Genomic DNA, 71,433 nt, shown 5'->3' on the forward strand with positions numbered 1-71,433 from the left:
GAAATATTTATTTCTTGTAAGAATGTTCTACTTGATGCCAGACACAGTGAGTGGCTCACATCTGCAATCCCAGCACTTTGGGAGGCCGAGGCAGGAGGATCACTTGAGGCCAGGAGTTCTAAACCAGCGTAGGCAACATAGCGAGACTTTGTCTCTACAAGAGATATATATAAAATAATTTAAAATGGCACGAGCAGATCATTCTCCCAAGCATGGGGGCCTTGGATGCATGGAACTGTGTGCGACTACACAGGCTACAGGGCTGCAAAGCTGGCCCCATTAAAGAAGCAGAGGGAGACTGTCCAGTGATAAATTGTCCATTTATCAATTGCTCACTGTAAAAACCATACATTATTATCTTGATGAGAAATCGACTGACCCCCTGCGCCTCAAAACGGCAGCATTCTCCCCTAGATGTCATCACCGTTGGGAACATTAGAGTCTTGCTCTGGGCAATCTGGTTTTAAACTTTATTTTCCGTGTACAGTTTCAGATTATACAAAACATAGAAAATAGACTATTTTAAAGGTACATTAAGTAGGAAGTTCCTAACTACCCTAAAATCACAAACCAAAATTCCAAATGAACCTCTAGGCCTCGCCCTAACATTTCCCCAACACCACAAAATTGGCCAACTGGCTCTATTGTAAGTAATCTTTTAACTATTAGCGAGTTTAGTAATATCCCGCAAGGCAGATTTTAAACTACGATACAGCTTCTATCTAGGCCACTGTGTTTAGTGTGTTTACAAACAGGCTTCGAGTTCTAGGTTTCTTCACCATCAGTGAACACAGAGCATCCTAGAGCGCCAGCTTGTTCATGAGGGGCGTGCACAAAAGCACGCAAACTATAGCAGAGTGTGTGTGATTGAGGAGGTCCGATGTTCCTGTATTCAGGTATAGGTATACACATTCACACAGACCAACAAGTCAAGCATTCTCCAAACTCATTTGAACAGAGACCCAAAATAATTTTAATGCAAATAACAAAATGAGTTAGTCTGTCTCCATCACATCGCCCCTCAATGAAAGAATTACAGTACTTTATAAAAATGTCATAAAATGCGCAAACTACGGTTCCTTCAAATACAGTTGATGCTATCTTTGGTCCTAATATTTGCTTCTTGGATGTCGACTAATTTTGTTGTTGTTACTGTTCTTGAATAACTGGTAATAAGCACCAAGTGGCGGCAGATTCTACCTACAGGTGAGAAGCTTGGATGTTTTCTCCCTGATGTTGTCATTTCTTTCCAACTTCCCAAATCCGTGTCACACAGCAGGGAAGAGGCATCTCTCATGTCTCAAAAAACCTTAATGGCACAGGTGGATGTGGGCACTGAATGTTGTACAGTAGTGGCAACCAGCCAGGAAAATCCACAGGGTCATTTCAGACTGCATTCAACACAGATACTCACGTAGCCCTGACGTTTCTTGTGAAGGGAATTCACGTATTGCTCGGAGGGGGTTGATCTCTGGTTCTAAGGTGTTTTGTTTCCAGTGTGACTACCAGAAAATTATAGGCGGTCGGGCACAGTGGCTCACCCCTGTAATGCCAGCACTTTGGAAGGCTGAGACGGGTGGATCACCTGAGGTCGGGAGTTCAAGACCAGCCTGACCAACATGGAGAAACCCCATCTCTACTAAAAATACAAAAATTAGCTGGGCGTGGTGGCGTGCGCCTGTAATCCCAGCTACTCAGGAGGCTGAGACAGGAGAATCACTTGAACCCAGGAGGCAGAGGTTGTGGTGAGCCAAGATGGTGCCATTGCACCACTCCAGCCTGGGCAACAAGAGCAAAATTCAGCAAAAAAAAAAAAAAAAAAAAAAAAAGAAGAAAATTATAGGAAAGCCACCAAGGTAGAAAGTTTCAAGGGAACTTAAGATTCAACTTCCTCTATGAGCCTGGGTAGCATCCTGCCCACGACATGATCAGTGACAGTATCTCATGGAGGCAGGAGGTGACATTTGTCCTGTCTCTGGCCCCAGGCCACCCTGTACTGCATTGGCGGCTTCTCCATAGGGAGGGGGTCGTATCTCAGACTCCAAACTTCATGAGGGCAGTGGGGATATCTGGATTTGCTCATCCCTGTATTTTCAGAGCCTCACACAGTGCCTGGAACATGATAAACATTTAATACTATCTGTCAAAAACAAATGAATGAAAGAGTTGATGGAAAGAGCCAATCTTGCATTGAAGAGATATCCATGGTGGCCCTAAAACTACTCAAGCCAGACATCTCTTCAGCTCCACTGGAACTGAGCTGGTAGCAAATCATCACTCCACTCAGCAGAAGGTCAAGTGCACAAGTATTTAAATAGCACAAGGTCCCACACCCCATCCCAGGACAGCCCCCAGCATCCTGCTCCAACATAAGCAGAAAAAGACAATGAGGTGCGAACAGCTTCTCTCCTGGGATGGTTCCTGGGTGGCCTGCATTGCCACACAGCACATCAGGCTTTGATCCTGAAGGACAAGCCCCTAAAAGCCCTATTTCTCACCACAGTCTTAAAATCACCTGGAAAACATTCACCCAGACCCGCTGAATCAGCCTGTCCCAAGTGGCATGGGAACCCCTAAAGCTTGAAAACTCTGGCTCTATGGGACCCTCTCACTACATTTACTGTTGGGACCATGGGCCTCTCCACGGACATGTTTTCTGGGTGTTACACAGACAGATGCCCAATAAATGTCATCTGCAGGAACTGAATGGAGCTATATTTAGACTGATCTAAATGCCTAAATGCCTCCAGGAGCATTTAAAAATAGGCACGCATAAAGCAGATTCCCTTCCATGTCACAGGCCTTGATTTTGAATTATTTTATTTTATATATACTTTTTGAGACAGTCTCAGACTGTCGCCCAGGTTGGAGTGCAGCGGTGCAATCTCGGCTCACTGCAACCTCCACCTCCCAGGTTCAAGCGATTCTCCTTGCCTCAGCCTCCCAAGTAGCTGGTATTACAGGCGCCTGCCACCATTCCCGGCTAATTTTGTTGTATTTTTAGTAGACACAGGGTTTCACTATGTTGGCCAGGCTAGTCTTAAACTCCTGACTTCGTGATCCACCTGCCTCGGCCTTCCAAAGTGCTGGGATTACAAGCGTGAGCCACTGCACCCAGATGATTTTGAATTCTTAGTGGTGTTCTTTGCAGCCTCCATCACAGTGTGTAATTAGTTTCTTTTTTTGAGATGGAGTCTCGCTCTGTTGCCTAGGCTGGAGTACAGTGGCACAATCTTGGCTCACTGCAACCTCTGCCTCCTGGTTCAAGTGATTCTCCTGCCTCCGCCTCCTGATAGCTGGGATTACAGGGCGCGCATCACCATGCCCAGATCATTTTTGTATTTTTAGTAGAGACAGGGTTTCACCATTTTGGCCAGGCTGGTCTCAAACTCCTGACCTCAGGTGATCCACCCGCCTTGGCCTCCCAAAGTACTGGGATTACAAGGGTGAGCCACTGCACACAGCCAGTTTTTCTAATTAATTTTTAATCTATCATCTCCACTAGGCCATGAGCCCTAAGAGGACATTGTTTTGAGAGGGTATCCCCGGTGCCTGGCATACGCATGCAAGTCATGATTTATGTTGATGAATGAATGAATGAATGAATGAATGAATGGTGGCTGGGTCTTCTGAGGCTCTAGAAATAGGGGTGAGAGGCCAGCCAGGTGTAGCATAAAGGGCTGGACAGGAAGGGAGAGGCCTTCTGGGATAGGATGGGAAGGAGGTTGCACCCCACTCCCTGAAGGTATCTATGAGTTCACATGGCCCAGGAATGGGGTTTGGGGGCCCTAGATGTAGACAGCTGTGGCAATGGAGGCCAAGGTTTTGGCCTGCTGTGGGGGTTACATTCACCTCCCCATCTCCACATGATGACAGCCTAGCATTTCTGAGGCAGTTCTGCTCAACCAGCCCAGGGACTACGGTCCCCAACTGCAATGCATCTGAAGCGTTGCCCAGGGAGCGTGTTAGAAATGCAGATTCCCCAGCCCCATCCCTTGAAGACTCCGATTCTGTAGGTCTGGGGTGAGGGGGGGCGCTGTAGGTCTTGCCTGAAGGTGAGTCTAAATCTGGCACACAGGTAAAGGATCACCATTCCTAAGGCAAGCAGGTGACACTGCCGGCAAATTGAGGTGAGACTTTTTCTGACCCACCCCTACACCAGAGGGTTGTCTGGGCTCTGGTTTGGATACAGACAGAATGCCAAGGGTTACGCCTGCTTCTCACTTGGAACTTGGCCTAAACCTCTCAGGAAGCTATCATTCTTCTATACCCCACTTCACCCTCTACCACCCACCACGAGCAGAGAGATTCGGGCGGGGCTTGGGCTGGCTGAGACCTATAGGAAGCGCATCCCCAGAGACCCGGCTTTCCCAGCCTCTCATCTCCTCCCTTCACAGCCCCACAGTTAAGAAATGTCCGGTCGAGCGCTTTTGGATTTGAGCATTGCTGGGTTTTTGCTTGTGTCTTGCTGAGACTTTTGAGTGGGCAGCAGTTCTGAATACCAGCCTTCATAGTCTGTTCTCTGATCTCAAGAATGCAAAAACTCTTCTCTCTTTTGGATTTTTTTTCTTTTTCTTTTTCTTTTTTTTTTTTCTTTTTGGCTTTTAAAGGAAACAATACGTTTGCTAGAAAAACCTCAAAAAAATAATGATTATATACAAAATGGTTATCTGAATGTGGATTCTGTACGGCAGTGAAAGCAACCCAGCTCAGGGTTCTATTTGCGCTTCCTCAGTATCAGGTACATCATGCCGCTGACGAAGGTGCAGGCGAACGCCACCCACGCCAGGATGTAGGAGTAGCCGTAGCTGCCGCCTTTGGTCATGTAATAGAACTGCATGTTTTTCTCGTGAATATCTTCACGCCTGTCTGTATAAATGGAGGCCGCAATCATGACACACAGACCTGTCAGGAAGAAAGGTGAATTTTGAATAAATCATGGACCACAGTGCACCCTGGGTACAAACTTCAGCTTTTACTCTTTGTTTATTACTATTTTGTTGAAGAGACAGGATTTTGTTATGTCACCCAGGCTGGTCTTGAACTCCTGAGTTCAAGCAATCCGCCTGCCTTGGCCTCTCAAAGTGCTGGGATTACAGACGTGAGCCACCGCGGCCAGCCTTAAGCTCTTGTTATTAATAGGTATTTATTTTAAGTCTATTGGAAAAATTAAAACTGATGTTTTGTGGAAGGATATTGTCACCTACCCTGTAGATATTTTGCTTCCCATTCTTGCTGACTAAACCCAGTTTTGTTTGGGCAGCCACATCACCAACCCAGAGCGTGAACATAATTGGTCTAAGCCAGAGGTCAACAGATGTGCCCTGTAGACAGGAAGCAGTTTAGGTTTTCTGTGGGCCATAGTCACACAAGTCCACCACAGTTGCATGACAACACCCATAGAAGATACAAAAATGAATGATAATGGTGGTGTTACAATAAAATTTTATTTACAAAAACACGTGGCAGGCCAGATTTGACCTATGAGCCATAGTTTGCCAGCCTTCTTCTTGGCAATCTGGTTCCTGTTTACTTGTTACAGCCGATAGGTCAGTATGTGTACCAGTCCTGACCACAGAAAACCTTCACTGAAAAATATGACTCCCTGGGACAGGCACTGTGACTCACTCCTGTAATCCCAGCACTTTGCAAGGCCAAGGCAGGTGGATCACCTGAGGTCAGGAGTTCGAGACCAGCCTGGCCAACACGGTGAAACCTCGTCTCTACTAAAAATACAAAAAATTAGCCAGGCGTAGTGGCAGGCGCCTATAATCCCAGCTACTAGGGAGGCTGACGCAGGAGAATCGCTTGAACTCAGGAGGTGGAGGTTGCAGTGAGCCAAGATCGCACCATTGCACTCCAGCCTGGACAACAAGAGCGAAAACTTCCTCTCAAAAAAAAAAAAAGAAAAATACGACAGCCTGAAAAGAGAGAGATGAGGGAGGAGAAAGCTTTTTTAAGTTGCTTTACTTTCTCTTGCTGACTGCTTTAGATATTGTAGGGGCAGGATGAAATGTCTGGAGTTGCAACAGCCTTTTTGGAGCCATGAAGAGGTCAACACCAACACTAAAGATGACAGAATAGAAGGATGGAATGAATGAGTGGAAGTGCTTGATGCTGACGCTGCCAAATCAGCTCTAGAACTTTTTCTACCTCCAGAGTACTTTTTACGTAAAAATAGTAACTATCTTTGCAAATGAAGACACAGTTAATTCGATTTTCTCTTACATAAGGCCAAAAGCACCCTAACTGTAATACTTGTGGTCCCTGGCCGGGTGTGGTGAATCACGCCTGTAATCCCAGCACTTTGGGAGGTTAAGGCGGGCCAATCACTGGAGCCCAGGAGTTCCAGACCAGCCTGGCCAACAGAGCAAAACCTCATCTCTACTAAAAATACAAAAATTAGCTCAGTATGATGGTGCACACCTTGTAGTCCCAGCTACTTGGGAGGCTGAGGCACGAGAATCACCTGAACCCGGAAGGCAGAGGTTGCAAAGAGCCACGGTCGCACCACTGCACTCCAGCTTGGGCGACAGAGCAAAACCCTATCTCAAAAAATAAAAAAAGAAATACTTGCTGTCCCAATATTTACAGACATTCGAGCTAAGATGAGGTTAAGTGCTGTGGTTTTCCTTGGGGGACCTATACCTCTCCTGGCCAGGCAGTTTTGGTGGGACTGTCCTTCAAGATGCCTAGACAGTCTCTGGCCAGGGGCCAAGCACGCAATCTCTGCCGATCAGACTCTCACTCCTGGAAACCTGAATCTAAACAGTGACCCTGTTAGGCTTCCTTGATTCTGATGGCATCTCCCTGAAGCCGCTGCCTGTCAGTGGCTGGTGCCTGGATCTTCTTTCCAAGACCTAGATTTTCAGCTTTTCCTTTGATTCTTGCAAGCTACCCCCAGAATCTCATCTCTCACATGAGTAAGGGTATCTGCCGCTTGCGTCTGCCTGATATGGCATCTAAACACTCTGCAGTTTGAAGCAGAACAGGGAGGGCCAGGTCTTTGGACCAGAAAATGGCCAAAGAAATTGGGGAGAAGGGGATGCTATGGAAGGAAAATAGGAAGACGTGTGACTTTCATATTAAAATAAGGGGGAATTTTCATATATATGAAAATTTATATATAAAATTCCTAAATATATACATTAGGGTAATCAATTTTGACTAAGTGGCTTTGCAGATCAACAGACAAACTTAGACAATAACAGAACATAAACTTCAGAAGCTGGGCGTGGTGGCTCATGCTCGGAATCCCGGCACTTTGATAGGTTGATGCTGGCGGACTGCCAGACCAGCCTGGGCAACATGGTGAAACTCCATCTCTACAAGAAGTATAGAAATTAGCCAGGCATAATGGCGCATGTCTGTAGTCCCGGCTATTTGGGAGGCTGAGGTGGGAGCATTGCTTGAGCCATGGAGGCTGAGGCTACAGTGAGCCATGGTCACACCACCGTACTTCAGCCTGGGCAACAGAGTAACCACTCAAGTCCCCCCACCCCAAGCTGAATGACGGGATTCAATTGCCTTTAATGGGGTTGGGGAGGGTGGGGGTCCACGCCTCTAACTGGCAGATACAGAGACAGTAAAGGAGGGGGATCAGACACCTCCTCACTCCCTCGCCTGGGGTCCTTGGGAAGGTCGCATTCCCCCCTTAGGCCTCATTTGTTCTGGCTCATTGCTCTCCAACGCTTGGCTCAGGGACAGGAGTACAAGTCCCCAGGCTCTAACCCAGCAGATTCTGATTCAAGAGGGCAGGCTGGAGCCTTTGGAGTCTGCACTTTAGAAAGGTCCATGGAAGGACTGGGGTGGATTTGGGGGGTTCTCAAGATCAAGTGACCATCTGGAGTCTTTTGCACTTGAAAACACTTTCATTCTCTGCCTAGAAGGCATGGTATCTGGCTATCCAGTGAAAGTGCCCCAAGGGGAGGGGACGCTGAGTGTGACCAACCACCCTACTTTGCCCTGGACTGGGGTTTCCTAGGATGTGGAACTTTCAGTGTTTTTATTTTATGTTGTATTTTATTTTATTTTATAAGTTTTTCAAGACAGAGTCTCACTCTGTCCCTCAGGCTGGAGTGCAGTGGTGCTACGGTTTGGCTGGGCTGGTCCCCACCCAGATCTCACCTTGAATTGTAATAATCCCCACGTGTCAAGGGCGGGGCCAGTGGAGGTCACTGAATCGAGGGGGCGGTTCCCCCATACTGTTCTCGTGGTAGTAAGTCTCGCGAGATATGATGGTTTTACAAATGGGAGTTCCCCTGCACACGCTCTCTTTCCCGCTGCCATGTAAGCCCTTTTGTTCTCCCTTGTCTTCCACTATGACTGTGAGGCCTCCCCAGCCATGTGGAACTGTAAGTCCATTAAGTCTCTTTCCTTTACAGATTACCCAGTCTCAGGTATGTCTTTACTAGCAGCATGAGAATGGACTAATACAAGTGGTACAGCACCCCACAGCTCACGGCAGCCTTCACCTCTCAGGTTCAAATGATCTCCCACTCCAGCCTCCCAAGTAGCTGGGACAATAGGTGTGCTCTGCCATGCTTGGCTAATTTTTTTTTGTATAGATGAGGTCTCACTATGTTGCCCAGGCTGGTCTTGAACTCCTGGGCTCAAGCAATCCTCCTGCATGGGCCTCCCAAAGTGTTCCTGCACCTGGTCAGGACTTTTAGTTTTAAAACAGAGGATGGTCCCAGGCAAACTAGAACAAGTTGTCACTGCACTGCACTGATGACATGTCTCAGGGTCATCCTGAGGGTATGGCAGGTTTGGACTTGAACCTAGCTGGGGAGGTGGAGGGCTGGAAGGAGGTGGTAGTTAGGGTGATTAGGTCCAAGCAGCCTAAGTTGGCTCTGACACCCGGATTTCTTGCCTTCATCAAGCCACTCGTTAACTCCTGACTGGAAAGCACCCTAGAAGGGACTTCTGCATTTTGTCATCAGAAAGCTTTAAATCGTCACTGAGAAACAACAAATGATCATGGCGTGGCTTCTCACTTCTGATCTGACTTCAGCCTTGCTAAAATTCCTAAGTAGAAAAAAATGCTCTGAGACCTCTGCTTCCTCCATGTTTCTCCAGGACTGAGGCTGTGCCTTGTTCATCTCCTGAGCCCCTGCAGCCAGCACAGGCCTGGCGCAATGTGGGCACATCTGTCACCCACCAGCCTGAAACTTGTTGATGGCTTCCCACCAGCTTAGAACAAAGACCCCAAACCCTTTCTATGGCCTGCAAGACTCCATGGAGCATGGCCCTGCCTGCCCTGCTGGTTCATTTCCCACTGCACTCCAGCCCCACTGGGCAGCTCTCTGTCCCTCCCATCACAGGGCTTCCATCATGCTGTTCCCTCTACCCAGGACACTGTTCCCTCCTCTCTGTACTGAGACAGAACACTGTCAACAGCAACTCCTACTCACCCTCCAGAGCCTCTGGCTTCATGTCTCAAGGACGCCTTCCCTGGACTCCCAACTCAATCCAAACTCCCGAATATAAAATGTCCCACTGTGGTACAGCATGTGTGTGCACACACACATACACACACGCACACACACGCACACACATGCACACACATGCACACACAAACACACATGCATACACATGCACACACATGCACACACATGCACACACAAACACACACATATGCACAAACACACACATGCACACACATGCACACACAAACACACACATGCACACACATGCACACAGCACCACACGGCTGCCAATTTCTCCTTTCCAAATCCTCCCTCCTCCTGGCTTCCCTCCTGGCGGCTGGGAAGGGAGTGCTTATTCCAGGAAGCCCCTCGTTAGGGAAGCCCGTCGATTTACTCACATGCCATTAGCTGGATGATGGAGGTTAGGACAAACCTCTCTCCCTGCTTCAGGCGGAAGAGCTGGAGCACGAAGATGAAGAAGGCGATGCAGCAGAGAATGGTGGAGAGGATCATCGTGGCCTGGACCGCCTGCAGCGTGGAGTACTCTGCGGGAAAAGGGTGGGGGCGCAGGACTGAGGACCTTGGCCAGCCGGCACTGCGGGGTGCACGGTGATTGCGGCAGCTCCAGAGTAGGGGTGACAGGAGGCAAACAGGCAGGGGTTCAGGCTGTCGTCTACACGGTCCGAGCACAAGGGCAGCCAAGGAGTCTTCCAGACCCCCCGCCCTTCACCTCCAGTGTCCATTTGACCGGACAATCCTCAGCACCCTTATCTGGAAGACGAGGCAAGAACCACTTGCTCTGCATTCTTCCCAGTCTGGGTCACAGCTCCCAAATGCTTGGCTCATGAACAGGGGATTCTTTTGAAGTACAAATCCCAGGTTCCAACGTGGTAGATTCTGACTCAAGAAGTCAGGCTGGGGCCTCGGGGGTCTACATTTTAGAGAGGGATTCTTGTGGACTCGGGGCTCACGGGACCGTGACCTTGTGAAATGCTCTGTGGACCCCATAGTAGCCTGCAGGTATCAGAGGCTGATCTTCACGGTCACTACTTACAAAGAGGAAGAGAGCTCCTTTCTTTTCAGGTCAGCCTTAACAGAGACTGGGGTGTGAAGGTTTGGGGCTCAGTACAGAGAAGTTTCAGTGGAGAAGGGAGGTCTAGGGTGGAGGGTGTCACATGGGGGCAGGTCACAGTGAAGCTATGCGTAGAAAGCTATGTGGCGTAGGGAAGGCGTCCTGCACATGGCTTACAGCCACCTTCGTGGGCCTCAGTTTCCTCACCTGTAAAATGGGGATACATTTTTTTTTTTTTTGAGACAGGGTCTCACTCTGACATCCAGGCTGGAGTGCAGTGGCACAACCATAGATCACTGCAGCCTTGAACTCTTGGGCTCAAGTGATCCTCTTGCCTCAGTCTCCTGTGTAGCTGGGACTACAGGCATGTCTGGCTAATTTTTAAAAAGGTTTTGTAGGGATGGAGTCTCGCTATGTTGCTCACGCTGGTCTTGAACTCTAAAATGGGGATACGAATAGCTCCTCCCTCATCGGGCTGGGAAGGGAGAGTAAACTCAACTATGTAAGGGGCTTTAGAGGGTGCAGGCAAGGTGGGAGTTCTGTATAAGAGCTGAATGCTGAATGTTAACCACCAGGATGAGGCCAAAAGATAAGGTGAGGGGACAGTGTCCATGCTGCACAGCAAACCTAAGGCACACCTTCCTTTTTCTTTTTCTTTTTCTTTTTTTTCCTTCAATTTTGCAGTTTTGCCCAAAAACTCACTGGAGTGAACATAATTTGCAAGTACTTAACGAAACGTCTAGAGCTGTGGATTTAATCCATTCTGGCTACACATTATGGTTACTTGGAGAGCACCTAGCCTCTCCCCCAATTCCTTATGGGGAGCAAAAGAAGTCAGACCGGCTCCCCCTCTATGACATACACCACATGACCCCGTTCCTACGAGGCCCAGGAACAGGTGGAAGTGAGTTATAGTGACAGAAGTCAGAAATGGTTGCCTTCAGGGCAGAAAGCGGTGGCAACAGTGTGGACGGGGGCCCGAGGAACTTTCTGGAGAGTTGGGAATGTTCTCTGTCTTCTTTTGGATGGCGGTTACATGGGTGTTTATATAATTGTCAAAACCCACCAAACTGAGCACTTAAGAAGCCCGCACCTTGTTTGTAAATTATAACACCATTAAAAAACAAAAACAAAAATGAAAAAACCCAGCAGGCTCTACTGAGACGAAATCAATCAGAATGTCGGGCACTGAGACCAGGCATGAGGGCTTCATAAAGCCACAGAGGGAATTCCAGCGCGGGGCCCAAGTGGTGACCCTCTGGCTTAGAGCAGCACTCCCCAAATCTGCCCAATCCCAGGGATCACCTGGGATTGCTTATTAAAAATGCAGATTCTTAGGCCTCTCCTCCTGGAGATTCTGCTACCATTGTCCTGGAGTAGGCACCAGGAATCTGTATTTTCAGCAACAAGTGACCCACGATGGGGCAAATGGGGAAAACATGCCTTTGGGGGAAAGGATGAATTCATGTTCCTAGAACAGGGTTTCTCAAAGCTGGGAGGGGGTGCAGGATGTGCCCACAAGGCAGCCCCTGAGATTGGTGTGTGTGGAACCCAATGAGGACGGGAAACAACGAAAATTCACTGAACGAGGGGGATGCTCACTTTGCTCAGAAATTCCTCTAAGGGCCGGGCGCGGTGGCTCAGCCTGTAATCCCAGCACTCTGGGAGGCAGAGGCGGGTGGATCACCTGAGGTCAGGAGTTTGAGACCAGCCTGTCCAACATGGCAAAACCCTGTCTCTACTAAAAATACAAAAATTAGCTGGGCGTGGTGGCACACACCTGTAATCCCAGCTACTCGGGAGATGGAGGCAGGAGGACGGCTTGAACCCAGAAGGCGGGGGCTGCAGTGAGCCGAGATTGCGCCACTGCATTCCAACCTGGGTGACAGAGCAAGACTGTGTCTCAAAAAAATAAATAAATAAAAATAAATAAATACATTTCTCTAAGGACCTCAAGGAGGAGTTCTTCACCAGCTGCTTTTGCGCTGTAAAAACACCCACTAATATCTGGGTGTTTGGGGTTGTTTTTTAACATGAAAAGGGCCAGAAACAGGCTCAGAGGCCTCAGGAGGGAAGTGTGTCTGGCCAGACTTTCATAACGTCACCGGGCTTCTGATCTAGTATTTTCAGAAAGCTTCCCTTCTTTTATGGCAAGTGAGACTAGTTTATCACTTCTCTTTAACACAGACTTATGGTTTGGGAGGCCGAAGCGGGTGAAGCGGGAGAAGTGCGTCAGCTCAGGAGTTCAAGACCAGCATGGGCAACATGGTGAAACCCTATCTCTACAGAAAATACAAAAATTAGCCAGGTGTGGTGGCACACACTCGTGTACTGGGGAGGCTAAGGTGGGAGGATCACTGGAAAGTGGGGGGCAGAGGTTACAGTGAGCCGTGATTGCACCACTGCACTCCAGCCAGGGTGACAGAGCGAGACCCTGATTCAAAAAATAAAATAAAATAGATTTATGGGCGAGTGCAGTGGCTCATGCCTATAAATCCCAGCACTTTGGGAGGCCAAGGTGGGAGGATCACTCGAAGCCAGGCATGAAAAACTAGCCTGGGCAACATAGCAAGATCCTATCTCTACTAAATAAATAAATACAGTAGAGTTATGTACAGAAAAGTGGGCTATTTTAAAAGTAAACTTTTTAAAGTAAAAAAAAATTGGCAAACTTCAGGAGAGGGACAGAGAGTGAATATTTTCGGTTTTGTGAACCATATGGTCTCTTGTCAAATGTTCTTTTTGTTTTTAGGGGTGTGTGTGTGCGTGTGTGTGTGTGTATGTGTGCGTGTGTAAACAACTTTTAAAAATGTAAAAACTGTTCTTAGCTCCCAGGCCAAACAAAAACAGGCCTTGGACTGAATTTGCCCAGTGGTTCGCCAACCCGTTTTAAAGAAAAATAAGTGAATAATCCCATGTGGAGGATGCGGAAAAACAGCCACAGAGCACAGCAAGCCCTCCCAGCTGGCCTTGCACACTGGTGACAGCTGGCGCTTGCAGAGCACAGGGAAGGAGGGCTGTTCCCAGGGCCAGAGGTTAGAGTGACAGAATAACAGATGAGATGGAAGGGAGTACCAGTGGTGTTCCGTGGTTAAGGGCACCGGCTTTAGAGTTGGTCACATCGACACTGGAATCCTGCCGCCATCATTCGCTCCTGGCTATGTGGCCTTGGGTAACTTAACTGCTCTGTGCCTCAGTTTCCCCATCTTAAAATGGGGCCAATGGTCCCTGCCTGATGGGGCTATGAGATCACCTATGTAAAGGACTTAGACCCATGCCTCACAGTTAAGTAAGTAGTGCCTTCTACTGGTATTTTTGCTGCTTTTATGATGAATATGGATATTGTGATTGAGTGTGGTGAGAATCTGGGACCCAGGGAGTACACTCCTTTGCTCCCTAACAGGATTGTCAGATTTGGCAAACAAACCAAAACAAACACAAAGACAGGATGCCCAGTAAATGAATATCCAATAGACAACCAACAATTTTTAGGCGAGGCATGGTGGCTCGTCCTCCTCCTTTAGGCTGAGGCAGGCAGATCTCTTGAGCCCACGAGTTCAAGACCAGCCTGGGCAACATGATGAAACTCCATCTCTACAAAAATTACAAAAATTAGCTGGGCATGGTGGTGAGTGCCTGTAGTCCCAGCTATCTGAGAGGCCGAGATGAGAAGATCACTTGAGCCCGGAAGTCAAGGCTGCAGTGAGCTGTGATAACACCACTGCACTCCAGCCTCGGTGACAGAGTGAAACCCTGTCTCAAAAAACAAACAAACAAAAAACAAAAAACTAAACCCTCCCCCCACCACCAAAACCAAGTAATTTTTAGCATAAGTATATCCCATGTTATATTAACATTTGGGCCATAGTCATACTAAAAAAAGTACTTATTGTTTATCTGAAATCTCCAATTTAACCGGGTATACTGTATTTTATCAGGCAACTGGGATCCCAAAGTATCTATTCCATCAGTTCTATGAGGAAAAACAGAACCGTTCACTTCATAAGGAAAAACAGTGGTCAGCATGTTTTTGAATGGGATTTTCTGTATTTCAAAGCCTTTTCATATATTTTAGCTTATTGAAGAGGTGGGCACAGCAAGGGCATCAATATTACTTCTATTCTACAGCTGAGGATATTGAAGTTGACCTGCCCAATGCGAGGCCACACAGCTTGTCTAGGAACGGAAGCCAGATCTCAGAGTTCTGTTTGCTTGTTTTTGAGACAGGGTCTTACTCTGTCACCCAGGGTGGAGTGCAGTGGCGTGATCTCAACTCAGAAAACGCAACCTCCGCCTCCTGGGTTCAAGCAATTCTCTTGCTTCGGCCTCCTCAGTAGGTGGGATTATAGGTGTGCACCACCACGCCCAGCTAATTTTTGTATTTTTAGTAGAGACAGGGTTTTGCCATATTGACCAGGCTGGTCTCAAATTCCTGATCTCAAGTGATCCATCTGCCTCTGTCTCCCAAAGTGCTGGGATTACAGGCATAAGCTACTGTGCCCGGCCAGATCTCGGATTTCTTACTGCTGGACGGGGAAAAGTGACTGGACAGTAAATCATGGTCTCTGAGACCATTCAGAGGCAAGTCTTGGATAAAAAAGAAGGGAAGAGAAAATTCTACATGAGAGCTGAAGCTGGAGAAAAGATGAGGAAGGGAAACTCGGCTGTGCCAAGAGACAGAGAAAGAAGGCATGAGGTCCAACTCAGCTGGAGTGGTCTCCCTCCAGCCTCCAGCTTCTCCACACCCCTGACATCTCCAGCTTGTGCTGTCCTCCGCTCCAGCACACACTGAGCAAACGCGGCCAGGCCCACCGGAGTATGCAGGGAGTGGAGGAGCGGGTGCAGAGGCGGGGAACCCGAAGCCTCACTCCTGAACGTTCTTTCCTCCCTCGGTGCTTCTCAGTCAGCTTCCTTCATTCACACTCACCTTGAAAGCTGTCATTGATTACTGTACAATTCGTGTTGTTGGTACATATTCTCCAGACATCTGCAAAAAACTCATCTCCTACCCACCAGGCCTGTAACACAAAATGGAAACAGAGAGAAAGGCTGTCCGTTAATGATGCAAACACTGACTCCTAACTAGGCACGAGGCATGGTGGGCTTCTGGGATTCTCAAACTGCAGTGCATTTGAGAATTCCTAGGGAGCTTCTTCTAATGCAGACTGACTCAGGAGGTCTGGGGTGGGGCCTGGGATTCTGCATTTCTTTCTTTTTTATTTATTTATTTTTTTTGAGACAGGGTCTTGCTCTGTCGCCCAGACTGGAGGGCAGTGGCACAGTCTTGGCTCACTGCAGCCTCCATCTCTTGGGCTCAAGCAATCCTCCCACCTCAGCCTCCTGAGTACCTGGGACTACAGGTGTACATCACCATGAATGACTAATTTTTGTATATTTTGTAGAGCCAGGGTTTACCATGTTGCCAGGCTAGTCCTGAACTCCTGACCTCAGGTGATCCACCCACCTTAGCCTCCCACAGTGCTGGGATTACAAGCATGAGCCACTGTGCCCAGACAGGATTCTACATTTCTTTTTTTTTTCTTTTTTTGTTTTTTTTTGAGATGGAGTTTCACTTTTGTTGCCCAGGCTGGAGTGCAGTACATGATCTCAGCTCACTACAGCCTTCCCATACCGGGTTCGAGCGATTCTCTTGCCTCAGCCTCCTGAGTATCCAGGATTTAGAGGGAAGCACCACCATACCTGGCTAATTTTGTATTTTTAGTAGAGACAGGGTTTCGCCATGTTGGTCAGGCTGGTCTCAAACTCCTGACCTCAGGTGATCCAGCTGCCTCGGCCTCCCAAAGTGCTGGAATTACAGGCGTGAGCCGCCACGCCCGGCCGGGATTCTACATTTCTAACCGGCTCCAGGTGATGCCCTGCTACTGTCTCCCAAAGGACAAGAGGTGGTCCAGGCCCTCAGAGAGTATGGGAGAAAAGATGAGGCTGAGTTGGTGGAAATATTAGCGGACAGGGCTGGGCATGGTGGCTCATGCCTGTAATTTCAGCACTTTGGGAGGCCAAGGTGGGAGGATTGCTTGAGCCCAGGAGTTTGAGACCAGCCGGGGCAACTCATCTCTACAAAAAAATACAAAAAAATTAGTCAGGCGTGGTGGTGCATGACTGTAGTCCCGGCTGCTCAGGAGCCGGAGGTGGGAGGATCGCTTGAGCCTGGGCAGTAGAGGCTGCAGTGAGCCATGATCGCAACACTACACTCCAGCCTGGGTGACAGAGAGAGACCCTGTCACAAACAAACAAACACTGCAATGGATGGGATGACCAGACAAGATTCTCCGTCTTCAGCCCAAAGCATTCATTTCCCTCTGTGCTTTGGTGGTTGCTGTCCTTCACCTACTGCCCAAGATGGCCTTCCTTCTACTTTCCAGTTGCCAAGCACAATTCCAAATGCGTAATGAATACCCTCAGACTCACCGATGGACAAAAAGTCCATCTGCGTCTTCTCAGTATGTGCCACGATAATATACACGCCCTGGGGTGCTAGATATGGTTTACTAAGGCTGATGGTTTCCTGCCCCTAATGTCTGTCTATCCTTTTCACTAAGTCTGGGACCTTTTCAGGATCCCAGATGGGAAGAAATAGAAAAAAGATTCTAAAAGAACATTCAGTCCCATTGATTTCACAGTGAGCTCCTGGAATGGTGGGTCCAAATACTATAATCCCGGGTTCCCCAACCCATGGGCCACAGACTGGTACCTGTCTGTGGCCTGTTAGGAATCATGCCGTGCAGCAGAAGGTGAGCAGCCAGTGAAGGAAACTTCATCTGTATTTACAGCTGCTCCCCATCGCTCACACTACTGCCTGAGCTCTGCCTCCTGTCAGGTCACCAGGGACATTAGATTCTCATAGGAGTGTCAACCTTATTGTGAGCGGTGCATGCCAGGGATCTAGGCTGCACGCTCCCTATGAGACTCTAATGCCTGATGATCTGTCATTGTCTCCCATCACCCCCAGATGGGACCGTCTAGTCCAGAAAAACAAGCTCAGGACTCCCACTGATTCCACATTATGACGAGTTGTATAATTACTCCATTATGTATTACAATGTAATAATAATAAAGTACATAATAAATGTAATGCACTTGAATCATTTTGAAACCATCCCCCTGCAATGCCTGCTCCCTGATCTGTGGAAAAATTGTCTTCCATGAAACCGGTCCCTGGTGCCAAAAAGGTTGGGGACCACTGCTATACTCCATAGCATCAATGTGGTCCCTACCCAGGCCACTCACAGCAGCTCAGCAAGAAGCTCCAGAACCCAAATGCAATGACTGCGCTCATCTTCCCTGACAGGCTCTAGGACCAGGAGACTCTGGAATGACTCAAATCCTGGTTCTGCTGCTTACTGCACTGTAAACTGCCAAGTGCCCGAATGGCCCTGAGGCTCAGCTCCTTCACCTGTAACCCAGTGCAAGGAGAGACTGGTGCCCTACCTGGTACAGCTGGGGTGGAGATCACATGAGATGACATGCATAAAAGGGCCATAGTGATCGCTAAGTGACAGGTATCATCATTTATGTTATTATTGTCATGATGATTCAACAGAAGCTGTATATGTAGACAGAGTTGGTGACCACTCGTATGGTGTACTTTTTGGCTTTCTGAGCAATGTTTCTGCCCTTTAATTATCTCTGCAGTCTAAAATGAGCAGGATGGACGCCAGGTCTTTGGATTGGTGTATAAGCCAGAGAGAAGCTCTGTTAAGAAGCTTCCCTAATGTCACTCCCTGCTTGGGGGGATATTAATCTATGCCAAGAGGTTATTTATCCAATACATTCCTCCCATATGGCTGCAAGCTGGATACTAAAGGAAAACGTTAAATTTTTCATAGGGACATAGGTAGAGTCTGGAAAGTTCCATGCATGAGCTCTGCTGGGGAGGACATGGCCGGGTGGGCTAGCAACAAGGGACCCTGGTTGATAAGGAGGTGTCAGGAGTTGGGGGCAGAGGCCACCTGGGATAGGTCACCTGGAGGATCTAGGGCAGTGGTCCTCAACAGAGGGTGATTTTGTTCTCCATGGGACATTTGACAATGTCTGAAGATATTTTGGATTGTCATAACCAGGGGTGGGGGTGCTACTGTATCTAGCGGGTAAGGCCAGATATATTGCTGAACTTCCTACAATGCACAGGGAGGCCCCCACAACAAAGGATTATCCAGCCCAAAATGACAATAGTGGCAAGGTTGAGAACTCTGATCTACAGGAAAGCTGAAGTCACACAACATCCTCAAAGGGCTTCCTAGAGACCAGCTCTATGAAAGAATCACGGATGGGAGGACAAACATCCCTGCCTGCCAGGACCTGCCCCCAAAACCTGAACATGGTACAGCCTGAACCTTCACATTTAGGCCAAGAGTCCTCAGCCCTTGGGTCAGAAGATGGGTGTGCCTTCGCAGGGAGGACAACCCTAAACTATGGTTGAACTTTGGCAGGTTCAACGTTGAGAACCTTGGCAGGGTTCTCAACCTGTGATATGGTTTGTCTGTGTCCCCACCCAAATCTCAAATTGTAGTTCCCATAATTCCCACATGTCATGGCAGGGACCCGTTGGGAGGTAACTGAATCATGGGGGCAAGTTTTCCTGTACTGTTCTCGTGGTAGTGAATGGGTCTCACGAGATCTGATGGATTTATAAAGGGCAGTTGCCCTGCACACGCTCTCTTGCCTGCCGCCATGTAAGACGTGTCTTTGCTCCTCCTTTGCCTTCTGCAGAGGCTTCCCGAGACACGTGGAATTGTGAGTCCATTAGACCTCGTTTTCTTTATAAATTACCCAGTCTCTGGTATGCCTTTATTAGCAGCATGAGAACAGACCAATATAACCCACTTCTATTGACTCCAGGACCCGGGGTTCTGAGTAAGTGGAAGGAAAGGAAACTTACATTGTCGATGGTGGCAATGAACAGCAAGGCTGCAGAGGTGATGTGGAAGGCGATGATGAAAGCAAGAAGCACCAACATTTTCACAGGGCAGGGTGAGGCGAGGGGTCACGTTTAAAGGCCAGAGTGGGATGTGCTGAAGGGGTTAAGAAAGAGAAATTCAAAATCTGTCAATGACAAAACAAAATTACAATAAAAAATAAGCACCTTTTAGCTGGGTGTGGTGGCTCATGCCTATAATCCTGGAACTTCGGGAGAAGGCAGGAAGATAGCTTGAGCCCAGGAGATTGAGACCAGCTGGGGAAACATAGTAGCCACTGTCTCTAAAAACAATAAAAGAAAATTAGCTGGGTCTCATAGTCATACCTGCAGGCCCAGCTACTTAGGAGGCTGAGGCAGGAAGATTGCTTGAGCCTAGGAGGCTGAGGATGCAGTGAGCCATAATTGCACCACTGCACTCCAGCCTGGGCAACAAAGCAAGGCTCTGTCTCTTAAAAAGAAAAGGCAACATTTCACAGGGTCTTGGAAAAGCAAAAACAGTGGCTCCCCATCTTTACTCGCCTGGAGACTTTACTGGACAAAAGTCTGGCATGAGAGGGGCTGTCTGCTATTGCATTCAGATGACAAATATTCCTTGTGGAGGAGGAGGGTGAGGACTCATTAGAATCCCTAATTCAGAAAAGCATCACGCCTCTTCGGCAGGAAGGAGTGGCTTTGTGTGTGCTAAGATGCTGTTCCTGATTCCCCACGCCCAGAAGCTCATTGAGGATTCCTGATCAGAGCCCCTGCTTCATAATAAAGAAAAAGCTATCACAATACAGAAATATTTCCTAATGATCTGATCATTTATAAAATTAATACCCAGCTGGGCATGGTGGCTTATGCCTGTAATCTCACCACTTCGGGAGACCAAGGCAAGAGGATGTTAATTAAGCCCAGGAGTTTGAGATCAGCTTGGGCAACAGAGCAAAGCTCCATCTCTACAAAACATTTGAAAAACTAGCCTAGTGTGGCATGTGCCTGTGGTCCCAGCTACTTGGTAAACTAAGGCAGAAGGATTGCTTGAGCCCAGGGGGTGGAGGCTGCAATAAACCATGATCTCACCACTGCACACTAGCCTGGGTGACACAGCAAGACCCCATCTCAAAAAAATAAAAATAAAATAAAATAAATATCCACTCAGAAACCATTCTTCTTAATATATATTCCCATTTGAACAACACTGGATCCCAAAAAAATACATTTAATTTTTCCCTCTCTGATCACACAGGAAGACTACATTTCCTGGACTCCCTTGCAGCTAGCGGGGGAACTCGTGACTAATAGGCCAGAACTGCATGGCATGGCCATTTCCAGGCTGATGAAGAGGAGAGCAGGTACTCATGACTAATTCTAACCAATGGGCCAGAACTGCATGACATGGCCATTTTCGGGCTGAAGCAGAGGAGAGCAGGTATGAGTTTTCCATGCTCCCTCTCCCTAAGGAAGTAGCTGGGGATGGTGCAGCCATAGTAGGTTGAAACCTCACATCTTGGACAGATATCATGACTGGGGAATTAATAAGCCTCTGAATGTTAAACCACTGAGACTTCAGGGTAATGCTTTACTTTGGCAGGACAGTTTGAATGATATACAAAGGAAGTAACTGCAAAGTGAAACTGCAAGTGTTACAACAGAACTACAATTGTCCAAAGTTGATGAAAATGTCATGGGAGATCAGATGAAAAGCCACTGAGGGCATGAATACATGAGGACTTGTCTGAGCTGGACAAGTTCCCAATAAATGAGGAAAAAGCATTCAAAAGAATGCTTTAACTATGAAACAATTAAAAGTCACACTGGGGAAAATTGATAAAATCTTTGAGTATATTATAACCATCATCTTGGTCAAGAAAACTCAAATGTCAAGAGAAGATGTCACATCAAATGATCCGGTTGGAAGATGCAACCTCCTAATATCAACACTTGGTTCATTCTTCTTTTACTCCAATAATTTGTGACCAGACAGTTACTAAATTTTTTGGAAAAAAATTAATTTGTAGTTTCATGTTTTGAAGTACTGTGCAAATCAGACCTTTTGTTCACTGTTCACTGGGATGAAATTGTAGCCCCAGTTTTAAACGGATTAATGCACACACGTACACACACACACACACACTGTCTCTCTCTCTCTCTTTTTCTGAACCACTTGAGAGTAAGTTGCCTAAACCATGTAAGTAAGTGCTCTAGTGTGTGTTTCTGAAAAACAAGGACATTTTCTTTCTTTTCTTTTCTTTCTTTTCTTTTTTTCTTTCTTTTTTTTTTTTTTGAGACAGAGTCTCACTCTGTCGCCCAGGCTGGAGTACAGTGGCGTGATCTCGGCTCAGTGCAACCTCCACCTGCCAGGTTCAAGTGAGTCTCCTGCCTCAGCCTCCTGAGTAGACATCCATATTGTGGCATGTATGGGAAAGTATTTTGAGATATTGTAAAGATCCTATCTCTCATGAAACTTTCACTCCGAGTTTAAGCATTCACTGATATTTCTGAAATACGACTTTTTTTGTTTTGTTTTTGAGACAGAGTCTTGCGCTGTTGCCCAGGCTGGAGTGCAGTGGCACAATCTTGGCTCACTGCAACCTCTGCCTCCCGGGTTCAAGTGATTCTCCTGCTTCAGCCTCCTCAGCAGCTGGGACTACAGGCATGTGCTACTACACCCGGCTTATTTTGTATTTTAGTAGAGACGGATTTTCACCATGTTGGCCAGGCTGGTCTCGAACCCTCCACCTCAGGTGATCTGCCTGCCTCGGTCTTCCAAAGTGCTGGGATTACAGACGTGAACCACCATCCCCAGCCTGAAACAGGATCATTTTAAAAGGCGTTTTTCTGGTACCAACTATTCCCCCTCCTCTAGTGGACATGCACTGACTGCACAAACCCTCCACCTTTTCACTGCCAGCTCTCCTCTCCAACCATGCTCATTCTCACCCCCATTATCCCCTCACGGAATGGAACAAGGCTCCTGGGCTCATACAGGGTCCACTCCTTGAGACCTAGGATGCATTAACAATGAGCCAGGAGCTGTATGGCTGCAGAACTCAGTCTGAGAGGTCCTGGCTGTGAGTCTGTGCATCAACAATTAGAAGGACCCAATGAACCAGCTTAGAGATTCTTCTAATTCTTTCAAAAAGGACAAATTCCCCTTTGTTTAGGCCTGCATCATTCTTAGCTGCCATCATATGCTGCTGCCTCCAAAATGATGCATTCCTTCTTTTTTTCTTTTAAATAGATGCCTTTCTGAACCTGGGGGGAAAAAGGGCTCATGTACCATGCTGAATGCCCTGTTACTTTAACATGAGCAGGAATGCCCAAATGCCAACTTCACCAGGGCCATTAACTCCAGGGTGATAATGGCTTCATATGCTGTTCACCTCAGATGATACAAATGTATATGGACATGTAACTAAAACTTTCTAGAAAAAAATGATTTTAACCCATTCTTTCCCAAAGGATGGAATTAAAATGTTATAAGGCATGATTTTGGATAGTGCATTGATAGGGCATTAAGCAACACTGAACCTCATAGTGAAAAAGTCCCCATTCTAATCCTTCAGAGTTCACCAAGGAAAAGACCCAGTTTGGTGCTAGTCAGTCTCCAAATACTTGCTAATTTCTTTTTAACAAAAAGAGAAAGCAGATCTTTGGTTAGAACGTATTTGTAGCTAGAATTTAATAACATCATTTTGAGTTTATTGTATTTATTTGTAACGTTCTTTTTATAAGGAATAAACACCACTTATAGTAGTGATATAAAGTATCATTTTAAAACCAAGTTATTAAAGCTTTAAAAGTGAACAATTCAGGGAAAATGTTATGTAAGTAAAAGGACAGGTGGTCCTCAGTGTCAGCAGAAATCCTCAGGGTGGTTGTCAAATGCTGATGTCTGGGAGGTACTACTGCTTTAAGCTCTGGAAATGGTTTCAATTGGACATTTCAGACATCAGGAACAAGCTTCTACAGAGAAAGGGATACGTTTTAATGAGAAGTCAAGTAAGGTTTCGAGTACAGTGTAAGAGAAATGGTGGCTAGAGGTTGGTTTGAACCACCAGGCACTCTGAAAAATAACAGAGAAGTAAAGGTCTCCTATGACATCTGGAATTCAGATCTCCAGTAAAAACCAAAATGGGGTAGCTCAATTTTAGGACTTGTGAACCCAGGACATTGCTGGTGACTTCACCCGAGGAAGTTATTCACAAGTAGCGGAAATCCCCCGAATGTTTAAGAGGGAATAAAAATAACTCTTTACTCCTGCAACTCTATACCAAAATAAGTCTCCCTTCTGCACCACTATTCCCGACGCCAGTCAGCCACTGCCCTCTTAGGGGCAACCACGCTTCTCAGTTTCCTATGCCTCCTTCCAGAGATATTTACTGCGAGAACACTTATCCTTCACTCCACGTTTCCGTGTGGCGGGAGCTGTACCAGAGTAACACTCCCGGCCTCTTGTCCCGCCCCTCACTCATCCCTTCACACCTGATTGGAGGAAGCGCCACTGTTCGCTTTCTGGATTGGTGGAGCGCATTTATTCAGGCCCCGGTGCAGTGCTTTGCCCTCGACCGCACCTCCTCCTGGGCATGGCTGCTCCCACCGCGCCCCAGTCAACTTTCTTTGGCTGGACAGGCCGAGGGCTAGTAGGGGACAGGAGCGTGGAGTTGGGAGTTCCAGCAAACTCCTTTGGCCACAAGTCTAAGCCCCAACCTCCAACCTAGCTTTTCTAATAATATCCCTCAGAGAACATTCTTTCCCTGTGCCTACGAATACACCTCATTCCTTGAATGGCTGCCTGGTGTTCCGTTGTGCGGCTACACCACAATTTACTTAACTAGTTTCCTATTGGTAGCCATTTAGGTTGCTCCCAGACTTTCTCCTGCTCCATACGGCACTGCCAACGAGCATCCTTCCACTTACTTCTTTGCACACCTTGCATTAATATATTTAAAGATAGATTCCTAGTAGTGAAGGCGCTGAATCAAAGCGTATGTGCATTTATTTTACTTGTAATTTAAACAATTTAATTTACTGCCATGTATACTGGACATTTTTCATACTGTGTCAGCCCTGATCTTCACAGGGTCTTCAGAGGGTATCGAAACCTTTTTTTTTTTTTTTTTTTTGAGATGGCGTCTCGCTCTGTCACCCAGGCTGGAGTGCAGTGGCGCGATATCGGCTCACTGCAACATCCACCTCCTGAGTTCAAGCGATTCTCCTGCCTCGGCCTCCTGAGTAGCCGGGATTACAGGAGTGCACCACCATGTCCACCTAATTTTTGTATTGTTAGTAGAGACAGGGTTTCACTATGTTGGCCAGGCTGGTCTCGAACTCTTAACCTCAGGTGATCCACCAGCCTTGGCGGCCCAGAGCGCTAAGATTACAGGCGTGAGTCACCGTGCCCGACCAAGCATTGGACCAACTCTTAAGCATTTATGTGAGTGGGTGGAGAAGCCTTGATGTTATGTCTTTGACTCCTGACATAAGTTGCCCCCAAGAAATATAATTCTGGTCCCTAGAGACCAGCTTCCCTAGGGATTTTCCAAGTGGTGCTATCTCCTTGCCACCACATACATCCATGTTGCATCCTGCCCTCTCGGATGATACGAAAGAACAAACAGCTCCCGGGGCTGTGTGTCGGATGAAGGCTGGTCCACTAAGCCCAAGGTGGCATCAGAATTAATCCTTGCCATTCACAAAAAGTTATTTTTCCTTTGAAAAGTGTAATAGTAAATACGGATCCATCTCCTTCCCCTACCACACCCCAACCCCTATGCCCGCCCTTGTGCCTGCAGGCTTCAGTGCTCTGCTGCTTTAGGGGAACTAGTCTTGGTTCCCGGAACACAGTTCCCTGGAGCAGTCTCTCCGTTTCACCCTCAGCTGGCTCTCTGGCATTGTCTGGGTCTTAATTCAAACATCACCTCCCCAGAAAAGCGCCCCTGAGCATACCATGTAAAGTAACCATGCCCCCTCCAGCATAATTTAGCCCATCCCCCTAGTTTATTTTCTTTGGTGGATTGGCATGGTCTGAAAGCATCTTATTTGTTCAGTTGTTTATTGTCTCTCCCCCTCTGATAGCTATTTGCTATCATTGTCCAGTTCTAGAAATGTAGAGCTATAAAGGCCCTTGGAAAACTCAAAGCCCTATTGTCCAGGGGCATTAACAGAAACCAAGGAGGGCCAAGAATTGCTCCATCTCACAGCAAAGCACGAACAAGGTCAGGACTAGACCAGGGTCTCCTGGCTACTACTCCAATCACCCTATCTCAGTGGGAGACACCTCAGAAGGCCCATGACAATCTTTCAAGAGTCAATGATATTCCCCAAAAGCCTCTGCCACTTTGAAGCATAACTTTTGCTATGGAATACAAACTGCTTTTTTCCTTCTTCAATTTGTTCAGGGGCCACGCAGCACATTCCAAAAGGCCACCTGAGTTTTGGCATTTACCCACCTGAAGGTAGGAGACTGCACTAGATGAAATATTCAAGCTTCTATGTAGAAATCAAAGTCCTATGATTTGCAGAACTTCTCTTTTAAAAATGTTTTGATCTACATAAAATGATGATTTTTTAAAGAAGATAATAGAACCAAAAGGCATATGGTGAAAAAACAGTCTTCTGTCAAACCCCTGTCCTACAACCTGGAAGCAGTCACTTTTTTTTTTTTTTTTTTTAAGATGGAGTTTCCGTTTTTCTTCCCGGGCTGGAGTGCAATGGAGCGATCTCAGCTCACCACAACCTCTGCCTCCCGAGTCCAAGTGATTCTCATGCCTCAGCCTCCCGAGTAGCTGAGATTACAGGCATGCACCACCACGCCTGGCTAATTCTGTATTTTTAGTAGAGACGGGGTTTCTCCATGTTGGTCAGGCTGGTCTTGAACTCCCTATCTCAGGTGATCCTCCTGCCTCAGTCTCCCAAAGTGCTGAGATTACAGGCACGAGCCACCACACCTGGCCAAAGCAATCACTTTTAATCTTTTCAGGTGTTTCTACTCTACTTCCCATCTCCATATTTCCAAACAATATTCATGAACTTCTATTTCCTGGTTAACTTAATTATTCACTTCCTGCTCAGGGAAAAGTTTCTCTTTTCCACCATAATTTGCCCCCCATGTGCCTCCTTCCATCACCTGAATACAGTCTACATTTAGATCAATAATTTGTCATTTACATGATTGCTATATAAATATTGTACTCTACAGAGCCAAATAGTGTACTATGATTGCACTTTTCCTTGAAAAACTCCTTTTCCCCTAGCATTTCCAGTTTCCTTCCTTCTTTCTTCCTTCTGTCTTTCCTTCCTCTCTGTGGTTCCACCTATTTTCCATATTGCTTCAGTTCCTTCCAATTTTTTTTTTTTTTTTTTTAATAATTTCAAGTCTTCTGTTGCTGAACCCCTTTGTTTACAAGCCTGTGGTTGGCCTGATTCTTCGCAGTGCACATTCTCCAGCCAGTCTCTCTCCTGACTCTGCTTTTCCCTGCTGCCTGCCAGGTGCAGCCTCAGCAACTGCTGCTGTCACAGGACAAGTAGGACAAGGAATCCAAGTGTGGCACTTTTCAGGGAAGACAGCAAATTCACTTCTAACTGTGGGCAGGACACAGGGGTTCAACATAACCCCACGATGAGTAGGTGATAAGGCAGATCCCTGGGGAAGGGGTGCCCATAGGGGTCATGCCACATAAAAACGAGACTCTTCATGATTAAACGTAAGGTTCAGCTTACACAACACATCCTGCATGGGGTTTTCATGTCAACCTTATGATGCTGGCAGAACAAGGTATCATTATCCCCATTTTACAGGTGAGAAACCAAGGCTCCTAATGGCTCTGGGTGATTTGCCAAAATTCACAGGACTGGAACTCACTAGTTTTCCAGTTCCAAATACAGGGCATTTTTCTACGACTCTCTTTCCTACTCACATGCTTAGGGCCTGGTGAAAACCACACAGCAGCCTAACTAAGATCAGGAGAGAGGGCGCAAGGCAATGTCAAATCATCTCTGTGCCCACTGAGCTTTGTACCAGACAGGAGGAATGTGTCAAGGTAGCCTCTCTCTGCACTGGCCCGTTCGCTAAGGTTGAGGGATGACTGGGCTAATTAAAAGAGGGCCTGAATAAGAACCATGCTTTAGGCTGGGTACAGCGGCTCATGCCTATAATCTCAGCACTTTGGGAGGCCAAGGTGGGTGGATCGCTTGAGGCCAGGAGTTCGAGACCAGCCTGGCCAACATGGCGAAACCCTGTCTCTACTAAAAATACAAATATTATCCAGGCGTGGTGGCAGGTGCCTATCATCCCAGCTACTCGTGAGGCTGAGGCATGAGAACGGCCTGAACCTGGGAGGCAGAAGTTGTATTGAGCCGAGATCCCACTGCTGCACTCCCGCCTGAGTGACGGAGTGAGACTCCGTCTCAAAAAAAACCCCAGAAAGCAAACATACAAAAAAAAAAAAAAAACATGCTTTAGGCTGCATAGGGTTGGCTGCATTTTTCATCCTGTTAGCTCACTGGCCAAGCTGAAGCGCTTGCTGTCTTTATTGATCTAACTTTGAGACTGGTTTGGATTATGAATAAAGTTTTTCCTTGATATCTAAAAGGAACTAAGCACATGTGGTAGAATGGGTTCAATTCTGTTTTCGAAATTAATTTCTAAATGAATCACTTTTTCTGAGTATCCAGAAACTCGGTGAGGTGGATCTCACTGAGTACACTAAATGGCCTGGATGCCCCAACCTTGATTCGATGCATCGTAGGTACCATGGTAAGCTGTCTTCACATTCAAGACCTGAATACTCCCCATAAACACCCATAAAAATACGCATAAAAATAATCACATAAAATAATACAGAACACAGGAAAGTACAACTTCAGACTTAAATTTCTTTTTAAAGGAAAAAGAACCCATAACCAGGGTAGAAGAAGAGCAAATGGGTTTTTCAAGCTGCAACAAGCATCCTCCGGGCATCAGAACTGGAGAGAGTGGGGCTGTGGAGGAGGAACAAGAGGGAGGAGAAAGGGGTGAGACACTGGGAAGTGTGGGTGGTGTTATGGAAATTCTGCACACAAAGTGGAATATTTGTGGCTCAGTGAGTTTCAAGGTTTTTTTTTTTTTTAAAAAAAAAAAAAACAGGATCTCTCTCTCTCGCCCAGGCTGGAGTGCAGTGGCTCAAACATTGCTCACAGCAACCTCGAACTTTTGGGCTCAAGCGATCCTCCTGCCTTAGCCTCCCCAGTAGCTGGGACTACAGCTGTGCACCACCATGCCTGCCTAATTTTATTTTTTGTAGAAATGGAGTCTTGCTGTGTTGCCCAGGCTGGTCTCAAACTCCTGGCCTCAAGCCATCCTCCCACCTTGGCCTCCCAAAGTGCTGGGATCACAGGCATGAGCCACAGTGCCCAGCTGGAGTTTCAAGTTCTATAGTTTGACAGGAAGAAGGATAGTGCTCCCAGAAATGTCCATCCTGACCCCAGATAACAAAGAGAATTATCCTCACTGTTTCCTAAGTAGAGGTGCCGTCCTGCTATACCTTAGTCCAGTGTTTGCTTAAAGTGTGTGTGTGTGTCGCACGTCTAGCTCCGGGTGTGGAGAAACACAAACAACCGTCTGGAGGCTCACTGGCCCCTCCTCTTCCAGAAGCAACATTTGGTTTGCTTTTGCTTGTGGAAAGTCACTATGAGGGTCTCGTGGATAAATAAAAGTCTGTGGGATCTGCCCAAGGACAGGGTAAGGGTCCACTCTTGTCCTCTTCTTCATAACAACACAAATCTCCACCCGTGAGCCCCAGCCCCTGCCTGCTGTTGCCAAAGGAAGTCACTTTGGCACATGCTCCCTTACGTGCCAGGGAACAAGAGTCAGAGAGCCCAGTTGGCTTCCCGTGGAGGGAGAACGTGCTGTTAAGATGACCACTCCGTCCGCCCAACTCCATTCCCACCCTCGGGAGTTCTTCCTACTATTTAAACCACAGCCGATTCCCAGCCTGAGTTGGAGCCTTTTCCCGGAACTGTAGGCAAGAGGACAATCCCGAGGTGTGGAACCTTTCCATACAGACCTGAGATGTTTGGCGTCTGGAGGTCCGAGGCAATCTCCCAACTCAGAAGTGTTCCACCCACAGCTCCTGCTCCAACGGCCAGGAAGGCTCTGGCCCAGAACCCTGGGGAGGGCCGGGCTGGTGAGCAGTCACCCAGGCCACCCTGCAATGACTCCCAGGCCTGCTCCGGGGCTGGTGGTTCAACCCCAGGCTGGCCAAAACCCAGGCCCCTCCCACTGCCCAGAGCACTCCGAGGGGACGGTGGCTTTGGCCTCTGTTTTCAGGAAGGCAGAGGTCAGCCCAGCCTTCTGCCCTAGTATCTGGACACCTGCCAGCCAGGAATATTCAGGCGTCCGAGATGTTATGGGGAAAGAGGAAGCCCATTTACCCTGGGCCGCCCAGCTCCATGCTCACTGTGGCTGGAGCTCTGGGCACAAAGTCAGCATTTGGCTCTCTCCGGAAATGGCAACAGGCGGGACACTGGAATTTGGCAGTGCCCCAGGGCAGAAGTCACTGAGGATCATTCTGTCTGCGCAGCCCTGGGTCTTCCAATCTCTTGGAATAATAACAACCACAATTGCAACAATAATGATAGCCAACATTTGTTGCCTAGTGTGTCCCAGGCACAGTTCCAAGCCCTTTTGCCTGGATTAATTTATTCATTATTCACCAAAACACTATGATGAAGGTGTTTTAATTAGCCTTGCTTTATTTTTATTTTTTTGAGACAGAGTCTCGCTGTGTTGCCCGGGCTGGAGTGCTGTGGTGCGATCTCAGCTCACTGTAACCTTCATCTTCCAGGTTCAAGCAATTCTCCTGCCTCAGCCTCCCGAGTAGCTGGGATTACAGGCACCTGCCACCATGCCCGGCTAATTTTTGTACTTTTAGTAGAGACAGAGTATCACCATGTTGGCCGGGCAGGTCTTGAACTCCTGACCTCATGTAATCTGCCTGCCTCGGCCTCCCAAAGTGCTGGGCTTACAGACATGAGCCGCCGTGCCCAGCAGCCTTGTTTTACAGGTAAAGAAAATAAGGCCTAGAGAGGTTAGACAACTTCCCCAATGTCACACAGCTAGTAAAAGCTGGAGCTAGCATCTGAACCCAAGCAGCCTGGCACCAGACAAACCATTATGTAGCCCACTTGAATCTGAATTTCCCTTCCCTTTTGGGCTCCTGTTACTTTAAGAGCTGATCAGGGATCTAGCCAAAGTCCTAGGCCCACACACGTAGCTTCAGATGCTGGCCACTGCTAAGTTGTTCCTCCAGGTCCCACATCCTGGGAACATGTTTTGCAAAGCACACTGGGGACAAGGGAAGCAGAGAACACAGGTCATCCCTGAGTCCTCCAGGCTGACGGCTCTTCCCACCACTGCATGCAGGGCAGACACCTGTCAGTGAGGGGACAGTCCTGTCAGAAGGACGGGCAAGGACTACGATCCACTTTGTGGGTGAGAAATCAAAGTTAAGGAGTTTGTTCACATCATCCACTTTGCAGGTGGCAGAGCCAGAGCTCTAATCCCAGCCTTCTGATCACTGCCCCATTGCCCGTTCTTTAAAAATGAATTTATTCACCCAGCATTTATTGAGCACCTGGTATGTACTAGGCATGAGTAAGGCATGCTCTGTGTGCCTTGGGACTTCTGGGTCCCTAAAGGGCAAGGGTGTATAAACGGACGGACATGACGTGATGGCACGCGATGGGAGACACTTGGGGTGGGAGCAGCATCAGAAGCTTCATGGAAGAAGCGACACCTGAGCTGGGTCTCTAACGATGGGCAGAGTGGTGGGGAGAGGGTGTCACAGGCAAGGAGTTCAGGATACCCCACGGTGCAGAGTGGCACACTTGGGAGGAGAGCATGTGCTGGGCTGGGCCCCAAGATGGCCAGGACTGTCCACTGAGCAAGAAGTTTAAGGGCCTTGGAGACCACACGAAGGAGAGCGAATGTTATCCTGGAGCCCATGGGGGCTGGGGAAGCTTTGTAAGCAGAAAGGCATGATCTACTTCTAGAAGAAAACCATTCCACATTCAGAAGGATGGAGTAGCAGGAGGCAAATGTGGGGAAGCTGTTGCAGCAGCCCTGTTGAGAAATGATGAGGGTAGCAAATGAGGTGGGAACAGAGGGGTGGGCAGAAGGGAGGGAGCAGAGAGCGCTTCCAGAAGCAGAAGCAACAGGACTTGATGATGGGCTGGGGAACGGGGCAAGGATTCTAGTGCCATGATCTGCACTGGGACGAGGAGCAGAAAGAGCATGTTTGAAGGATGAGGGAAACAGTTCATTTGGTTTTAGAAATTGGTGACATGGTAGAAATGTGTTCAGGTGGTTGAAAATATAGTCAGGACTGTCACTCAGGAGAAAACGAGTTGGAAAAAGGAATGCTGGTGTCATGGGTACACAGATGGCAGACAAAGCCACTGGTAATCCTGTCCAGGGAGATGAGAAATCCTGCCCAGGGAGAAAGCATTAAGGGAGAAGAAAGGATGGAAGAGAGAAAGCCAGAGAAGGAGACGGAGGAGTGGGCACAGAGGTGGGAGGACAACCAAGAGCACATGGCAGGACCCAGAAGCCAAGAGAGAAAAGACTAGAAACATTGGACAAGGAGGGAGAATTAGCTCATTGGCCGACTCGGCAACCACAATTTTAGAGAAGTGAACTAAAGCCCTTTATTTTTCTCCCTGTAGCATCTCTCAGGGCCTGATGTTACCCTGTAGTTGTTTACTTGGATATTACGTATCTGCCTGCTACAGTGTCAGGCGCCTGGCAGGTTTTTGCAGGACAGTATTCCCAGCACTTAGAACACGCCTTCCTTATAGATGGTGCTCAGCGAATATGTGTTGAATGAATGACTAAAGGAGTCAGATTTCAAGGAGCTAAAGGGCTAATAACAAGTCAAAACATAAAGCTAGATTTTTCTTTAAAATCTGGCAATAAAAGGAGAAAAAAAGGTTTATCCAGGGCCTAGAGTCTCTTCTCATAGAGGAAACTCCAGGCACAGATGGCTTCATGGGTGAATTCTGCTAAACACTTAATGCAGAATAATATCAACTCTAAACAAACTGTTCCAAGAAATTGAAGAGAAGTGGACACCCCCAACTTATTCTGTGAAGCCAGCATTGCCTTGATTCCAAAACCAGACAAAGACATTACACAAGAAAGGGAAAGACAGACCAATAGCCCACATGTGCACAAGTGAAAAAAATTTAAACAAAATTTTAGCAGATCAAATCTTCCCATCAAGAGGTGCAATCTATTTCTCCACCTGCTGAGGACCAGCTGGCCTTGTGATTTTTTTTTAATCAATAAAAGGTGGCATAAGTGTGACATTGTGCCAATTCTGAGCCAAAGCCTCAAGAAGCCTCATGCATGTCCTCTCTCTCTCTCTGTCCAGTAATTGTGTGAACAAGCCCAGGCTGGTCTGCTGGAAGGTAAGATACCACTTGGAAGACAGACAAGTGAAGGACACTTTGGGGAAGGACACCCTAGACCAGTCAGCCCCCAGCTGACCCAGTAGCTGACCACAGACACATGAATAAGCCCAGCTGAGATCAGAAAAACCACCCGGCTGAGCTTAGCCCAAATTCCCCACCTACAGAATCATGAACAAAATCAATGTTTTCTATTTTAAGCCATTACATTCTGGGGTGGTTTGTTACCCAGCAAGAGCTAACTGATACAGTGGAGATGCCGCTTGATTAGATTCAGAGTTCCTCAAGGACAGAAACCATGACTCACTGACCTTCCCCAATGCCCAAGGTTGCTCAGCAAATACTTGTTAAATGTTTGCTAGTTTGTGCAGCTTTCACAGAGCAGCTAATAACTGCCATCCTGCCAATGACTTCTGCCTGACCCTGTCAATTAAAGAGCTCACTGCTGGCTGCTGTCATCCAAGGAGCTCCTATAATTACACCACCCAGTAAAACCACACTGCAGCCCAGAGAGGGTTAATGATATACCTACAGGCACACAGCATATCAGCGTGAGAGTTAGGTTGATATGGATTACGTTGCTCGGCGTGAGGCGGGTGTCAAATACAAGGTGTTCCCTGGCCTCACACCCATTAATTTAGGACTATTCTTTCCTTCACAGAGCACCTTGTCTTGGTGACTCTCAAGTAATCCCCAGGCCCATCAGTCACTCTTGGTTTAACAGTTTTTCCTCTTTCTTTTTCCTTTTTTTTTTTGAGATGGAGTCTCACTCTGTCACCCAGGCTGGAGTGCAGTGGCACAATCTCAGCTCACTGCAACCTTTATGTCCTGCATTCAAGCGATTTTCCTGCCTCAGTCTCCCAAGTAGCTGGAACTACAGGCACGCACCACCACATCCAGCTAATTTTTGTATTTTCAGTAGAGATGCGGTTTCACCATGTTGGCCAGGCTGTTCTCAAACTCCTGACCTCAAATGATCCACCCGACTTGGTCTCCCAAAGTGCTCGGATTATAAGCATGAACCCAGCCACTTTTTCCTCTTTCATAAGTGACAAGATGTATCATTTTTATAGATGGATCTTTGCTGGCGAGTTAAAGACTGTGCATCACTATCAACAACTCAGCCAGGCCCAAGGAGTCTCAAGATTAGGAAACCAGGGCCTCACCTGGTTAACCAGGAAGTTAACACAGGAAGGAGCCACAGGGTAGAACATGAACAGGAAGTAATTTGAGTGAAATGAGGTAAGAGCACAGACTTAAGCCAGACTGACTGGATTGTAGACTAGCAACTTAACCACTCAGTGTCCCTATTTCTCCTCTTACCTCTAAAGTGGGGATGACATTGGTATCCCTACCCCCTGAACTGTTGGGAGATAATGAAGTGAAAGTAGTTAGAACAGCATCTGGCATGTAGCAAATGCTATGAAGTGTTACTGACACAGGGCAGGCGAGCCCCCAAATTGGGGCTTCACCCAGGAGGGTTCTTGGCTTCACCCAGGACAGAATTCAAGGGTGAACCAGTGGTGTTAGCAACTTTTATTGAAGTGGCAGTGTACAACAGCAACAGAGGGACTGCTCCTTGGGGAGCAGGGCTACCCCATAGGCAGTATGCCTGGAGGTAGTTCACTGCTTTTAAGTGTATGCAAATTAGGTGGTGGGTTATGCATAAATTTCTAGGAAAAATGAGGCATCAGGCAGTTGCCATAGAAACATGCAGTCACTTCTGCATGGACATGTCTTACGGTGGCCAGGTGCAGTGGCTCACGCCTGTAATCCCAATACTCTGTTAGGTTGAGGTGGGTGGATCACCTGAGGTCAGGAGTTTGAGACCAGCCTGGCCAACCTGGTGAAACCTTGTCTCTCCTAAAAATACAAAAATTAGCTGCGCGTGGTGGCAGGCACCTGTAATCCCAGCTATTCGGGAGGCTGAGGCAGGAGAATCGCTTGAACCTGGGAGGTGGAGGCTGCAGTGAGCCAAGATTGTGCCACTGCACTTCAGCCTGGGCGACAAAGTGAGACTTTGTCTCAAAAAAAAAAAAAAAAAAAAGGTACTTCTGCCCTGTCCCTATTTTAGCTAGTGTGGTGGTCTGATGTGTGAGCCCTACCTCCCAGTCCCATCTCCTGCCTCATTACCAATCGTCGCCAGCATCGTAGTCAATGACTTTGTCATAGAACAGACACCCCCAGGCCTTTTTCTTCCCCAGAAAGCTAGTGTTCTCTCCTCCCATCGACTACCACCATTCTCAGAAAGGAAGCCACCAAATGGAAATAAACCACCAGGGCAGCCTCCAGGAGGGAAGGAAATGCAAACAGGGAGCGCGAAGCATGTGGACAAGTAGGGGACATTTCAGGCACTGTCCCAGCGAATCTTATGTCGACGTTTCCCCAAATCTGCCATTCCTGCTTAGCTTATTCACTTTTTAAACTTTTATTTTTATAAAAGGAAACCTTATATCACAACTGAGATGGAAAGTCAGCATCACCTGCCATAAATAGAAGGTGCTGGAAAAAATAAATACAATGAAAACAAAACATTGTTATTAAATTCCAGCTCCAAGCTCTTGCTGCTCAAAAGCTCCAAGTCCAAGGCTGGGTTTCTATTTCTTTGCTAAAACAGGATGTCACACATGTTTGGGAACTTTTAAAGACATATTCGCACAAAACTGAGATTTCCTCTTTGAAGAGGTGAAAGAAAATTTAAAAGGGAGTGATTTGAAAGGTATTCTATGTTACTTAATGTTATGTGTCTGGTCCAACAAAAGCATCTCAGATAGTTCACTTAATACGTCAACTTGTCTGGGTCACGGTGTTTCTATGAAGGTGTTCTGGGATAAGATTCACATTCGAATCAGTGAACTCTGAGTCAAGCAGACTGCCCTCCCTAACGGGATGGGCCTCATCCAATCACTTGAAGGCCTGGTAGAACAAAAGGCCGACTTCCTCCGAACAAGACGGAATTCTGCCAGCAAATGACCTTCAGACTTGGGGTCAAGGGAGGGCCAGCAGATTTTGAACTTGCCAGCCTCCATAATCCCATGAGCCAATTCCCTAAAACAAACTCTCTCTGTAAATATATATGCACCCCTTTGGTTTCTCTGCAGAACACTGACTAATACAGCATCACTCTCTCAGGATACCCAGGCCATATGGACTCAGCAACCTGAGAGCTGGAAGGTTGAGCCCCTCAACTGGGGACTTGAGGTGGGGAGGGATCCAACAGGAAGTGATACCACCATGAAAAATTTGACACCAGGGCAGACACTGAGCCAGCACCATGGGAAGTCATTCCCATGAACTTGGAATCCCACAATAACATTTCCCTGCTAGCATGCCTAGGGGGCTATGAGGTGACCATGCTGGAAACAAAGGCAACCTCTCAACCTCTTGCCCGTCCCGCTGGAGTGCTTCTGATGATGTTGCATCTGCTCAATGACATTGTCCGGCTGTGCAATTGGGAAACCGACTCAACACAATGGGAATCACGCACTCATGCAGTCTCAGCTGAAAGGCGCTGGTGTGATCATGAGAACACCCCACCCCCAGCCTCTGCCTGGATTATTTTTCTAGCATCCAGTTTCCATCGGAACATGCCCCGAGACTGGGGACCTCACCATTGCCAAGACCACATCTGATTACTGGACCCTAAGTTCCAGAACAAGGGTTCCCAAACTTCAGTCATTTATCTACCACCTTCTCGAGTACAGCTGGAAGATTTTCCTTCATAATTGTCCTTGAATCAACCCACTTTCTAACATAAATACATGTATTTTAAAAAGAAATCTTTTGGCTCCCTGGGAATGGAAAATCAGCATCACTTGCCATAAATAGAAATTAATTGTGACAATAAATACCCCCTACCCCCAAAGTTCACAAATTCTGGTTCAAAGCTATTCCCTGCCATAGGAACTAAGCCGCAGACCTGCTCTAAGTTAAAGAAGGGAAACTAGACTTAAAGAGGCACTAAACACCTTAGCCTTAGCCAAGATTCCCCCTTGATGGAATCCGAAGAACTGAAAGAGAACTGAAAAGGGAATTGCTTTCCCACTGAGTGATTTAATGTCACTTAATGACAGAGCCACCTAAAATCACCCCAGTATCATGAATCCCACTGTGTAGAAAACAGCATTAAACAGGGATCTCTCTTCCATTGATTCCAGTTCTGTCTTCAGTGGTCTCCAACCAGGAAGCCACAAAGCGGGTGCCCTCACTTCCTTCCACCTCACCCAGCCCACTGCCCTGGGCCCAGCCTGTCCCAGAAGCTCTGGCAGGGCCTAGCTTAGACCCAGGAGCCCTGGCCTCTAGGAACCTGGTCTAGACCTATAAGAATTTCCCCACTGGAAGCTTCCTGTGAGCTAGGCATCAGCACAGGCCTTAAATTAAAACCTAGGGAAGCAGAGAAGTCGACCCCTCACAGACGGCTGGTGGGAAGATAAAATGGTGCAGTCACCCTGTGCCTCTTCAATTTCCCTCCTAGATATACACCCAAGAGAAATGAAAACAGACGTCCACAAACAGCTTGCACATGAACGTTTATAGCATTATTCACAACTGCCAAAAGATGGAAACAACTCACACATCCGTCAACAGATGAATAGATAAATAGGATATGTACATCCATGCAATGAAGTATTAGCCATAAAAAGGAACAAAGCACTGATCCACGCCACAACGTGGATGAACCTTGAAAATATTATGCTAAGTCAGCTGGGGGTGGTGGCTCACACCTGTAATCCTAGCACTTTGGGAGGCCGAGGCAGGTAGATCACAAGGTCAGGAGTTTGAGACCAGCCTGGCTAATATGGTGAAACCCGGTCTCCACTAAAAACACAAGAATTAGCCAGGTATGGTGGCGGGCGCCTGTAGTTCCAGCTACTCTGGAGGCTGAGGCAGGAGAATCGCTTAAACCCAGGAGGCAGAGGTTGCAGTGAGCCAAAACTGCGCCACTGCACTCTGGCCTGGGCGACAGAGTGAGACTCTCCGTCTCAAAAAAACCAAAAAAAAAAACATAAACAAACAAACAAAAAGAAAATATTATGCTAAGTGAAAGAAGTCAAGCACAAAAGGCCACATATTCTATGATTCTATTTAGATGAACTGTCCAGAAGAGACAAAACCATAGAAAGAAAGTAGATTTGGCCGGGTGCGGTGGCTCATGCCTGTAATCCCAGCACTTTGGGAGGCTGAGGTGGGCAGACCACGAGGTCAGGAGATTGAGACTATCCTGGCTAACACGGTGAAACCCCATCTCTACTAAAAATACAAAAAAACTAGCCAGGTGTGGCAGCAGGCGCCTGTAGTCCCAGCTACTCGGGAGGCTGAGGCAGGAGAATGGCGTGAACCCGGGAGGTGGAGCTTGCAGTGAGCCGAGATCACCCCACTGCACTCCAGCCTGGGTGACAGAGCAAGACTCCGTCTCAAAAAAAAAAAAAAAAAGAAAAGAAAAGACAGAAAGTGGATTCTTGGCTGATTAGAACTGAAGGAGGATAGGAAAATGGGGAAGTGATATCTAAAATGTATACAATTTCTTTCTGAGGTGATGAAAATATTCTAAAATTGTGGTGATAGTCGCATGTATCTGTGAATACACGAAAATATGACAAATAGTACACTTTCAGAAACTCATTAAACAGGCCAGGTACAGTGGCTCACACCTATAATCCCAACACTTTGGGAGGCAGAGGTGGGGGGATAGCTTGAAGCCAGAAGTTTGAGACCACCCCAGGCAACAGAGCAAGATCCCATCTCTACAAAATCAAAAAATTAGTCAGGTGTGGTGGCACACACCTGGAGTCCCAGAGACTCAGGAGGCGGAGGCAGAAGGGTTGCATGAACCCAGGAGTTGGAGGCTGCAGTGAGCTATGATTAAGCCACTGTACTCCAGCCTGGGCAACAGAGCAAGACCCTGTCAAAACAACAAAAACAAAAACAAACAAAAACCCTCCTTAAACAAAGTTTTTAAAAACCAGGAAATTCTGAGTTCACTGGAAGCTGGTATTTAAAGGCCTCTGTCCCCCGGGTCTAATGGAAGAAGGACAGCCTCTGTTGCCTCTGCTGTGTGAGGGAAGGTGGAAACCATGGGTCAGGAGCCAGAGTGTTGAGTTGGAAAGGGCTGGTCTGGGCTGGGAACCCTCTCAACCCTCAGACCATGCCACAGCAACAGCTGATCAGCTACCCTCCAGGGCCTGGGACAGCATTAAACAGGGATCTCTCTTCCATTGATTCCAGTTCTGTCTTCAGTGGTCTCCAACCAGGAAGCCAGTTCTCCACTTCTCTGAATGCCCCAAGAGGTGGGGCATATGTGTCCCCATTTTCCCAGGTGGCTACCTGTCCATCAGGGTGTTTGCTGAGTATACAGACCATGCAAGGCTCTTTGCAGGCACTATGGGAGGACAGAAAGACACGGACCACAGGGTCCCAGCCCTCACAGAGAGCTAAAAAAAACTGTGAGGTTGGTTTCATGCCTCAAATCAGTGCCCCTTCTTTTTTCCCAAGAAACCAAGCTCACCTCCCACCCCTCAGAGTAGTGGGACCTTTGCATGTGCAGATCCCTCTTTCTGGAACGTTCTTAGATCTTGATGTAACTGACTTCTTCTCTTCATTCAGCCCCAACTCCTCAGTCAGCAGAGAAGCCTCCCCGACTTCTCTGGTCTATGTGACCTGCCTGTCTTCAGCTCCTGAATCACTAAACATTACATGCTATTTTCTTATTTATCTCTGTGCACTTCTTTTTTCTGTCTTGCCTCTCTGGAGTGGAAGCTCCCAGCGGGCAGGGATTTATGTCTGTCTCATCACTGCTCTGTCCCAGTGCCCAGCACAGTGCCTGGCCCACAGCAGATACTGAAGTCATTATCAGTGGAGCGAGGAATGCTGTTTTCAGGAGCGCTCTCCTCCCCATGCCAGGTCTCGTCAAGAAGCCTCAAGCCTCGAGATGACAGTATAGCATTCTCTTCCCACGGCCTCCAGCTCTCTGACTATCCTCTGAGGGCAGGGAGCATGAATAATTCCATGGCTGATGATCTGCTTGGAAACTGTGGTAAAAACACAATAAGGATGCTTGAGGCAGGGGGAGTAGGGGCTCAGATCAGGCTCTGGAACACACGAGGGTGGGAGAGCCAGGCATTCGGTCCACAGCCCAGGGAGGGCCAGGAAACTCAAGGTAAGGCCAGGTGTGGACGGTCAAGTCCAAGGTGGGGCTTTAGCAGGACGGGACACTGGCTCTCCAGGAGCCCTAAGACCTCCTGAGGAAAAGGCAAAGTGGAGAGACTTGGGTTTCCCCATAGAGGACTGCCAGGGCCCTAACACCCTCACACAGCAAAACAAAGCTCTTCTTGATTTATATCCTACCATGGTTGTACATGGACTCCCGCTGTGTGCAGCATGAAATACCGCAACAGCAAGGGGAAACGGAAGAATTGAGGCGTTCAAGCTAGTCTCCACCAGAATACTGTCTGCTTGGGTTCATTGTAACCCCCTTTTGTAGATGAGAAAACGGAGGGGTAGCGAGGTTAGGTACCTTGTCAAAGGTCACACCTCCAGTAAGTGGCAGAGCTGGGAATGGAACAGTCATACCCTTCCCCACCATCTTGCCTCAGGAAGGCCAGAGCTATGGAATAAAGGAAGACAGACACAGAAAACACGCAAAGGCTTAGACGTGATCAATTTACAGCAATACCAGGGCTGCAGAGAAATCAGGCTGCAGGAAATAGAAGGGCACAGCATTGGGGCTTTACCCTAAACCAATTAAATCCGAACCTCTGGGGACGGCCCCCATCAATAGGTGCTAAAAGATGCCCAGTGATTCCAATAAACAGCAAGGTTTGCAAACCACTTCCCCGGGCCCTTAAATGAAAACATTCAAAGCAGCAGCTGCCTCATGTTCCCGGTGAATTGAGGTCAAGTATAGCTTATACACACATATATACATAAAATATATTTACATGTGTATCCACAGGGGCCTCTCAGATTGCTTGGTTCCAGAGAGAGAACTAAATCCTTTTTTCACGATGCCTCCTGGGAAAGAGAACAGACTTATTTTCCCAACACCAAGACCCTGTCGCTAGAGTGGTAAACCCGGTCCCACTAACACACCAGCGAGTGAAGAAAAGTCATTGGTGCATCTTCCTTTAGCTTTTGTTACCTCCAACTGGCCCTGCCAGGGAGTCACAGGGTAACCTGGGGCAAATGGCACCTGCTCACTGGGCCACAGTTCCTCCAACACAAACCAAGAGGATGATCGGATTAAAGCCGCATTCCCTAAGCATCACCGCCTTAGGTCCGGTTACCTAGAAGCAAAGGTTGGGGTGCGGATTCCTGTGCTAGGATTTTCTTTTCTTTTCTTTGAGATAGAGTTTCACTCTTGTCACCCAAGCTGGAGTACAGTGGCGCAATCTCAGTTCACTGCAACCTCTGTCTCCCGGGTTCAAGCACTTCTCCTGCCTCAGCCTCCTGAGTAGCTGGGATTACATGTGCCTGCCACCACGCCCGGCTAATTTTTTGTATTTTTAGTAGAGATGGGGTTTCACCATGTTGGCCAGGCTGGTCTAGAACTCCTGACCTCAGGTGATCCACCCACCTTGGCCTCCCAAAGTGCTGGGATTACAGGCATGAGCCACCGCGCCCAGCTGTGCTAGGGATTTTCTAAGGGATACTCTTGGGTGAAACCGAGAAGAAAGTCATTTGAAGCCCGCACCCATGACAGCTGGAGGTGATGGGTACATGATTCAGCAAATGGGATCTGGGTGGGCCCCCACTGTGACCATTTCTGTGGGTGCACCACCTGTTCTACTCATTACTCACAGTTTTCCTTAAAACACATTAAGCTTAAATTGATTCATTTTTAAAATATTTATTCTGTTTCGTTTTTTGTTTTTAAAACAGGATCTCACTCTGTTGCCCAGGCTGGAGTGCAGTGGCATGATCCCAGCTTGCTGCAGCCTTGACCTCCTGCGCTCAGGTGATCCTTTTGCCTCAGCCTCCTACAGATGCATGCCACCACACCTGGATAATTTTTTAATTTTTTGTAGAGATGGGGGTCTCCCTAGGTTTCCCAGGCTGGTCTTGAACTCCTGGGCTCAAGTGATCCTCCCACCTCAACCTCCCAAAGTGCTGGGTTTACAGGCATGAGCCACCACACCCAGCCCGATTCATTTTTTAAACATGCATTACACTGTAAATGGAAAATCAGCATCACTTGCCAAGAGACATTTAAGTAATACACCGAAATGAACACGAGCATAATATAGTGTTTAACATCGCCTCTATGCTACAGCAGTCATTTCCAAATGCTTGCGGGCGTGCAGACCCCACTCAGGGTGTGTCGATGATTAAGCCTCTCTCAGGCTCTGGTCTGGGAAGAATGTGACCCCGTGTCACACTGGTATAAATGGATGCTGATCATGCCACTCGGGCCTGATGTGGCTCCAGACAGAGCCAACTGCAGGAGGGAGAGGGAGCAGCTGCCCTGACCCTAGTGACTTCTCAGGGCTTCCAAACGCCCTGCCCCTGCAGCCTCCAGCCCAATGCTCACCCAACGCTCGGGGTCTCCCTTCTCCCACTCCTCCCCTGGGTCCGCTGAGACGCTACGGATACATTATGATGGTTACTGGGGTGCCCTGGTGAACTACTGGATAGGAATCGATGGTCCCAGTGCCTGCCAGCCCTTGCTGGGCTTAAACAAATACCATCAGAACTAATGGCAGAGGAGAAAATCTGACTTAACTTAGGGCTAGAAAGCATCCCTGAAAAAATGTGAGTCTTTTTTTTTTTTTTTTTAAAGACAGAGTCTCACTCTGTCACCCAGGCTAGAGTGCAGTGGTACAATCACAGCTCACTGTAACCTTGAATTCCTAGCCTCAAGCGATCCTCCCGCCTTAGCCTCTGGAGTACCTACGACTACAGGTGCACACCACCACACCTGGCTAATTTTTATTTCATTTTATTTTTGAGACAGAGTCTTGCCCTGTCACCCAGAGCTTAAGTGCAGTGGCGTGATCTCAACTCACTGTAACCTCTGCCTCTTGAGTTCAAGCAATTCTCCTGCCTCAGCCTCCCGAGTAGCTGGGACTACAGCCATGCGCCACCACACCCGGCTTATTTTTGTATTTTTAGTAGAAACAGGGTTTCTTCATTGGCCAGGCTGGTCTCGAACTCCTAACCTCAAGTGATCCACCCACCTCGACCTCCCAAAGTGCTGGGAATACAGGCATGAGCCACCGCGGCTGGTTGGCTAATTTTTATTTTATTTTTTGTACAGATGGGGTCTCACTATCTTGCCCAGGTTGGTCTCAAACTCCTGGCCTGAAGTGATCCTTCTGCCTCAGCCTCCCAAAGTGCTGGGATTATAGGCATAAGCCACCATGCCTGGCCTGGTATGAGTCTTAAAGGTCTTAAAAGATAAAGAGAATTAGCTGGACAGAGAGAAGAAGGGAACATGGAAGAAGAAGGACAAGGGAAAGAGCAGGTAGAAGCAGTGGTGACAGAGGATTAAGAGATGCAGGAAATGGCCGGGCCCGGTGGCTCATGCCTGTAATGCCAGCACTTTGGGAGGCTGAGGTGGGTGGATCATGAGGTCAAGAGATAGAGACCACCCTGGCCAACATGGTGAAGCCCTGCCTCTACTAAAAATACCAAAATTAGCTGGGCATGGTGGCATGTGCCTGTAGTTCCAGCTACTTGGGAGGCTGAGGCAGGAGAATCGCTTGAACCAGGGAGTCGGAGGCTGCAGTGAGCTGAGATCGCACCACTGCACTCCAGCCTGGCGACAGAGCAAGACTCTGTCTCAAATTAAAAAAAAAAAAAAAATAGAGTTGGAGGAACTAAGGAAAAACAGTGGGCTAGAGTAGAAAGCAACAGGGGAGAGTCATGAGTCCAGAGAAGGGGTTAGACCAGTGCATTCCACCGCCAACCGCACCGGGGCACCTTAAACCCCCTGTGCCCTGGCCCCTGCCTCCAGAGATTCTGATATCATCGCTCTCAGGTGGGGACTGGAAATAAGCTTTCTATCCAGATTGCCCAGGAGAGTCTGAGGGGCAGCCAGCCAAGGCTCTCTAAGTTAGATCATGTAAGGCCTGGTTTTTGCTTAGGAACAGCTGAAACTACTGAAGAATTTTAAGTGGGGCAGGGGAAGAGTGACTTGGTCAGCTTTGTGTCTCTATCAGATCCTTCTGGATGCATACGGGAAATGGACCTCAAGGCCAGAGTGGCTGCGGGGACAGAGGTCATGGAGCTTGTGCAATTGTCAAGGCAAAAGAGGGCAGCGGTCTGGGCCAAGATAGAAACCACTGAGCTGAAGAGAGGGGATGGATTCCAGAAGGACTGAACGTTTGCATGAAGAGACAGAGGACCGCTCCAGGCTTCCACTGTAAGCCAGTGAAGGGTGGTGGAGGTGTATACTGAGAGGCCACCACTGGTGGCTCAAAGACCAGCCTGGTCCACTGCTCTCAGCCTCTTCTGCGCTCTAGGCCTTGGGCTTTAGGGCTCATGACCATTCATCTGAATTTCAAGACACTTTCCGCATTAATAAGAGAGAGGATTCAAGGCTAGCTTGCCACATTTTACTCAAAAGATCGTATCATCTCATGATCTGAATATATTCAGAAAAGTAAATGAGGGAGCGGGAAAGAGAGGGGATTTTTCAGTTTTCTTCTGTACCCTAGACAGACAAGGGCAAAGACCCTGAAAAGATTTGGGTTTCAGTTGGGCACAGTGGTTCACGCCTGTAATCCCAGCACTTTGGGAGGCTGAGGACAGAGGATCGCTTAAGCCCGCATGTTCGAGGCTGCTGTGAGCTATGACGGCACCACTGTACTCCAGCCTGGGTGACCCAGCAAGATCCTGTCTCAAAAAAAAAAAAAAAAAAAAAAAAAAAAGGTTCGGGTTTCGGTTGGGCACAGAGATTCATGCCTGTAATCCCAGCACTTTGGGAGGCTGAGGACAGAGGATCACTTAAGCCCGTATGTTCGAGGCTGCTGTGAGCTATGACAGCACCACTGTACTCCAGCCTGGGTGACCCAGCGAGATCCTGTCTCAAAAAAAAAAAAAAAAAGGTTTGGGTTTCTTCTGACCCTCCCATAGACGATCTTCCATCCACTGCTAGATGAATTCCATTACAGGGGCCGAGTCTATTTTTGTTCACTGCCCGGCACATAGTACGAGGCCAATAAATGTTAGAATGAACACATGAGGAATAAATCAGCACAGATGACCTGTCACAGAACTCCCAAGTTCAGGAATTAAGGATTATCTCCGGAAAAAAGAGTCACAGCCTGGGAGTCAGTTTGCAAACAGCATCCCCTCGACCTCCACACGTCTGTACACAGCCCCCTGCAGCACCCCACAATCCAATCCTCTGATCCCACTGGCATCTGCCTACTGTCTTCAGAATGCACCTGTCACCCCTCAGCAGACACCATTTTATTCATGCCACAATTACGAAGCACTCATTCTGGGACAGATGAGGACCTCAAGGCTGGAACACTGTGATGAGTTAGAGAAGCTCCCATCCCCACTCCAAAGACAAATGTCCACTATAAGACACCTGGGACCCCAAAGCTTCTCCGCCGTCAGTTCTAGGGGAGAAACAGAACCCTTCGCTTCACAGTGGAAGGGAGTGGTCAGCATGGGCTTGTTAGTCTTTTTGTTTTTGTTTTTGTTTTTTTAAAGAGATGGGGTCTTGCTCTGTCACCCAGGCTAGAGGGCAGTGGCGCAATCTCAGCTCATTGCAGCCTCAAACTCCTGCGCTCAAGTGATCCTCCCACCTCAGCCTTCAGAGCAGCTGGGACTACAGGTGCGTGTCACCATGCCTGGCTCATTTTTCTATTTTTTTGTAGAAACAGGGTCTCATTATGTTGCCCAGGCTGGTCTCAAACTCCTGTGCTCAAGCAGTCCTCCTGCCTAAGCCTCCCAAAGTTCTAAAACCACAGGCCTGAGCCACCACACCTGGCCACGGTTAACCCCTGTGAACAGCAACCAGACTGGAAACACATTATGTTCACTGGCATCTGCAATGTGATGTTCCAAGGGGGATGCTTCATGCGGACTGGATAACACCTGCTCAGATTGGTCACCATTTCCTTGTCTCTGGATTTCCAAAACAGTCCCTAACTGGTCTATCCATGGAGTCTTTGACCCCCCCACAGCCAAACGCATCATCTCTCCCCATCCTCAAACCTGCACAACCTCCATTGCTTACCAAGCTCAGGGAAAATGAATGCATTATTATTGAAGTCAGTAATTCATGAAGATACTCTTTTGGTTACAGATAAGACTTGAGATAAGATTGTATCCTTTCAATCCAGTTCCTTCCCTCCCCTCCCATCAGAGACAACCACACAGACCTACCCCGAAGTCTCCTTCCAGACATTGTTCCTCACATAAACATGTGAGGCCACAGAAAATACAACAAGAATTTCTGTTTATGTTTATATGAATAATACATTTTCCCACATATACTTCTTCTGGTTGTTCTTTTTTTAAACTCAGTAATGCCATAAACCACTTTCCGTATGGGTACAATGGATAAACCTTGTTTTCTAGTTTTTTTTGTTTTTGTTTTGGTTTTGGTTTTTTTTTTTTGAGACAGAGTCTTGCTCTGTCACCCAGGCTGGAGTGCAGTGGCACGATCTCAGCTCACTGCCACCCCCATCTCCCAGGTTCAAGCGATTCTTGTGCCTCAGCCTCCTAAGTAGCTGGGATTACAGGCGCACACCACCACGCCCAACTAATTTTTGTATTCTTGGTAGAGATGGGGTTTCACTAGATTGACCAGGCTGATCTTGAACTCCTGAACTCAAGTGATCCGCCTGCCTTGGTCTCCCAAAGTGCTGGGATTAGAGGCGTGAGCTACCGCGCCCGGCCCCTGGTTCTTTTTAACTGCTGTAAAACATTCTGCAAAATGGCTGATGGATATGTAAGTTGCTTCCACTTTTCCTTTTCTCTGTTTCTTACCTATCATTGGATATTCTATTCCAATAATGCTCCATGAGCATCCTCACGCCTGCCTCCTGAGCCAGGTTCTTGGGGATGTGGAAGGGAAGCTGGCTCCACACTGTGGCCCCGCTTAGCCCTCCCTGCTCCATCTCCCTCCCTTCATGTACCCAGCACTGAAGACAAACCAGGCACCCACTTCTCCTCCAGCAGGGTCCCTGCTCACAATCTCTGCCTTTTCTTTTTAAAAATTATACATTTTTTTAAAAAATTATACTTTTTTTTTTTTCTGTCACCCAGGCTGGAGTGCAGTGGCGCAATCTCGGCTCCCTGCAAGCTCTGTCTCCTGGGATCACACCATTCTCCTGCCTCAGCCTCCTGCGTAGCTGGGACTACAGGTGCGTGCCACCATGCCTGGCTAATTTTTTTGTATTTTTAGTAGAGACAGGGTTTCACCGTGTTAGCCAGGACGGTCTTGATCTCCTGACCTCATGATCCACCCACCTTGGCCTCCCAAACTGCTGGGATTGCAGGCGTGAGCCACCGCGCCCAGCCCATATATATATATATATATATATTTTTTTTTTTTTTTTTTTTTTTTTTTTTTGAGACGGAGTCTCGCTCTGTCGCCCAGGCTGGAGTGCAGTGGCCGGATCTCAGCTCACTGCAAGCTCCGCCTCCCGGGTTCATGCCATTCTCCTGCCTCAGCCTCCTGAGTAGCTGGGACTACAGGCGCCCGCCACCTCGCCCGGCTAGTTTTTTTGTAGTTTTAGTAGAGACGGGGTTTCACCGTGTTAGCCAGGATGGTCTCGATCTTCTGACCTCGTGATCCGCCCGCCTCGGCCTCCCAAAGTGCTGGGATTACAGGCTTGAGCCACCGCGCCCGGCTATATTTTTTTTTTAATTTAAGAGATGGGTTTCACTCTGTCTCCCAGGCTGGAGTATGTGGAACAATCATAGCTCACTGCATCCTCAAAGTGTCAGCAGCCTTGAAGTGGCAGCCTCAAAGCCCTGGGTTCAAGCAATCCTCCTGCCCCAGCCTCCCGAGTAGCTGGGAATATAGGTGTGTGCCACCAGATCCAGCTAACCTCTGCCTACTCTCTCACTGTTCCTTGTTGCCTGACCTTTCTGGAACCATCACTGCTTGGGGAATTTGAAATATCCTCCCAAGCCCATCTCCAACACTACGAGCTTAAGGAAACCTTTGCACACCACATATGATGGGCTTCCCTGAAACCACATCTTTTTTTTTTGAGACGGAGTCTCGCTCTGTCGCCCAGGCTGGAGTGCAGTGGCCAGATCTCAGCTCACTGCAAGCTCCGCCTCCCGGGTTTACGCCATTCTCCTGCCTCAGCCTCCGGAGTAGCTGGGACTACAGGCGCCCGCCACCTCGCCCGGCTAGTTTTTTTGTAGTTTTAGTAGAGACGGGGTTTCACCGTGTTAGCCAGGATGGTCTCGATCTTCTGACCTCGTGATCCGCCCGCCTCGGCCTCCCAAAGTGCTGGGATTACAGGCTTGAGCCACCGCGCCCGGCTATATTTTTTTTTTAATTTAAGAGATGGGTTTCACTCTGTCTCCCAGGCTGGAGTATGTGGAACAATCATAGCTCACTGCATCCTCAAAGTGTCAGCAGCCTTGAAGTGGCAGCCTCAAAGCCCTGGGTTCAAGCAATCCTCCTGCCCCAGCCTCCCGAGTAGCTGGGAATATAGGTGTGTGCCACCAGATCCAGCTAACCTCTGCCTACTCTCTCACTGTTCCTTGTTGCCTGACCTTTCTGGAACCATCACTGCTTGGGGAATTTGAAATATCCTCCCAAGCCCATCTCCAACACTACGAGCTTAAGGAAACCTTTGCACACCACATATGATGGGCTTCCCTGAAACCACATCTTTTTTTTTTGAGACGGAGTCTCGCTCTGTCGCCCAGGCTGGAGTGCAGTGGCCAGATCTCAGCTCACTGCAAGCTCCGCCTCCCGGGTTTACGCCATTCTCCTGCCTCAGCCTCCGGAGTAGCTGGGACTACAGGCGCCCGCCACCTCGCCCGGCTAGTTTTTTTTTGTATTTTTAGTAGAGACGGGGTTTCACCGTGTTAGCCAGGATGGTCTCGATCTCCTGACCTCGTGATCCGCCCGTCTCGGCCTCCCACAGTGCTGGGATTACAGGCTTGAGCCACCGCGCCCGGCCGAAACCACATCTTATGGCCCTGCTCCTGGAGCTTGCATTCTTGGACTTGTCACCCCCAACGCTAGATGATAACCTCCTCTGAAGACAGGGAAATTTCCCATTGTATTGCCAAAGCCTGCAGCAGCTCATTGCACAGGGCTGCTTAATAATAACCCATCAAGACGAAAGTGAGGAAGCCAACCTCTCCCTCAGCCTTCCTTTGCTTCAAGCAAACCACAAACGAATCAAGCCACTTCCATGTGCATCAATATATCATCTCCTCAGATCCTCAGATAACTGGCGAAGGTCATCAGAGTGGAATCATGACCCTCATGAAACATGAAGGGACTCCCTTGGAAGTTAAGTGGCAGGTCTGGGTCTGAAGCTGAACATAGGGGCCTCTTTGCAAAAGAGGGGCTTGGTCTGGGAGCTCTCAGATAATCTTTCAGGATGAGTCGTGTTTCAAAAAAGTGTGACACATCCATCCCAGCCCCTCTTAGAAAACCATCTCCCAAAAAGCAGGCACTCTAGTACTCAGATTTTTGCCAAATGCAAGGACCACTGTGCTTATGAACTAAATTCTTTGAGTATCTTAAACTGTTTTTAAGTTTACAGCATCAACTTTTGTTTCAACCTAAGCAGAGGTATCTGTGAAACCATGGGTTTGTGTGCTACTTACATTTTTTTCCCCAATACCAATCAAGAAGAAGACATAATTATTCTTTTCTGTGTTTATGCCATGGGACTTTGAGAATTACCTTGTGTGCCACCAGTGGTAACACGTTTTGGAAAACATTCATAAGATCAACAAAAAAACTTTGGGTCTTATTTATTCACTGCAAATTTTTTACATTCATTGCATTTTGAGGAAAGACAGTTCAGAGAAGTTTGTGATCAGGTCGTCAGAAAGAGAAATCTTCAAAGCACACGACTTTGCTACTGGGAAAACCTTGCTTGATCTTAGACTATGAGCGGTCTGCACTGAGGGGCTTGGCTTGTCTGTCTTTACATCCTGCATGGTGATGGCTATTTTGCATCCTAGATTTCTCAGGACAATCCTGGTGTCAGATATCACCCTGGTGACCCCTCCCTCAGCTCTGGACCCAGAGTTCCAGGACGCTTCTAGAAGCCAATGTCATCTAGCCTGTCCCTAAAGAGCAGAAACTGGAGAAGTCTCTTCTCTATCCTCAGTCCCTTTTAGATGAACAGAAGCCCAGCTTGCCAAGGAAGATGAGGGCCCCAGGAATTCAACTATTCACTTTAACAACTACTCATTAAGCACCGGAGATACTGCATGAACAAAACCTACAGTGTCTCTGCACGAGAAGGAGGGAGGGACTTATTCGGCCAGTTCTCCTCCGGCCTCCTTCCTCCCTATATCCTGCCCCAAGATGGGCCAGCATTCCCAGGGTTCAACAGCTTTGCCCGGGAGCAACCCAGTGCTCAATGGGAAGTGACCTACTGCCTGAGCAGGGCTCTTGCTCACCATTGTCCCATCAGCATGGGAGCACGGAAATCCAGCATCCTGGACAGATGACATGTGCTATAAGGGTCCCAGGCCCTGGGGACCTGGGCCTGGAATCCCACCGAACTCCCCTCAGCTGTGACCTAGATCTAGTCCTGGGTCGGCTACCAAATTGCTGTGTGACCTGGGCAAGTCACTCCACCTCTCTGAGTGTCCCTAGCTGTCAGCGTCATCCTGGGACTTTCTAAGGTCCTTATGCCCTGAAATTCTCCAGTCTTAGCCCAGGGCTGTCCCGAATGCAGTGAGCGCTCACCCTTTCAGGCACCTGGAGGAGCATGAGTACCTCTGGAGCAAAGCAGGACGGGTGCCCTCCTTACCACCACCAGCCTCCGCCCAGGTGTCAGGTTACCAGCCCGGCACTCTCGCTGGGTGGCAGCTCTGCCTCTGATATTTTTAGACTCCCCCCTGGCCTGTCCCTAACAAGAGCCAGATGCATCTGATTCCTGCCACAGTGCTGCCGAAATTGCACTCTTTGGCCAACTTCTGCAGGGAGCCAGACTTCACCACTCCTGGGGTGAGAAGGGGAGACTCCTCTTCCTGCCACCACCTCACCAATCCCCATTCCTTCCCTGCACATGCTGAGGCCATTGTCCAAGAGTCAGGCCTCCAGTCCTTTCTATGATGCCAACTGCCCTCTTCCTCCATTCCAGCTGCAGCTGCCAATCACCTGCCCTCCTGAGACCTCCCGACACACATACACACCCTCCTCCTGCACAGGCATCCCGAGGCTGGCCTTTAACTCTCTCCTCTGGGAGAGCTCTGCCTCCTCAATCCCAGTGCCTGGGGCCCCACCGCACCTTTGGGTAAGTAATGTCACCTCTTCCCGTCTGGAACTCCCATGGCTGGAGAGACCCGCCCCACCCCCACCTTAGCCCCTGTAGCCCGTGTCAGAGTCCCCACTTGGCTACAGAGCTGGGAAGCAACCACATGTTCACACACACACACACACACACACACACACACACACACACACAATTATCTGACTCCCCCGCTCCCCGCAAAAGGACAGTAGCTGGACTCCTGCTTCCCAAACAAACCTCGCCAAGCAGCCAGCAGTCCAGCGCCAGCCCATCTAGCCTGGAAAGACATTTATATACTTTCATCTCGACAGACTACCCCTCCTGGTCCCGTGTGGCGCAGTTTACTATGACAAAGAAGTGGCCTTTGCTGTGCCCTCCACCGACCTGGAAGGCTGTATAGCAGAGGTGAGGGCAGGAGTGTTACTCTATGCCTAGGGTGAAAAATGGGCTGGTTGATCCTCCCTGTGAATTACCTGTTGCTGGAAAATGGAGAGTCTGTGCACACATGCATGTGGTTTTAGCTCCTACTATGAAGATATGATGTGAAAGGTAGAGGAAAGAAACTGAGGTGAAACATTCACTTCCGTTCCAGGAAGAAAGGATTTAAGTGCCATTACTGGGGTGGGGGTGGAGAAGCAGGGACGGGTTGCTAAATGGATGTGTTCTGTAGCCACAATAAAATGCCACCAAGCCCTTTTAGCCCCTCATTAGCTAGACCCTAATTTGGGGTGGTGCCAGGCAGAGGGGGTGCACCCCCTCCTCCCGCCCGGGGTGGGGCAGTGTCAGCCCCAAGCCTCACCCTCCTCACAGGGACGTTTCCGCCTGGCCCTGCCCTCACCCACTCAGCTGGTCAACTCCGTGTTTCCAACACAAACACATTCTCTGGATTTCAGGCGCACCTCAATCTCTCCACTTGAGGAGCAGAGGAGACTCCAAGCTATGTGGCCAGCCCTCTGCCTCCTACTCGACTCCCTGCTTCCCCACGGGATGGAGGTGGTGAGATCCAAAAACCGTCAGTGGGAAAACAGGTTCTGCACCTTCCTGCCACCTCCATGCCTCTCCCCGGGCTGTGGTCTTGGCGTCTGCCAAGGCCCCCGTGGGCATCCACGCCCTGTTTTTCCCAGAAGGGTCTCCCCTCATTCCCTGCAAACCAGCAGGGCATCTCCAGGCGGAAAGAAGGGAAGGGCCTGGGAGGCAGATGGAGGTTCAAGGTCTAGTTCTTTGCATTTACCAGCTCAGTGGCCTTGAGCAAACCGACTTAGATCTCTAGCCTGTTTCCCCACTTGCAACAGGAGAGTGTGCTGGAAACAGCTCAGGGCTGAGGCTCCCAGGGAGAAATGGAGATGAAGGGCGAGCACTAGCCAACTGCAAACCTCCAGCAGCTCAGGTCGCCATCCTTCTCCTTGTGTGACTCCTGGGAAACCAGGACCCCCTCCCTTCCTCGTCCTCTTTAAGCTTTCTTAACTGGAGGCCAAATTCCAGGAAGAGGTGCCCAGCAATAGCATGTCGGTTCTTAGATTTCTCTCTGATTCGGACTGGAGTGCAGAGGTGGCTAGAGGTGGCTTTAAAAAAAAAAATCTATGATAAAATATGCACAACATCATAATCATCATTTTAACCGATGGTAAGTATACAATTCAGTGGCATTAAATACCTTCACAATACTGTGTAACCATTGCCACTATGTATACCCAAAACTTTTTCATCCTCCCCAACAAAAACTCTGTCCCATTAAACAGTAACTCCCAGTTCTCAGGTACCCCCAGCCCCTGGCAACTACCATTCTACTTTCTGTCTATAAAATGTGCCTATTCTAGGTGTCTCATAAAAGTGGAATCACGCTGTATTTGAACTGGAAGCTTCATAAGTCCCTCTCCAAGCCCCTTACTTAGACAGCTGAATTTTAAGATCAAGGTGCACACACACACACACACACACACACCCTCAAAGCCTGGGAGGGGCAGTGCTCCCTTCCTCAAACCTGAAGCTGGCAGGGGTTGGACTCCGTGGCCTGGAGGGAGAGCTTTGCCCTGTGGTGTCTTCGGAGTCCCCATGTCCAGCCCCACATCTTCACCTAAAAGACCTCCCTGGAGCGTGCTCAGGTCTCTGGATTTGCTGAGCTCGTAGAATCCACACCCCGAGTTGCAGCCTCCCCTCCCTCTGGAACCCATGGGTGTGGTCTCGCCTCTTTAAAGCCCCCCAAGCCCTGCTAGAGTTGGCAGGGAGAGGTGTCATCCCAGCAGCGCCTCCGGGCTCCTCCACTGCTCCTGACCCCCAAGAAGTCGCTCCTCGCCGCTCGGGGGCGCGACGGAGCAGCGGTGGGAGCCGAGAGGGGTGCGCAGCCCAGGAGGACCCGCTGGCCCGGTCTGGCACACCAGTCCTGCCCGCGCGGCGAGGCTGGGGACGCTGCCCGGGGGTCCCTCACACGACCTGGGGATCTCCCTGGACTCCAAGAGCCCCGGGTGTGAGTCTGGCGGGTCGAGAGGAGGAGCCCTGACTCCTCCCCAAACTTTTCCCGCCCGCTTCGGCTCAAAAGGCGTGGGAAGCTGTCCCGGGGTGGCGAAGTGGAATTCGGGAGCCCGGGCGAGCGTGGCGCAGACTGCAGGTCGGCGGCATGGGTGGCACCTCGGCCCTCCCGTTACTGTCACCAATTCCGGGGGTTGCTCCCGGTCAAGTAGAGGGGTCGCGTCCCTGCTGCCCGGGCGTACGCGATCCCGGGCCCCCCACGATGTCGCCCCCACGCCCTGGGCGCGCCCGCAACTCACCCGGCGCTGGCGGCTGCGCTGGCTGCTGGACCGACGGACCGGCAGGGGTGCGAGGCGAGGCCGCCGTGCTGTTTTGAAGCTCTGGGCCGGGACTGCGCGCCCTCCCTCCACCCTCTTGGCTGCGGGGCCCCTCCTTCCCAGTCCCGCCTCCCGGGTCGTGACGTCAGGAGCCGGGAGAGTCGAGTGGGAGGGGCCGCCGGCGAAGGGAGAGGGCCCTGGAGCGAAAGGCCGAGCCCTGGAGCGCCCTGGCGCCCCCCTGTCCCCGCCCGCCTCCCTGCGGCTCTGTGGCCAAGTTTGGGGCGGAGCCGGTGGCACGGGCCCGGGGGAAAAGGGAGAAAGGGAGGCTCCTGGGAGCAAGGGGCTTCCCTTCTCTGCAGGTTTCCACATCCCTCTCGTTCTCTTTCTTCTCCTCTTCTCCCCTTTTCTTCCTCTTCCCTAAGGAGTTTTGGAATCCGGGCTCCCTGCTCTAGAACCCCTTCTCTGACCTTTTACGAACTTCCTGAGCTCGTCCATATTCTCCCCTGCCTCAGTTTCCTCTTCTGGAAATGGGAGTGATTATAGATCTGAAGGTGATAATACGTCCACAGTGCTTGGCTCATGGTACCTGTTCCATAGACGTCAGCCACTGTTATTTTTATCATCTCACCTGGAGTCCTGGCCTTGGTGTGACATGCCCAGAAACCAGTCTTTAGACTCTTCCAGGACCCGCCCCCCCGTTCACTACCCCCACCAATACACACACATAGTCACACTCACACAAACCATTCCCCACAGCCTTTCAACCCACAGTCCTGGAAGTCAGTGTCCCTGGAAATGACATCAAAGGAACTGCCTTTTCTTCCAGCCTCAGTTTCCCCATCTGGAAACTGGGAGGGCTGATCTACTCTAGGGGCTCTTGGGAGGATGGGGGAGGAGACCAGAGGCGCCTGAGTCCCATCATGTGTGTAGAAGGAGGGAGTGGGAGTCAGTGTATTTTTACAAATTGAAGAAATTCCAAAACAGGGTCACAACATATAACAGTATATTTTAAAACTTTTAATTTAACAAGTTCATGTTACTTGCACATACCCCAGAATACAATGCAATTGACTTGTGCCACTGACAAGAGAATAAGAAACCCTTTTAAGAAATGTTAATTTATTGTGCAATCGTGTGCTCTGGTTGGACTCTATGTTTATATTTTCTGTTGAGCATGTTTTTTTTAATGCTACTGCGGAGCTCTGTCACGAGAGGGCCTTGCTGGGTCTAAATCAGAGATCCTTGGGGGATTTGAGATACCCTGTAAAGGGCCATCCCCTCCCCCACGCCTTGAGCTTCCCAAGTTGGCCTAGGGTCTGACCTGCCAAATCTCCTTTAATTCTATTGTTAACCAAGACTCTCATCCCCCAAGATAATTGTGTGTGTATAATTTTGTGTGTGTGTGTGTGTGTATGTGTGTAGCTGGAGAGGGGACAGGAAGGCACTAATAGGAACTGAGTCCTCTTCCTCCATAAAAGGGGAGGAGAGTGAGGTCTGGTTGCTATAGACGAGGGCCAGGCAGGGCCCACCTACCTGCCTGTGGCCATGTGGAGGACAGAGAAAACCCCAAAGTCTCCCAGAATGGAAAGGCCAGGTAGGGGATGGAGCAGGCAGGTTTCTGCATTTGCTGAGGGCTTAGTGTGTGCTGGTTACTTTACAAACATAACCTTCAATAGAACATGGCAGCCCTGCAAAACAAGTTGCCCTCATTTTATCCGTGAAGAAACTAAGGCTCAGAGAAGCTACACCAGTAACTTACCCAAAGGTTCTATGCAATTGATAACGTTTGGATTTGAACCCAGACTCACTGCAGCAAACCCCATTCTCCTCTTTCCACCCTATCACTATTTACCAAATGCTAACCACACTCAAGCTCTAATTTTTGCCATATCCACCTTCCACCTGAACTAGTATTCACTTGCTTTCTTTAAATTAACTCCGTTTATTTTGTTTATTTGAAAAGAAAGCCCTATATTGCCATGGTAAACAGGAAACCAGGGCCATCTGCCAAAAATAGAAGACAAACTTATAAATATAAACACTACTGAAATAAAACAGTGTTAGTAAATTGTAGCCAGATACTGTTGCCTGAAAGAGTCCGTGAGTCTGAGGTTTAGGGTCTATTAAAAAGGGAGCCAGGTGTGGTGGTGCTTACTGGTAATCCCAGCTGCTTGGGAGGCTGAGGTTGGAGGATTGCTTGAGCCTAAGAGTTCCGAGGCAGCCTAGGCAACATAGCAAAACCGTGTCTCTTAAAAAAAAACAGTGGGGGTGATCAGCAAGATGTTAAAAGCATGCTAACACAGAGAAGTCTTTTTCCTGTTATCAGAACTATTGCAAGATCATTGGAAAAGAGTGTCATGTTCTCACTCTGATTCAGAGCCAGGAGATGCCTCCTCCCTGTACTATCTCCCAAGCCACCAGCTGATAGGGTGTGTCCCAATAAGAAAGAACCTGTCCAGACCCCCAAGATCCCTCTCCAAGCCCCCAGAGAAAAAAACGGGCCAATCGTTCCTCTCCCTTGTTTCTAAACCCTCTCCAGAGCCCAACCTGTCTGTCCCATTCACCTGCTACTTGCTATTCTTTGTTTTCTGTCTTTAAATATACTTCCGTCCCTCTAGGAACATGGGAGACAGAAACCTGCCCCATACCTGCTTGTATTCCTGCTTCTGGTGTTTCGATAATGAACTTGGTGTGGGGGAAAGTAAGAGTGTGTTTGATTGAGTTCTGGTCCCAGTCCTTCAGCCCCTTATAGTAATAGTATACATCCCGACTCTAGCCATAGCCTCATGGTGGAAGGAGTACATTCCTCAACTTGATCTTGAGCTTGGCCATGTGACTTGCTTTGCCCAATGAGATATTAGCAAAGATGACACACACAAAGAATGGAAGGGTGCCTGGGTGGTAGGATTTGCCCTCTCTCTCTTTTGCCATTTCCATGAGCATAGTATACCTCTGGTAGCTTAGTGGTCCCAGAAAATGAAAGACATGTGGAGTAGAGCTACCCTAAAGGACCTACAGAACTTCTGTCAGAGACACAGAGCTACTCCAGCCAAACCACAGACATGTAAATGAGAAATGCATGCTAATTGTTGCATGCCACTGCGGTTCATTGTTGTTTGTTTCACAGCAGTATCTGGTCTATATGGAGAGAGAGAAAGAACTGTAAGGAAGGTATTTGAAGGTATAGAAAGTCACCGAGGATGGGGGCTCAGTTCAGGGTGGGATAGAAGATAATTGATTATGCAGTGATCTCTCTTGTGTCTTTTCTGCCTTGAACATTTTAGGGTTCTGCAGTCTGGATCCTGTTCACTCTTTCTTGTTCTTAGAAGGAATGACTAGCGGTGCCCAGGCCTGGGTGCAAATCGGATCCCCAACCTTAAGAAAGCCGAACAGAACTCAATGTTGTAGCAGCACAGGTCATGGAGAACACAATGTGGACTCTTAAGAAGGATGAAGATTTTTTCAAATAGCCACAATCTCCTGATGGGAATAGATTGAATATGAATGTGATTCAACCATCATAACCCACTTTTGGTTGGTGGGTTAGCTGAATCTTAACAGATGCCAGGGGTTTTACTAACTTCCATTCAGTGACTGTTTCAGCTGAAAACAAACTGGTGCATAGGCTGCTAAGATGACTCCCATGCCCCTGCCTCCTGGTATTCATGCCTTTGGTAATCTCTCCCCTTGAGAGTAGGCTGCACCTAATGACTTGCCTTTTTTTTTTTTTTTTTTTTTTGAGACAGAGTCTCGCTTTCTCGCCCAGGATGGAGTGCAATGGCACAGTCTTGGCTCACTGCAACCTCAGCCTCCTGGGTTCAAGCAATTCTCCTGCCTCAGCCTCCCGAGTAGCTAGGATTACAGGTGCCTGCCACCATGCCTGGCTAATTTTTGTATTTTTAGTAGAGATGGTGTTTCACTATGTTGGCTGGGCTGGTCTCAAACTGCTGACCTCAGGTGATCCACCCACCTCAGCCTCCCAAAGTGCTGGGATTACTGGCGTGAGCCACCATGTCCGCCCACAAAGGCACTTCTAAGTGTGGCTCAGCTGGCTACCATCTTGGTGTGAGACAGACGGTTAGGTAGCCCCCAAGTCCTTACTGTATGAAGAGTCAGGAAATCTGAATTCTTTGAGTGGGATCTGAGAAACATGCTTTCTTGAGGCCATTTCCTCCCTGTCGCCCACCTCCACAGACTGGGTTGGGGGAAGGATGGAGATAATGATTTCAAGCCCTAGTATCGTCCGACTTAAAGCCCAGAGCTCTGGGTCTCGTAGCTTCTCCCCATGAGTCACAGGATAGAGCCATACGTTTTGAGTCTGACCTTTCCTGCGTCCTTTTATCTCTGATTTCTGTCACAGAAATACCTACAAACTGCTGTCATAAAACATCCTGCAAATGCAACAAGAATGAACAGTACAAATAGTGTCCATTTGACTTACGACAAAGAGGGTTTGACTAAGCACCAAAGGCAACAACCACAGAATGTCCAAACTTCTGGAGAAACAGCCCCAAACCATGCTGTCTTAGGCTGTTTCATGTCTCCTAAAGCCATCACATGAAATGAATGCAAATGTCTGTGAGTAGAACAGAGGTAAGTGGCTGTGCCCGGGCTTTTCCCATTATAGAAACATCTGGCTGCTTGACTCTGGTTCTGTTTTCATCAGGAGGTTTGGCACCACAGGGAAGGAGCCTCAGAGCCCTTCCAGATTTGAATTTCCCTGAAATATGGTCAGAAAGGATAACAGGAAGCAGGGGGTGGGGGTTGTGCTCCACCACCAGAATCATCACTACCCAAACGTCTGGAACCCGGCGGCTCATGGGATGTTCTTGGCAAGTCACAGAAGAAAGTCCCCAGGTGTCCCCAGAGTGGCAAGGAGGATGGAGGCCAGCTCTCTAGGCCTGTCTTCTGAAAAGAACAGTTTGGCACTGAAAAGTTCTGCAAAGAAGAAGAAAAAAAGATGTTTCTGTTGTTAATAATGTCCCAGGAGTGGGCTGTCATTTTTCCAGGATCCCAAGTACAGTCATAAAAGCAATCCTTCAGTCTATGAGAGCATCCTTCTTTTCTTTTTTCTTTTCTTTTTTTTTTTTTGAGACGGAGTCTCGCTCTGTTGCCCAGGCTGGAGTGCAGTGGCTCCATCTCGGCTCACTGCAAGCTCCGCCTCCTGGGTTCACGCCATTCTCCTGCCTCAGCCTCTCCAGTAGCTGGGACTACAGGCGCCCGCCACCATGCCCAGCTAATTTTTTTTGTATTTTTAGTAGAGACGGGGTTTCACCATGTTAGCCAGGATGGTCTTGATCTCCTGACCTCGTGATCCGCCCGTCTCAGCCTCCCAAAGTGCTGGGATTACAGGCGTGAGCCACCGCGCCCTGCCTTCTTTTCCTTTCCTTTCCCTTTTCCTTTCCCTTTCCATTTCCTTTCCTTTCCTTTCACAGAATCCTGCTGGTTTGCCCAGGCTGGAGTGCAGTGGCATGATCCTGGGTCACTGCAACCTCCACCTCCCAGGTTCAAGCAATTCTTGTGCCTTAGTCTCCAGAGTAGCTGGGATTACAGTCACCCACCACCACACCCAGCTAATTTTTACATTTTTGTTAGAGACAGGGTTTCACTCTGTTGTTCAGGTTGGTCTCGAACTCCTGAGCTCAGGCAATCCCCACACCTCGGCCTCTCAAAGTGCTAGGATTACATGCGTGAGCCACTGCACCATCCTTGTACTTTTCTAAATATATTTTTTTAATTTTACAAAAAATTTCTTTCCCTTCTGCCAGAAAAGTGATTTTTTCCAATTACTCAATGTATACATATTTTGAATCTCCCGTGTGCCAGACATTATTGGAGACACTGGGAATACGGCAATGAGTGAACCAACTTGTCCCCAAAACCCCTGATCTCATGGAACTCCCTAACCAACGCTGGTCAGTTCTGCTCATTATCCTTCTTCATACTGATATGCGTTTTATTTTTCTTTCCAAGATTGCTGGGTATCTTTTTGTGAGGTGTCTCTTAGGCTATAAAACCATGAAAATATCTTCCTAATCCGAGTGACCTCAGTTGCCTACCCACCCCGCAGGCAACTTCAGCCTTAGGACTCTGGCCAGACTCTCGCATCCTTATGAATCTTTGGATCTGGGGAAGTAAGGATGCCTTCCATTTCTACCCTACTGCCCCATGCATAGTCTAACAGTTCAAAATTCAAAGAATGACGTGGCGGAAGGAGGCCTAGGAATTCCTCCCCATTCTCTCCTCCTGGCAGCAAGGTATGTAAACTGTTCTGGATGAATGAGATTCTTGATCTTAAAGGCCTTGTACGTTCACATTGTGGAACTCCCTCGTAATGTGGGATTAAAATCCTTTTGGACACAGGCTATGTCTGTTTGCTCTTGTTGGTTCCTCCCTTGTTTGATGTCCTCTGAGAGGTGGGGGTCCGAGATAAGGCAGCCTCAGCCTCCAGACTCCAGCCTCTGCCGTCAGCAACCAGCACAGTGGAGATGCTCACGTGAGGGGCTTTTCTTCCATAATGCTGTTTCCAATCTGTAATTTCATTTGTATTTTTTCAAGCGTGTGCTTTCTTACTTATTGTCTTCATTCTCCAGCAGAACACAAGCTTACCAAGAGCAGATGCTTCATCTATCTTACCCATGGCTTTTCCACCAATGTCTTCACATAGTGGGTGAACAATCAGTGTTCCTATTAGTCTTTTAAATTTTTATTTAATTTTTATTATTATTAATTTTTTTTTTTAGAAATGGAGGTCTCTCTCTGTGGCTCAGGCTGGAATGCAATGGTGAGATCATAGCTCACCACAGCCTCAAACTCCTGGGCTCAAGAGATCCTCCTGCCTCAGCCACCCGAGTAGCTGGGACTACAGGTGTGTGCCACTGTGCTCGGCTAATTTTCTTATTTTATGCAGAGATGAAGTCTCACTATTTTGTCCAGGCTGGTCTCGAATTCCTGGGCTCAAATGATCCTCCTGCCTCGGCCTCCCAAAGTGCTGGGATGACAGGTGTGAGCCACTGCACCCAGCCCCACTAGTCTTTACAGTGTCTATATGAAAATGAGAAAAAGGTGCCTCTTCTGAGCCAGTGATTTAGAAAATAGTAACCTCTCAGGGCAGGTAGCTTGACAAATAGATGGCACCTTGGTGCAAAGGGGAAAAAAATGCCCCTTCCTCTAGGCAGACACAACCCTAAGCCAGGCACGTGGCGTGGTGAACAGTCTGTAGGCTGGATTTCACCCTCTAACCTCTTGGCTAGGAATCCTTGTGCCGGACACAAATTATACAAGAGGAAGGGGCATGAGAACCAATAAATATGTGATGAATGAGTTAATGAATGAAAGGCAGATCCTTGGGGGATATGTGGTGGTTTTTAAAAATGTCTGCAAATTCTATGACAGCCCATTGAGAGCTTTGGACCCATTGATCGGTGTCCAGTCAATCAACAGTATATGGTGCAAGCAAGTACGTGGCTTCCGAGGCTAGGTCATGAAAGACCATGTATGCTCAGCCTGGTTCTCCGGAGGACCTACTTACTGAGCACCTACTTATTGGCATTGAGCCAGGCACTGGGACTACAGTGATGAACAGAAACAAATACAGCTCAATGCCTAATGAAGTTTAAGGTCTGGTGGGGGACACTACTATTAGGATGGCCACAACATGTATCATCCAAAGTAGGACACTTCTGAAAGTGAAAAGGGTGCTGTTAGTAATTGCAGTGGGACAGTAAGCACACCTAGAACTATCCCAGGGCGACAGGGATGTGCAATTGCCCTAACTATAATCAACGAAGTAATCCCTCAACTAAATGTGAATGTATCAGCGTGACAATGTGCTATGAAGGAGGAGAAGCCCAGTGCTCTGCACATCTAGCATAAGGGGATTGACCCAAGCAGAGACATTAAGAGAGCTTCCCTGAGGAAGGGTGCTGGAGCTTAGGCCGAGACCCAAATGGTAAGTAGGAGTTGGTTGGCAGAAAGCAATGGGAGACAGCACCAAGTGGAGGTGGCAGCTCATGCAAAGGCCTTGTGGATGGGAACATAAAAGGCAGGAGGGCCTGAAAGAAACCATTGTAGCTAGAAAGGCCAGAGTGAGGATGAGGCTAGACAGATGGTCGGGCTATGGTAAGGCCGGGGAATTCGTTCTAGGAGCAATGGAACACCATTGAAGGTTTTTCTTTTTCCTTTTTTCCTTTTTTTGAGACAGAGTCTCACTCTGTCACCCAGGCAGGAGTGCAATGACATGATCTCGGCTCACTGCAACCTCCGCCTTTTGGGTTCAAGTGATTCTCCTGCCTCAGCCTCCTGAGTAGCTGAGATTGCAGGTGCCTGCTGCCGCACCTGGCTAATTTTTGTATTTTTAGTAGAGACGGGGTTTCTCCGTGTTGGCCAGGCTGGTCTCGAACTCCTGACCTCAAATTATTTGCCCGCCTCAGCCTCCCAAAGGGCTGGGATTACAGGGGTGAGCCACTGTGCCCAGCTGAAGGTTTTAAGTCAGTAACAACATGATCTGATTGACTGCTGTGTGGGGAAGTTTGGGGAGGGAAAGCGTGGGCTCAGGTGGAGAAATAACAAGATGAGAAATGATAGTAACTTGAAATTCAAGATTTCATTCATACTGCAGAATGACGCTGGGTCTGGGAGAAGAATAACCCAAACGGGACTCAGAAGTTCTTTTGGGGGAGATATCTAGAGAAAATCATGTTATTTATAGAACTGAAGAGTCTGGGGGTCAGATGAAATGGGCACTTCTCTGGGGGCCATATGCGAAGGGCGTGGCTCGGTGCCTTGGAGTGTCTGATGGTGCACATGTTTCTTGAAGTGCTGGGGACACCCTGGACTCTGGGGATAGGATGGTCTAACTCAGGTAATAAGGAAAAATTTGCTGGGCAGCTTCTATGTGAGCTGCACTTTGATGATTTAAAGTGCAGCTTTAAATGGATGCTTTTGATGGATTAGTTGGCCAGAGAGCAGGGGGCAGGGGCGGTTCCCATCCTAGCCTGGTCACAAATGAAGCTTCATGTATTTACCTGTCTGGCTTCCAAAGGGAAGCTTAGGGCGGCTTACCATCAAAGACACAGACACAATAGAGCTGACACAAAAGGAATACGAACTACACAGATGGAGGAGGAAGCAAATACATGCGCCCAGAGATTTGGAAAGGTGAATGCACCTATGAGTCACCTGAGGAACACAGTAACTATGTAAATTTCTGGGCCCCACTTCCTAAGGTGCTGGTACAGTAGATCTGGGATGAAAGCCCAGGAATCTGCATATTTAACAAGCCTCCCTTCCCGGCAAACTGATTCTGACATAGGTGATGAATGGACCACATTTTAAGAAACACTTGCTTTAATCCTTTCAGCAAATGCGGCCATAGTAACTGAGTATCAAATTTAACGTTGGAGCCCCTGACATCCTAGGCACAGTGGTGAGCTGACATCCTATTGAGAAAGGTTTTCTTGGCTGATGGAGAGTCGCCTTATATTCCCAGAGCAGTGGCCCACAGGAGAGCATCATTGACTCAATTGAACTACCTTGACCTTCAGTTGCATCTCTCTGTTGCTAGAGAGGGCTTTGTGTGAATCCTTGGCTAGGGTAGGATTCAGATTTTGCCACAAAGGCACCATGGCACAAACAGCACCGGAATAACCAACCTAAGTGTGTAAACTGCTGGAATATGCATGGTCAACTTGGCGTTGAGAATGACGATGAGCTGGTAAGATAAGGATTAACATTTCCAGCCCTGGAACAGCCACTCTCCCTCCTGGGAGAGATCCTGGGCAGACAAAAGTGGGACCATGTTTGCTCAACCTCCAGGACCAGAAAAACTGGGAAGTGTAGGGATGTGATGCCTTTGAAATTCTAGTGTGTGTGCTGTCCTCAGCTAAGCTTCCAGAGCATCTTTGATTCTGTGCTCCTTGCCCTTTCTCGTACTTCTTTATTCATCCTTTCTTAGGTTTCAGTAGCCCCTTCTTGCTTCTGAAAAGCTTGAAACCTCTCCCCAGGCATTGAGCAACAGGAGGGAGACATAGATGGTGAGGTGGCTGACTGAGAAGGACAGACTTTATGTAGGACATTGCTACTTAAAGTGTGGTCCATGGACCAGCAGCATCAGCGTCCCTGGGAACTTGTGAAAAATGCAGACTCTGAGGTCCCACCCAGACTTGGTGGCTCAGAATCTACATTTTCACAGAATCTCTAGGTGAATCACCTGCGTGTTAAAGTTTGAGAAGTGCTGTTGTACTTATTTCTTCATCCCACAGCTATTTTTTGAGGGCCTCCCAAGGGCCAGGCTCTGTCCCGGTGCTGGGGCCCAGTGATAAATGAAAATGATATAGTCCCTGACTCAGTGAAGGGAACACACTAGTGAGGGAGCTATGAGATATTAATAAATACCCAAACAAACAAACATTCAATTACAAATTGTGCCAGCTACAATTCAAGAAGGAAAAAAAGATTCAAGTGACAAAGTATAAAAAAAGTTGTGGCTGGGCACGGTGTCCTGTAATCCTAGCACTTTGGGATGCCAAGGCGGGCAGCTCACATGAGGTCAGGAGTTCAAGACCAGCCTGACCAACATGGAGAAACCCCGTCTCTACTAAAAATACAAAATTAGCTGGACATGGTGGCGCATGCCTGTAATCCCAACTACTTGGGAGGCTGAGGCAGGAGAATCACTTGAAACTGGGAGGCGGAGGTTGCAGTGAGCCAAGATTATACCATTGTACTCCAGCCAGGGCAACAAGAGTGAAACTCCATCTAAAAAAAAAAAAAAAAAAAAAGTTGTAAGAGAACAGACTTAGAGAGGGATTTGTAGCAGACAGAATAGACACAGAGTTAAAAGGAGGGGAAAGACCAAGGACAGTCAGAGCCAGGGAAGGCCTCTCTGAAGACGTGTCTTTTACGCATGGAAAGTGGGTGGTCCTTGAAGGAGTTGGAAGATTCTAGAATGGATGCCCAGGTCTTATCCTGGATCAAGTGAATTGTCCTGCAAGTGAATTACAACCTGAAACGTCAGAGCTCAGATTGTAAGAGTCCTGGAGAAGCAGCTAGCACTGACCATACAAGGTTATAAGTTTATCCTGTCCATCTGCGCCCATGGGATCCTCCTCAACCCAGCCCTATTCAGCCTGGTGCTGAAGCATGGAGGCTGAGGCTCCCCGGGCCCATTACTTGCTCCAGGATTGTAAATGCCTGTTAGACACCAGTCCTAGGGCTTGAAAACTGTTATTCTAGGGCCTCCTTCTTCTAGGGTGGATCCCAGGTTTTGTGGCCAGAAAACTGGCAAATCAGCTTTTGGCTAAAGATTAGGGAAGGAGATGTTTTGTTCTGTTTTTCCTGAAATGGTTTCTAAATGTTCCCCCCTCTCAAGGGTACTAATCACCTCTCCAACCAGCCAGTTCCGATGGCATGACAGGAGCCCACGGCATAAGTCTCTACATGGTCACCCCCTCCCCTGGCAGCACTCCAGACTCCCCTAACCAGAGAGAGGAGGCCTCAGGTGGGAGGGGGTGCTCAGAGCAGAAAAACATCCTGGGAAGCTGGAGAGATGAGGGAGGGAACCACAAAGACGTTTTCCCCACCTAATACAATGGAGGTAATGCCCTGGGCAGTGGTGGATTGGGTGGGAGGGGAATGTTCGTTAAAATTTTACATCACTGGGTCCATCATCCAAACCCACTGAATCAGAAACTCCAGGGGAGGGGGCTGGGAATTATCATTTTTAGAAGTAAGGGGTGGAGCACTAGGCGACTGTATGTCCAGGCTAGTTGGAAAATCTGATGTGGAAGGAACAAGCTCAAAGAGGACTTGACTTGCTCAAGGGCACATGGCAGGTCAGGAGACAACACAAGATGTTGGTCAAGAGAACCAAGCTCCTGGTCCAGTGGATTTCCCCTTAATTTTGTTGGTTTCAACCTTTTTTTTTTTCTTAAAAGAGATGGGGTCTCACTTTGTTGCCCAGACTGGTCTTAAATTCCTGGGCTCAAGTGATCCTCCCATCTTGGCCTCCCAAAGTGCTGGGATTACAGATGTGAGCCACCATGCCTGGTCTCAACCTTTTAGGATTCAGAATATTTTATCTTTGTGTTCAAATGAAATATTGTGGGGAACAGAATGTATAAGTCAGACCTAAAGGAGTAGGGGATGAGGGTACCATGGCACATAGTAGGTGCTCAACAAATACCTGTCAAATGAACAAAATAATAATATCTCTCCTAAAGAAAGAGCACAAGGCCTCAACTCAGAAGTTTGGTTAGGCAACAGCCTCCAGGTAGAATTGAAAAACATTGTTTTACTTTGGCTCTATTTTTCTAATTTCCTTCCATTTAGGCTAGAAATTCTGATTTTCTGTTTATGGTAGTGGTAAAAAAAAAAAAATTCATTTTAAAATAAATTTAAGTCAAAAACATAAGTTGATTTTTTTAAATGAAGTAAAATCAAAGGTCACGAAACTTTTTCTGTAAAGGGCCAGATAGCAATTGTTTTTAACTTTGCAGGCCATACATCTCGACTATAAATGGCTGGGACTGGCTGTGTCCCAATAAAACTTTATTTACAACAGCAGACTTGGGATCATATTTGGCCTACAGGCTGCAATTGAACAAACTCTGAAATAATAATATAGGTAGGAGATACTGAAAAGGCAGTAACTGTGAAGGTGGTATTGGGATGATCAAATTCAGAACTCTGTTCCAGCATAAATCTAGGAAATCAAGGATAATAACACAGAGTAGTAGAGAGTGAATCTTGGGGTCTTGGGGTCTCTTCCCACGTGCAGCCCCCAGACCTTTCATGGCACATCTATTGATCTTCTCCTTTGCATCCCCCAAAGGGGAAGTTAAAGGATCCTCCAAAAAACATTCTAAGGGCTTTAATTCCTGTCTTTCCTCTTTGCAGTTGAATCCAGTGCCTGTCCATTTAATAACCCGGGGCTGGGTCTAAGGACACTTAACAGACATAGGAGGGCCCAGGAACCACCCTTCAACCCAAATCACCCTCTTGTATCCCCTTCTCTGTGCCAGGCTCGGCAGAGAATGTTCCTTTGGCTTCTCGAGGTGTCACTGGGTAAAATTCTTAGATGGGAAAGCATGCTAATTATCCCATTAGCTACACATCAATTGTTAGCACTTTAGCTAGAGCATGAGCAACCAGCTTTGCAAAGTGACAGAACAGAATATAGAGTGGAAAGAGTCCAGAGAGGTGGGGCCCATCCCTGCATTTTCTAGGAAGGGAAAGTAAAACTTAGGTGAGAGAGAAAGGAAGCACAGCAAGTGATAACAGACACCAGACTGTCCTCAGTATTGCCCATCTAAGCTTCACTTCCTTATTCCCAACTTATTGAACGCCTAAGTGCTGAACACTTTTTACCTGCCCTGGCTTCATCTAATCCTCGCCACACTAGAAGGTAGGTGCTATGACGCCTGTTTTACAGGTGAGGGAGCAGAGGCTCAGACAGGTTAATTAAATAGGTGGCAAGAGGTCTCAAAGGTCTGCAGAACTCCAAATTTTTTTTTTTTTGAAACGGAGTTTCACTCTTGTTGCCCAGGCTGGAATGCAATGGCACAATCTTGACTCACTGCAACTTCCACCTTCTGGGTTCAAATGATTTCCCTGCCTCAGCCTCCCGAGTAGCTGGGATTACAGGTGCCCACCACCACACCCAGCTTTTTTTTTTTTATTTTTTTTTTATTTTTAGTAGAGACGGGGTTTTGCCATGTTGGCGAGGCTGGTCTTGAGCTCCTGATCTCAGGTGATCCGCCTGCCTCGGCCTCCCAAAGTTCTGGGATTACAGCATAAGCCTCTGCACCCAGGCTCCAAATTCTTTTAAAAAAATTTATTATTATTGCTACTATTTTTAGAGACAGGGTCTCACTATGTTGCCCAGACTGGTCTTGAACTCCTGGGCTCAAGTGATCCTCCCACCTTGGCCTCCCAAAGTGCTGGGAATACAGGCATGAGCCACCACACATGGCCAAAATTATTTTTTTCATTTAAGTTAATGTATTTATTTTTAGTGATATATTAGATGTACATATTTTAGGGTACATGTAATAATTTGATACATTCATATAATCAAATCAGGATAATTGGAATATCCAAGGAGCTCCAGATTCTTAATGACCACACTCAACTGTCTTGCATCCCCCTCAAGGGTTCTCTCCTTACTGGCTTCTTCATGCATTTATCTTGACCCAGGCTCCAATCCATTTCCAGCCCCGGAATACTTCCTTCTTTCCCTCCACCAGGAGGTGAGGTGCTCTCAGGAAGCCTGACTCAAGTGACTGCGTGCCCAGCACATCCTCGGTTCCTGGAAGGATGCCAGGGAACCTCTGTGTCCTTTGAGTTGATGGTCTCAAACCCAGAGTCAATGCAGACGGGGGCTGCTCTGAGGGTGGGAGACCAGATGCCTCCCCATCTCCAGGGCAGGAGTGTCACAGTTCACTGGCTGGCACCCTCACCAGCCCACACCCTACACTCACCCAACCAGTTGGGTCACACCACCCACATGCCAGGTGGATCCATTTGGACGGGCGCACAGCATGACCCAGCTTGTCTGCCACCTGTCCTCGGCTGCTGGGTTCCTCCCATCCTCCCACCTCCCAGGTGCCCCAGGTCCAGGTGTTCAAAGGCTGCTCCGTGCACATGCCCCTCCTCCATGAGAGCGCTTTGTGTGTCTCACAAAGAAGAGAAACAGGTCATTTCCTGGAAGCTTAGGGAGGTTCAGTGCTGGGGATTCCCTGCCCCTGGGTGCCGGGCTCCCGTTTGTGGGAAGTGATTCCAAAGCCCAAGTATTCCTGGATGGAGGGAGGTTAGAGAAGTTCTTCCCCAAGGGGACGGAAGGCCAGGTTGGTATTCTGATATGGCTTCCTTGTCTCCTGCCTGGCCTCAGTTTCCCCATTTGAAAACAGGACAAAGAATTCCCTCATTGTAACTCTCTGAAGTATTCCATAGGAGGATTACTTGGCCTTACACACACTCCATTGCCCCATTAATTTATTCATTTATTCAAATATGTTTAACTTTCGTATTTTCTAATTTTTTAAAAAATGTTTTTGAGAAAGAGTCTCACTCTGTTGCCTAGGCTGGAGTGCAGTGGTGCCATCTCGGCTCACTACAGCCTCTGCCTCCCAGGTTCAAGTGATTCTCCTGCCTCAGTCTCCTGAATAGCTGGGACTACAGGAGTCTGCCACCACCATGCCTGGCTAATTTTTGTATTTTTAGTAGAGATGGGGTTTCACCATGTTGGCCACGCTGGTCTCAAACTCCTGGTCTCAAGTGATCCACCTGCCTCGGCCTCCCAAAGTGCTGAGATTACAGGCGTTGAGCCACAGTGCTCGGCCTCTAATATTTTTTTGAAACGCTGGCCAAGTTCCAGGGGCTCTGCCTGGCCCAGAAAGGTAGGGGGAGGCACGACACTCAGAGAAGGGGCTTACACCAAACAGGGGAGGCCGACAAAAGCAAACCAACATATAAGGGAGCCAGCCAACCTTGGCTCACGATATGTGCCCTGAGGAAAATACAGCTGGAGGACATGGGAGACACTGACCACAGGGGCAGGGCAGGGCCTCTCTGAGGACACCGCTGATAGAGGCTGAAACAACCAGAAAGAACGGCCGTGAGAAGGAAGGTCTGCTGCTGAACGTCCTGAGCGAGGAAGCAGCAAGTACAAGTGCCCGGGGGTGACTAGGAGCTTGCCCTTCTGAGGCATAAACAGTGACAGTGTTGCTGAAACATGGCGCACGATAGGGAAAGTGGCAGGAATGAGGTCAGAGGGAAAGGCTGGGGCGGGAGCCTGTGGGGAGCCCTCTGAGGATTCTGTGTACAGCAAGAGGCTCCCCAGTCACAGGAGATACAGGATCTTGCATGACTTGGGAGGAGCCCAGAAGTGGGAACCACCTTCCTCCTTCATCACCCCTGGTTCCCTGGGGCTGGGACTCCTGTTTGGAGAGAGGATCTGATCGGCTTAGGTTGGGTTATATGTCCACCACCATGGCCATGGGGAAGCCAGAACCCCGTATTAGACACCCCTGCCCCCCAGATCCGTACAGCATGGCCAAAGGGTAGTTCTCAAAAGGGAATGCATGCAGCTAGCAGAGAAAGGAGGACTGGGCACTGGGCAAACAGAAGCCACAGCTGTGCACTCCTTTCCACCCGACTCCCACTTCTGACCTAGATTCTGATGCCTTTCTCTGCTGTCTAAGCCCCACTCCCCGCCATTTCCTACCCACTCCAGGAGTTTCTGGCATACTGGCTGGCACCCATTTGTCACTTAATAGAATCATAAAACCAAGAGAAATGCCTAGGACCATCCTGTCACTGTTGCACTTTGGAGCTGGGGAAACTGAGTCTGGTGTGGTGAGAAGCCATGGGTCCTAGAACTTTGTGCTTCTGATTTACCCACCATGGAATTCTGCTGCTTCTTTTACGATTCCTGAAGGAATTACTTGTCCCCCGTTCCAAACGCCTTCAGCAGCCTCATTTCACCCATGTGGGTGAGGCCACAATGTAAGGAGATGGATTTTCTTTGCCTTGTGCAACCCAGCTAAGAAGTTTGCATCACACCTCATGTTTCCCCATAGACATACCACAGCTTAGGGAGCTGGCTATGCCTGGGTTTGACTGACTATGTGACCTTACACAGATCATTTAACCTCTCTGTGCCTTCATTTTCTCATCTGTAAAACGGGACTACTACTACTACTCCCTACCTCCTACGATTGTGGAAAGGTTGAGTTCGTACACGCAAAGCACTTAGAATAACCCTTGGGGTGTATTACCTTCAGAGTGGTGATGTGTAGTTCCTAAGCCCCTACAGTGCCTTGCACACACTTCATGCTTTGAAACTCTGTGAATTTCCTTTGTTCCTTCATTCAACTAACACCTTTTGAGCATTTGCCAGGCCCAAATGCCCTCACTCATGATGAACAGGCCAGACAAGGTTCCCACCCTCTCTAGGGGTAGAGAGAGATCATGGAGGAAAAAAAATCAATCGAAAACAAGACACTTTCAGTAGTGACAAGTGCTAGGAAGAAATGAATCAGGGTGACAGACAGAGACAGTGGTGAGGGCGCTGTTTAAGCAGAGTGATCTGGGAAGATCTCCCTCAACGGTGACAGTCAGAAGAGTAACCAGCCACAGAACAAAAACTTCTTGTAGAAGACATAAACAGCAGGTGCAAAGTCCCTGGGGTAGGAAAGAGTCACGTGTGTGTGATGGAAAGGAGAAAGTTGTTATGGCTGGAATGAGTTGGGGGAATGGGAGATAAGGAGAAAGCAGAGAGGCAGGCAGGGGCCACATTAAGCAGCTCTCCTTGACCTTGGTAGGAATTTGAATTTGATCCTAAGGATGGTGGAAGCCTGTGAACAGCTGA

The 71,433-nt window shown here is 48.3% G+C and overlaps 1 protein-coding gene across 2 annotated transcripts; it reads right to left on the minus strand.

The window, feature by feature from the left end:
• Positions 1-456: 456 nt before the first annotated feature.
• Positions 457-54,181, minus strand: EMP2 (epithelial membrane protein 2). 2 transcript variants are annotated; one of them, XM_007985484.3, is made up of 5 exons: positions 54,045-54,181; positions 19,400-19,532; positions 15,428-15,518; positions 9,827-9,973; positions 457-4,905 (listed from the first exon to the last, which is right to left on the minus strand). In XM_007985484.3, the coding sequence occupies exons 2-5, from the start codon at positions 19,475-19,477 to the stop codon at positions 4,718-4,720; spliced, it is 504 nt and encodes a 167-aa protein (XP_007983675.1). In that variant the 5' UTR covers positions 19,478-19,532; positions 54,045-54,181; the 3' UTR covers positions 457-4,717. The 2 variants fall into 2 exon arrangements, with proteins under 2 accessions (XP_007983675.1, XP_007983681.1); XM_007985490.3 differs by lacking the exon at positions 54,045-54,181 and adding an exon at positions 29,467-29,613 and having other exon boundaries at positions 4,514-4,905.
• Between the last annotated feature and the right edge of the window lie 17,252 nt (positions 54,182-71,433).

The sequence above is a fragment of the Chlorocebus sabaeus genome, chromosome 5, assembly GCF_047675955.1.
Source record: "Chlorocebus sabaeus isolate Y175 chromosome 5, mChlSab1.0.hap1, whole genome shotgun sequence".
NCBI lineage: Eukaryota > Metazoa > Chordata > Mammalia > Primates > Cercopithecidae > Chlorocebus > Chlorocebus sabaeus.

What these genes read in the sequence shown, in the direction of transcription:
- EMP2 (XM_007985484.3), bottom strand. Translation starts at nt 19,477, where the DNA reads ATGTTGGTGCTTCTTGCTTTCATCATCGCCTTCCACATCACCTCTGCA. An exon ending in TCATTGCCACCATCGACAAT is followed by an intron (nt 15,519 to 19,399) that starts GTAAGTTTCCTT and finishes TTTGTGTTACAG; the next exon opens with GCCTGGTGGGTAGGAGATGA. An exon ending in AATCAATGACAGCTTTCAAG is followed by an intron (nt 9,974 to 15,427) that starts GTGAGTGTGAAT and finishes CTTTTCCCGCAG; the next exon opens with AGTACTCCACGCTGCAGGCG.